The following is a 60948-nucleotide window of genomic DNA, read 5'->3' as shown; positions in this document are numbered from 1 at the left end:
AGAAAACCCAACAACCCTTAGTTTCCAGGTGAATGAACATGAAGGAAAACAGAGTTTTGAATATTATATTCCATTTCCTTACATAAAATGATTTAAATGATCACTTTTGCTTGTATGTATATACTGGTATTGTTAAGATCTTAGTTCGTCACCACGGGACAGGAAAACAGTTGGGTGCTTAAATCCCTGTAAAAAACACGTATTGTTTTAATTTTTCACACTTAAAACAATCGCTGATGGGGCGGATTTGTTCCCATTGAGACAGAGCTAGCTGCCCCCCCCCCATTTTTCCAGACTTCTAGTTAACCTAAGTTAGCTTGTTGCCGGTGGCACTTTCACATCTACAACACAAATATGCGCTCATCTCGCAAAATGAACCATTCAAGTCCTCTAAACTGTTGTGGCCTCTGCTCTTTGGGCGATGCTGCTGATGCTGAGCCGAGCGGCTGTATGGCAACAGGCAACCCGCACAACAAAAGCTGGAGGGCCTCAGGGGACATTGTTCGAGCTGCCGCTCTCCAAGGAGCGGAGCGTGCAATGTCTCTGTCAGACAACACGCAAACACATGCACTCTGCAATCCCTTGGTGAAGGAAAAACTTCATGATATATGCAGAGAAACAAAAACCCACAATATCATCGAATTTTATGGTAAAATAGGAGATTGTAATAAATAAAGAAAAACAAGGGAAAGAATGGCATACAAGATCAATACATGGTTGTATATGTTATAAACCCACATGCTGAATATAGAGACATGTTATAATCATAAAGGGGTTTCCAATAGGAGTCTTTCTTTCTTCTACTATGAATATAATGCCATTCCAAGAAAATGTTAGATCCCCCGTGTCTCGAGTGCGGTTTCGGGTCATTTCAAAAAGCTCCACTTATGTAAGACTTGCGTTTATTTATTCTCTGTGTTGATGGATCATTGACTCGAGTCCGCCCCGGCTAGACCGCACCATTCCTTCAGGGACCTCGGGCTGCTGTTAAATTAAAACTTCTATCTCTGAGCCTCCCTGGTAGTAAATTAGCAGACTTGTGCAGGAGACTGGCAACGCACGGGCACACATTTCAGGGGGGGGGGGGTATCGTGAGCCCGGAGTGTGGAGGGAGGGCCCGCCTTGTCGCTTCCTGGCCCCCCGCACCGGACGGGGTGTATTATAGACGCGCATCCATGCAGCCGGGGCGACGGGGGCCACTGCTCGGGTGTGCAATGTGACGCGGGGTCGACTGGAAGGAAAGGCTGGGTACAACACCGCGCGGGAGGAGGACGTGTTTAACCATTAACCGGCATTAACCACCGCGGCAGCTGTGCGGGAGCCGGTACCGTGAGGCTACATAAAGGCGAGCGCACCCGGCGTCCACGCCTCAGCCGGAGCGCGTTACCAAGAGGTGGAGGGTACATCCAGCCGGCCGCGCGAAGCGCGTCTGCTCTTACCGACTTCTCACTCTTCCGGACCCCGCTGACACCACAAGGTAACCACCTTCTTTTTTTCTTTTCTTTTTTTTAAATCTTACAAACATGCTAGCGACTTTATATCGAACATAACGGGCGAGCGCGGCTGTGAGAGCGGTGCCTTTATCTAACGGAATTGTGTCACATGGGCACTCAAACTGCCAAATGACACGACCGCGTGCGACCCCAGGTGATTCAAAAGAAAAGGAAAAAAAAAAAGAAACGGGAAACGGGAAACGACGGTGCGTATTTGCACCGACTCTCACGAAGTTAAAATGCTCGTGGCGATAGCGGCCAGTGACATGAGCTACCGGCCCCCGGTGTTGGAACCGAAAGCCCTCTGCCCTCGTTTAAACGAGCAGCAGAATAGAATAGGAGGGCTCGTCTATTCAGCCCGGACCAGGGGAGCACTAATTTACGCCTTTGCCATGTTGGGTTCGGGCGGCATTGGTCCTGACTACTAAACAGAGGATTGTTTCAGCGGGGGAGAGCCAAAGACTGCGTGCGGATGTCGCAACACGCAGGCAGGATGAAAGCCGCGTCAAGCCGGCAGTGGTACGGCAGGGAAGCGAACAGGCTGGCCTTCACAATAAGAGCCTGTAGTTGTGTTCAACTTTGTGGGCGAACGCGCAACTTTCTTCGTGTCCGCCGTGTCAGTCAGGAGGACTAACTCTACCTCTAAATAGGCCTGGCGTACTTTGCCAGTCATTGCCGATTGTGTGGAGTTGCTGTGGTTTGTTTTGCAGAGTGGGAAGAAGGAAATTACGCCCACGCTAGACGTTAACGTAACATGAATACGTCCTGTTATGGGCTGCTTTTTTTCCCCCACTTCTGTCATTTCTGGGTTGAGAAGCCTCATCAATGGTTACTTAACAGAACCCGTTAACGCGCTCGTTGCTTTTGAATGATCCCTCCACGAAGATGTGGGGACGTTTACTTTGAAATGTGCGACCGGAACTGCCGTCCTTGCGTCGAGGGGGACGGGGGGGACGGGGGTGAATTGACGGTCGTGTGACACTCTGTTGAAGAGGATGTACGCAGCACCTCAGTAAATGGTAGAAATATTTTTAGCCGCCGGGAGGAAATTTGGCGCTGGATGAAACTGTTTTCAAACTGTTGCGCCGTCCTCACTCCTCACGAAGTCCCAGCGGAGAGCGGAGCGGATTCAGGGCGTCACAGCGAGGACACTTACGGTGTAATGATTAGAAACCTTCGTTTGACAGATTCTAGCAGTTGTATTATATTATATGTGGTGAGTTTACATTTTGTACTTGACATGTGTTTTTGTTTTATATTTCTGCAATATTCCAGTAACGTTCATGTATTTTGTAGCTTGGACTTTAGTTGTAATATGTGTTTGTTAATCCGACACATTCATCTAGGATTTCTGTTTTCTGATAAAGCAAATGAGTCACATGTCACATAAGTGACATGTTTTTTTTCCTCCAAAAATGGAGGGGTGAGCACTGCCATAGTTTTTTCAGTTCCTACATGTTGCTGTATTTTGTTGTTCATGTCACTTGAAGAGTATTTATTTGTAGATCAGGATTTTCTTGATTCAGGAAACAGCCGGGATCTACTAGTTTCTGGTAGTTGGAAATCAAAGTGTTATGGGCCTGAAACCGGTTGATATTTAGGACTGAATAATCAATGAATGCATTCTTTCCCCCAGGTGACTGTCCACTCTGGTTGGAGGGGAACCTTTCCGCAGGCTGTAATTCAATCTTCATACCCTTAAATATCTCCCTTGAAAACCTCCCAGCATCCACGTGGTGTAAGGTGAGACATTCCCAACCTGGCACACTCGCCAGTCTGACATGACCAGTGCACTGAGAGCATGACCAGTCATCGCTGCAATCTGCCCACTCCAGACCTGATTTGATTTGATTTTTTCTGCAGCTCACATTGAACTTTCCGAGGACTGTTTACAAGTGACTTGTATGGGATTTCTCTGGCGAGTCCCAGAGCCTATTGTTGTCTTTTTCTCTTCCGATTTGAACAAGTATGCCCTCTTCTTTTTTTTGCCGGCCTACCCTGAGCACCTTGCAGTGAATGGAGAACATACTGGTTCTGCTCCCGAAGCACCGACAGGAACACAGGGTCAGCAGACGCACGGCTGCGTGTTGCTCGCTGCAGGTTTTTCCCTCCAGTGCTGTCTTCTCCTGGTCTTTAGTAGCAACCCCAACTCCCTGTCAGGCTCTTTAATGGGATAAATTAATTGGACTGATCAGGTTCAAAACCAGATCAGGTGGCCGATTCCATTCTAACTTCCCTGAAACAACTTGACCTTTTCTTGTCAAGCCCGCTGTCCTCCAAAGGCGTCCGCATGGTACTTTGGTCGAAAGAGCAAGAAAAACTCCCTGACATCGACATGTCCTCCGGAGCCATTGAGGAGAAGATGGAGGGAGGGCCCCCGACATCGGCCCTTCTCAACTCCAACTGCACCGTCCACCCGGTGATCCTCACCGAGGGCCCCGAGGAGGTGGACCTGGGGACCGGCGGCGAGTTAGAGCTCAAAGAGGTCACATCTTTAACAGAGAAGGCCAGTGAGACCGGGGAGGATGAGGAGAGGACGGAGATTGTGGTGGCAATGGACTGCCGGGCCAACGCCAAAGGTCAACGGGAGGAGGACGCTCTCCTGGAGAACGCCAGCCAGAGCAACGAGAGCGACGACACCAGCACCGACCAGAGCCCAGAGCCGCCGGTCCCCCTCAAGGAGACCTCCTTCTCCGTTGGCCTGCAGGTGGTCATCCCCTTCCTGCTGGCCGGGTTCGGGACGGTGGCGGCTGGAATGGTGCTAGACATTGTTCAGGTGAGTGATCACCAATATGTTATTTACTACATAGTGAGCACACGGCTTCTATACATATTTATTAGAAATGGGCTTGTTTCTGATTCTTATTAGAAATTGGTGAATCCAAATACATAATTTGGGGTGGTCTGTTCTCTTTTAGGCTAAAAAAAAAAGTTCTGGTTTGCACCAAAAGGTCTAAAGATTATGCATGCTCACACTAATAGAAAGGTCATTAGTTCGGGTACTTTGGGAGATGGTGGGAAGTGGTAAACAAAAGAGTTCTGGAAAAAAGAGAGAAAGAAAAGTAGTAAACTCCAGGTGAATGCAAGGTGCTCTAGAAGTTAAACTAGTCAACAATAGAAAAAGGGAAGCCCCTGTGGGACACTCGCACTGAGCCAAGGATTGTAGTTAAAAATAAAGAAATACAAAAAGGTGAACGACACTTTTTATTTGATATGTCCTGAACCAATAACGGCATTTTAACTACACCCTCGGTGTGCATGAAGAAAGCCTAGGGGCTTTCCTTTTTCTATACTTCACTCATTCAGACGTTAATCCAGTCAGTTTAACTCGTTGACTTCCCTGGTTCGACAAGCCCCGCTCATATCATGTGTCTGTCACAGGACTGCTGGCCTGTCGGATGTTAAGTGTTTGGGTGCTGGGTGGGGCTCTGGTCACACACACCATGGGGGTATTTATGTAACCCTTCTCACCTCTAAGGCCAGCCTGTCCTCAGGGCTGGCACATAGTGGTACGCTCTCTGTGTCTGTCACTCTGTTTGTAGTGCAGTGTGTGGCCAGAGCGCTGCTGCCTCCAAGAAAAGACATGAGTGCATTTATAATTGCTCTTTTTTCCTGTTGACTCGATGTCTTTTGCCCTGAGTAGGCATCTGAGGGTGTTGGCAATGCAGGCCAAAGTCACGCTCACGGCTCATATATTTCTTTAAAGTCAGCTTATGATGCAGATAATGCTGGAGGTGTCAGGCTGCCAGGGGACTGGTCCCGGCACATTGTGTACACGCATACTGGTGCCAACATGGTGGACCCAGGAGAACTCAGCACAGGGAGGAGGGGGAAGAGGCTGTGGGTGGGGTGGGGTGGGTGGGGGGGGGGGGGGTACTCTTTTTAGAGCACCTGAAATGGCAGCCCGCCCCGGACGAGCTGTGAGTCAGTGAAAAATAAAATCGCAACGCGCCGTCCAAACCTCCATTACCGCGCAGTTAGGTATCCCCACTAAACCAGGAATGCAGAGGTTTTGAGGTCAAACAAGTGTTCATGCTGCCTCAACTTAGGCACCATGCTGCTGCAGTCTCTCCAGTTTCCAAAACACACAGCGCATTGAGTGAGGCTGGGAGACAGAGGAGACGCAGAACTTCTGGTCAGCCGTGCTTGTGCCGGAGCGGGCGAACCTTGATGTAGCGCTTGCCGCGAGGTGAGAGGTGAGGCCTGACGGTCCGTCCGCTTGGAACACTTGTTCCAGTGAGTTTGTCTGAGCATCTAGCAGGTTGTCTCGCTGCCTAATTCCCCCCTCCATGACACCGGGAAACGCTAACTCAGCTAATCCCCCCCCCCTGTCCTTGCAGGAAGGTAATTATCTAACTCTCTCTCAGCCTCTCTCACTCTCTCTCTGGTTCGGGTCCAGTCTGCGCCAGCTCTCTGCTAAAAGCAAGGTTGGAAACTCCAACAAAGCTCCAGCCTTTATTCGACGCGCCTGCCTGTTCTTGAGTTTGAGAAGTTGCGGCTTGGACTTGGCATTTTTGCAACACTTCTTTGAAATGTGACCTCTTCAACCTTAGTCACTTTGACTATGTACAGCACATACATACCCAAACAGAGCTCTCGGCCTCATTCCCACTCGAGGGTTGCCTTAGAAAGGACTGCTAATATAGAGGAGTGAGACGTCTGCATAGTTCTGATTAGTGACTTGGCAGCGGAATGGCCTCAAACGGTCAGTCTCCCAAAGCCAGGGCTAGAAACGGGGTTCACTCGGCAACTCGCTAAAGGTTACGCGTGGTTGGTAAAGGTCATGCAGTGCTAGTTTTTCTGAGAATGCCAAGGTCAAAGGTCAAACGGGTCATTTGTCACAGAGATTCGAAAACCTGTGGTACCTTCTGCCTGCGCAGACTACGAACCACGAATGCAACTTGTTGGCGCAGTACATTCTCATTATCATACATGTGTCTGCCTCGGTCCTGTTTGTCTGTAGACTTGACCACAAAAATAAAGCAATACAGAGGTTGGGCACAGCTTCAGCCAGACTAAAAATACAGGCACCAGTAAACAGGAATTAACAATAAGTTTACCACCGGCCATTTTGGTCCGACCACATCCACTTGCCTGGTTTTAACTGTGAAATGAGAGAGTGGGCCTATTCCCTCAAAGTGAATCATAATTCCAGTGGTTTGACAACATTAATGCTCAAATGGCTGCATCATTGTCCAAAGAATTTAAAATATAAAATGACCAGGTGCGTCTTTCTAAACCTTTAATGGTGTCTGACTATTTGTACTTCCTTATGTGCTTGCTTTGGCCCTTCTACTCATATTGGTCAGTCTTTTCCATCAGCTCAAAGATGTTATGTCCCGACAATCATTAACAACAGATCAGGTCACAGCTATAAAAACCTGACAACATCCCGGACAGCTACTTGGTTAGGATCTGAGTGATAACGATTTGAAGGATTAGAAGATTAAAATGCTTTTGTGTCGCCCCAAACCCTGGCTAATATTTCACTCTGTTCAGGATTCTCGGGAGTCCTTGGAGGGTCCTGGGTTGAGTATTTGCACCCCCCACCCCTCCTTTCACCCTTGATGCAAATAGTCCACATCTCAGGCTTCTTTAGGGCTTCACTTCAAGCTTTTGGGAGCTCAATAGCATGTTTCACTAGTAAATATACCTCTTTTTGCATCCATTTAGATGAATACCTCACCCACAAAATGACCATTTGTTTAGCAGTGTCTCACTCTGTGTTACCTAGATTTCAAGGTGAATAAAGAATACAAATATCTAGCCAAAATCTGTTTTCAGTTTTTCTAATAGTTTTAGCAAAGATGCATGTGTTTGGAGAGTTGTGAGCATATGTCTGGATAATTGAGACTCGCAATGTACTGCTCGAGTTGTTTGGGATTTAACGGATGTTTTCATATAGTTTTGCTGTTGTTAAACCCTGTTTGCTTAAATTCATCAAGACTTCCCCCGTTTGCCGTGAAGTTTTCTTCAAGAATTCAAAGTAACACAGTAACTGATATACAAATGTTAATTTAGTGGATGAAGTGTTCCTTTAATGCCAATGAGGTCTTGTTTCATGGCTGCCACTCATCTGTCAGGTTCAACTCCAGAGTGCCGATTACTTTTGGCCACAGCTATGTTAATTTTACCCTCCACGGCATGCCTTTGCACACAAGGCTGGGCCCAACCTGTACTGGCCGTGGAAACAGACACCACCTGATGTAGTTTTTGTGACGCTGGCGGAGCTGCGTGGACATTGCGTGCCATCAGCTTCAGCTCCCCGCTCTGTACAGCAATGACAGTGATCACAAATAAAATTGGGCCATGTTACTCAACTGGGCAACTCGACCCTTGTGGGGCTCGCATACCAGAGCTCCTATAGGTCTGTACACAGAGGTACTGGGGTTGTCCAGTAGAGTTCCTGGAACCAAGGAGGTGGCCATGAGGAGGGAGGAAGGGCTGGCTTGGCCCAGGGCCAGTGTTCCATGGAGACAACAACATATATCACTACAGGGGAGGCAAAGAGGGAGATAGGGGAGTGAGACAGAAGTAGAGAGGGGGAGAAAGCCTGAAAACATGCGGCTGTGAAATAAGAGAGGAGTGCTCACAGAGGTGCTCACAAGGCTGCTGGGTTGGCAGAGGGCAGTGAGCCAAGCTGAGGGACTGGCTGTTGGAAAGGAGCTCTGCTTGGCCTGGTGACAGCGAGGGGATAGACGAAGGGAGTTTAACCCACACTGGCGCTTCGGTGACACGCCTTCTGATACAACTCAAACTGAGCTTAGATGGCACCCCTTATCCGTCCTGTACATCTGGATGCACAGTGGGAGCAGCGTAGTGGAACAGAAACACAAGCTTGCTCGCGTGAGAAAATGAAGGCCGACAGTGTTCGACTACTCCTCTGTTTTCCTCCCCTCGTCTACTTTCTCCGTCCCTTTTCTTTTCCGGGTCAGCCTTTGTGAATATTGATTCAACTCTGGGCAGACTGGACTGTAAGTGCTGGGGGCCTGGGGACCGGGGCCCCCCAAAGATAAGCACTTTTACTGGAGATAGATCGGTAGCCTCAAGCCTCCGCAATAGCTTTGTTTCTGGCCACAGAAGGCCGCAAACCTGCTATCACTGTGCGAACACTAATGGAGGCACAGCGCAGGAAGGCGCTTTACCACAGTGACTGACAAGCCCAGAGACTCATTTCAAAGCAACTTTTGTCATCCAGTCACGGCAGTACGCTTTAACTGTTAAGTCTGTACACTCTGTGAAGTGTGGACACACGTGCAAAAACAGCTGAGTTCAGATCTGGCAGACCCTATCACAAAAGTCGCACTGAAGTGTAACCACGATCTCTCAGGGAACCCGCTTCTGACTCAAGTTCAGTCCAGCAGCCAGGGAAGAGGTTATCGAGGCTCAGGTCTAATGACACCATCTATAAATGTCACTAAAGGACATCTATTAGGATCTGCAAGCACAGACAAGCAGAATTGTTCTTTTGCACATGCTAAACAGGATTTGTGATCTTCTCAAGCGAGTCCAACACTTGCCCAAGTTGTCCTTTAGATTTAGCTGGCCTAGCTCCTGGCTGACTAATATATATGTCTTTTTGGTTCTTACATAAAGCGAAATGTTGCTTTTTTTTGCTGAGGTAGGGGCTGAGTAGCACAGCAAGCTCATGAGTGTCACAACGCTGAAGAGGCTTTCCATGACTTGTTGCACTTTACTGGATTTATTATTGTTTTGAAGAGGAGGCATCCAGTTGCTAGGATTGCCTGGCTTAGCGTTAAGAAAATTCATGAAATTATGAGTTGTTATTTCCTTAAAAGGAAACACCACTTTAATTCTTATATATTTTGTCAATGGCCTAGGAAAGTCCAATCACTATTTGTTAACATGAGCTACTGTCTCTCAAAGCTAGTGATCACACATTTGAGTCTCCGTTTTTGGATTTGGGAGGAAGTTGTTCATGTTTACTAATATGTTTGAATTGTCCTAGACCATACTAATAACTTGTATAGATTTGGGAAATGGACATAGTTTCCCTTTAAGTTGATGAACAAAAGGTACATGTCCGTCCATCTCATCCATGCTTTTTATTTGCAATTTTTCTTTTGCTACTATTCGTGGGTGTCGCAAAGTAGCTAGCTTGCAATTTAGGAACACAATGTCCCCATTCCTGAAAAGCTATGTTTGGTTAACTCTGATTGGTTGGGGAATCAGCCACGAGCGGGTGCCACACAAGACAACAAATCTGAAGGTCTGGATCCAGGCTAAAAACTCTCCTCAACTCTTAAACAATACATGAAAGGTTCCTCCCACAGAAAACAATGGAATGCCATACTGTCATTATTTCAGAAGTAATTATAAAGAGAGTTTCAAGTCGGTGTGAACCGCCCATGTGTATTGACAGAAGTTTTTGCTTAAAGGGTTGGTAATGATGAGAAACCAGCAGCAGTACACTAGCCCAGAGTTGACGACTCTTCCAATGAAAGTAGCGATCAGCACGAGCTCTAAAATGAGCTAAATCTGGCCAGGAAGCCGCCAAGTCGGCAACACTGAAACCCCGTCTCTTCAGGCCTCCCTCCAACATGACTATCGTTAGCACTCACAGCTGTTCAGATAGCAGCTTGTGTCAGACGTTCACTGAGCACACAGGTAGGTATGATTGGACAAGCTTATTACAGCCAAGCAGCTGCTAAAGGTGCTATATACCATACACTTTGAACATTCTTTTTAAGGTTAGTTTATTTATTAAACAACATTTTATTGATTACTGCTGAAATGTAATGAGACTTTAAAAAAAAGTATGAAAATATGCTCTTGATGAAGAGATGGGGGGAGGGGGAACGGAAGCCAGAATAGGAGTATAATAAATAATTTCAGGACAAATTCCCAGTGACCTTGATCTTGCTAAAGGAGAGCAGAGAGCTGAAATGATACATAGTGTAAACGGTCTGTAGAGACATCATTCAGGTCTGGCTTCACCGCTGAATCAATACTAAAGAACAAGGTCGCAGAGACATTCTGGGTACAAGATGCTGTGTCTCTGTTAATGTGATATGTCATGTCCCGTTTCAATATGGCAGTGTGTTCATTACGTTTGATGCTGTGTCACTGACATTACATGGTGGTCGTTGCAGCACTGGACGGTGTTCACGGAGGTGTCAGAGGTGTTCATCCTGGTTCCAGCACTGCTGGGGCTCAAAGGCAACCTGGAGATGACGCTGGCCTCCAGACTTTCCACAGCGGTAAGAAGTGTGTGTGTGTGTGTGTGTGTGTGTGTGTGTGTGTGTGTGTGTCATCCAGAAGTATCTAATATACACTATGTCCCACCAGACGTGCCATTGGTTGTATTATGTTCCATAAAAAAAAAACATCTTATTTGTAAAGTATCCATGACTGGAGGTTTTTTGGACTCACTGCAACATTGTCTTATCTTTGCCTGGGGAATTGTTTCAATTGATTGTGATTGTGCAATGTTACCTATCTCTCATTGCCTGGCAACCCCTGTCAGACCCACTAAAGCTGATTGTTCTCGGGATCAGAGGTCATATTGCCAAACGTGACCTGGGTTTCATACAAACTGATAGCAACATTCCTTGTTTTTTGTTTTAAGACTTTCACTGGCTGTGGCCAGCCGCTTGATCTGAGCATGCAGGTTGGTTTGTCTGAATATGTTGTTCATCCCAGACATCCGCTGAGTAGCAAGAAATGATTTGAACAATGTATATTTATATTAATTTGAACTAGTAATGAATAGTTAGCTTGTTAGTTCCTATGTTGGTTTGACCATGTCCATGGTGTTTTAGTGTTAGGGCTGGAAATGGGGGCAAACATGGAAGAATACATCATTGGCAGGGGTCCTCCCCACAGAAAGAAAGTAAATTAATAAAAATGTCCTGCTTTTCTTCGTAACCTAACCTCTTGGATTAAGTCAATAAACAGCCACCTAGTCTAGATTAGTCACATTGAGGGTGATATGAAACCCACGAGTGCCTCTAGAACAGTATATACTTGGGTGGATCAGGATAGGAAATAATGTAAATAATGCCTATGTTTCATTTGAAAAACATGGGTGAACTGTGTTTGTGTGCGTTTACCAACCACACATCCCAAATAATAAAATCAACAAAGCCAATGCAATCTATTCACAGCCCTGTTACACGTACAAGAGACGACTTTTTGGTTCAGCTCCTTCGCGAATGTCCCATCTTCATAGCCGAATGTGTACGGTCTCAGGGGTCAATGACCTAGCAGCACACCCTGCAGTTATGAAGGCATAAGAAAATTAATCCAGAATTGCTCTTTAAGCGCACCACCCCTCACATTCTTTCCACTGGCCTGTGGGAAACAGGGGACGGAGCTGATCAGCATTGCTAACAGAGGCCCACCCAGCATGGGGAGCTCCACTCAGTCACAGAAATGATCTATTCAAACATTCATGTTTCCCCACATTTCTATAGTACCCTAACCCATCTGGCTTCAAGCTGACATATTCACATTTGCTGCAAAAGTTCCAAATCCTTCGAGGATCAATTCTATTAAGTAGTTGTAGAATATTGATGAGCAGCAAGATCATATTGCCGTATGATTAGCAAGTAAAAATCTACATCTCAAAACTGAAAGATAGGACTGCAGCGATGAATTGATTAGTTGTCAACTTTTTAATGAACCGCCCCCTAATTTGGTAATCGGTAATTGGTAATTAATCGGTTTTAGCAATTTTGTTTTAAGAATAAGTAAAGTACAAATTCTCTGATTCAGGCTTCCTCTACTCCTCTGTGGTGGTAAACTAAATATCTGTGAGTTGTGGAATGAGAATGTCATCTTGGGCTTTGGGGAAACAATTATCATTTCTTATGATTTATGGACATTTTATAAACCAAACAACTGATTAATTAATGAATAATTATTATTTGTTGTTGCAGCCTTCACTGATAATATCTATCAGTCATAAGTCATAAAACATCCATTAAAAAATGTAATGTTAAATTCACCACCTTAACCTGCCAGTTTTATGTTGCTCAAAGTTGCACTTGGGACTTAAATGTAGCTTGAATATATAATGTTGAGCCTGTTTGTCACAATAAAAGCCAAAACCTGGAAGTTTAATATTTGATGAGACGCCAATGTCGACATCTTTTTTTTTTTTTTTCACTTGTTTTTATTTAGTGTTTCCGTTGAACTTTCCGTGTTAATTATGAGTGCGGATGTGATGGTGAATCAATGACGGGTCAAGAAGCCGATACAACAATGTGTCACCAATGCTTCAACACTGATTAGAAACTGCCAATGGTTGTTGGCGTCTGGCTAAAAATGTAAAATAGTTTCGCTCATTTTAAAGTTGCTGAAATATCTTGAAAGAAATGACTGCAGCGTGCAACTTATTCATCATGATCAAACTTCCTGAAAACACCACTTTCCAGGAAATTGGATTTGAAGTCATTTTTAAGACTTATTAGCCGGTAGAATTACTTTTCAATATCTTATTTATTTTTTTATACAATGGTCTCATTTGTCAAGCTGCGTGGTTTAGGGGTCAGCAAGAAAAAATGATTCTCACATCCATCATCACAAAGTAGACCAGAGCGAGGCGCTTGCCCTGAGACATTAGCGCTAGCTCTCTGCTGGCAGGCCCCAGCGGGACCACGTTTCTTTCCATGCCGCCACTAATTATGAGCAGATTAAGACCACTGAAAGTTTCATAATGCGCTTATTAGTGAAAAAAATAATTTAATCCCTACGACTGGCTGGCTGTTGGAGTTTTCAACTCACATGACCGTGTTGTCGTTTTGACTCTTTTTCTTTTTAAACCACTTTGTCTATATCGCCAAAATGAGTCTCGTCTCGCATCATTATTTTACCTTATTTGACCGCAGGAAATAAGCAGTTGTTTTCTCACTTCTGTCACATCCCCTCTTATGTTCATGATTATATGTATTTGCATTGTGACATTGCTCGAACTTGGCAGCACCTGCATCGCAACTCTGTCCGAGTTGGGCTCTAATCAGACATTACAACCGCTCCAAGCCAGTCTTCATCCTCATTCTATGTGTATTAGCTCTATTAAGACACACTCCATTCAAGTGTCCGCGGGTTCCAACCTTTTGGAAACAACATGATGTGCTCCGAAGTGACGGAGTTTGAAAAGTAGCGATGCTCTTAAATTGTCATGCTCTCATCCATCTTATGTCATCGCCTGAATCGCTTTCACGACACTCATCCTGATCCAAACACCACTAATCCCGCCGCCCACACACACACACACACACACACACACACAGACACATTGCAGAGGACCTGGCATCATCACATAACACCAGGCAACACTTCTGTGAATCTCTGAGCTCTTTCAGTGTACTGGGTCGTTTTCTGCGAACACCCTCTTCAACTCTCAATGCATAAAAATAGTTCTTCTTTTCTGCACCCCTTAAAGGTTCCGCAGATAAACGTTCCCTCCGACTACGTCTCTTTGCGTGTGGAGTGTGAGACCGCGATGCCCCCGATGCTCTGCACAAATGTTCTCCCGACTCTCTTATCTAATACAAGTTGGAACGACAGCATGTCTGGTAGCAGGAGGCGTTTTCGTCACTGTGTTTGCGTGGCTGAAATGCTATCTGGCGGCAACTATCTGGCAGATGCACAGGTCATAATGATGTACGGCGCTAAGCGCATGACCGTCACGTCAGCCAGGCTGGCGAGTGTTCACTGTCGCGCTGCCAGATGTTATCGTCCAGTGGGGATGCTGCTAGATTGGGAGCATTTTGAGAGGGAGAGAAAAAACAAACAAACACACGCTCAGAAAATGTATAGTTGGCCTCAATTCTCCCTTATAATAACAGTATGACCGATCTTTTATGTTATATAGTGTTTCTAATCAACCAAAGTAGAGCCCACCTTCAGGTACACCCCTACATTCAACACTGTTTGCTCTGTCAGCGCTGTTAGCACCGTTAGCGGCCAGGCAGGTCGAGAAAACAAAGAAACAAACTAAAAGAAGCTACAAAGCTCCATAGAGCTGATGAGTTTGGTGTTAATTTACATAGATTTTGACGTTTTAAGTGATAAGTTCAGCAGAACCATTCGTTTGTTAAACCCGACCCCTCCTCTCCACCCACCCACCCCCCACAGACTTGTATGTGTTTCCATGCGTCCAGATGTTTCCCTTCCCTCTGCATATGTAAATGTTCAAGGAGAGGAAGGAAGAGGGGATCCTCTGTTTGTGTCCTCTCACTGTGGATGAGCATCAGAATCATTGCTCTGGACACACAGAAGTCCACTGTAGCCACACAGACACTTGACACTTGAGACCATGTGTGTGTGTGTGTGTGTGTGTGTGTGTGTGAGTGAAAGCAGGGAGATGAGATAAGTGGAGTCGGCCGCAGGGTGGGGGATCAGATCAGAGTGTCTTTGTCCAGAGAACTGACATCTGATTGTTCTGTTGGGACCAAGAGGCAACAGCATGTACAGACGCTGTACACACACACACGCACACACACACACACACACATATGATAATATGTTGACCTTATGTGTTCTTGTCTCTCTTTCAGGCTAATATTGGTCAGATGGACTCGGCCAAGAACATGTGGAAGATGATAATGGGGAACTTGGCCCTCATCCAGGTAAGTGAAAACGGTCTCCGGAGGACGATGACGTGAACTCTGGTGTCAAAGCAGGTTGCGGTGAGAAATCAGGTTAAGGCGAGAAATCAGATGGTGAGTTTATCTGCGGTTCAATTCGATGGTCAGAAAAAAAAACTCAGTTGGTTAAAAAAATAAAACTCAGTTTACATCCAAACTTTTTAATTTCAGTTTAACGGGTAACTTCTGGATTTTTCAACCACTATATCCCCATGGCCTTTGGTGCATCCCAAGTCTCTTAATTGCATCCCTGTTTCCCTCACTTGCGTCTTTTCCTTGCATCTTAGTCCTCCAGGGATGCATGGAGAGACATATGGAAACCACGCGAGGAGAGAAGAAACGAGGAAATATGTTTTAAGAGAAATGAGACGTTGTTTCTTCGGAAGCGTCAATTAAAGCGACGTTGGTTTCTGCCAGTCGGCTTTAACAGCTGGAGAGATTTATGACGGAGTTTATGTCTGAACACATGATCACTGTTACGGAATTTTTTTTGGTCCCGACATTTTTTAGCAAACATTCTAATGAAATATTGATAAAAATGATCGGATAATGTTTTCAGTTGATTTAATGGTGTTAGAGTCAGAGTTTTCTCTCTCTGTCTGTTAGTGTTTCCTCTCTCCAGCTCTCTCTGACTTTAAGTTATTGAGAGAAATAACAGATCAAGGAAAGCCAAATCTTTTTTATAAAAGAAGGAAGTTGTTTGTGATCCTTTTGTTGTTCATACCTACAATGAATATGTTTTAACCAGATGGTGAATCAGGAAACAAATCTAATATAAAACTTGAGTTTAATCTGTGATCCGTCTTCACTCTGATATGAAACTCCAGCGATCAGTCCGATCAGCTGCAGCGTCCAATCAACTACCTCCATAAACAGTGAGGGGGCGTGTCAAGCGTTAAAACACTTCCTGGAAGCTTGCGCTCGTCCCTCCTCGCTCCTCAGAGCAGAATATCAGCTTTGGGACGGCCGTCAATATGGTGGATGCAGAACAACTTCCGTTTAAGTGAGGATCGAGGAGTGAGGAAACGACAATTAAGAGACGTGGGATGTACCCAGTGTGTCGAAGTGACTAATGGGAACAACAAATGTTTTAACTGGTCCAGTATGGAGTGAGATTGTTGCAGACGGCAGCCGCTAAGCGGGCTGCAATGCAATCGCTCCGATGCAATTCACGTCCACAAAAAGATCTTGTTTCTGCTGCTGACAGGCTCAGATTGATATTATAAGTGTCTGACAACATATTGGAAATAAAACCTTTTCGCTTGATCCCGTCTGTTGGTTATTGTGGCTAGCCAAGTCTCTCTGAATTGTCTCTAAGGGTTAGTCCTCGAAATCAGCTAAATATTCAGCCGTGACATTGCAAATCTGTTAGATGACACTAAGATACGCTTTAAGAATGAGACTTCTCCATGAACGAGCCTTGGTTAGACACAATAGCAAATATAGGGGATGAAGATAGATAAAATAGGTTTTATTTCGTTGTGGGGTTCTCTTTATAATATTATGACTAAAATAACATTCTGAGTCTCTCAGTGGCAAGAACAAGACGTACAGTGTTGCGCTCTCACTCAATACTGGACCAGTTAAAATGTTTGTTGCCCATTAGTCACTGAGACACAAAACATGTGAAACTTTAAGGGTTGAAAGGTCGGTTGAAAAATATCAAAGTGATCCTTGAAGTAATGAGGCTTTTCCTTTCCTCCGGTCAAACTTGACCGGAGGAAACTAACAGCATCTTGCTCCTTGTCCAGGAAACCCAGTTTCTGCTTTACATGACATTTCAGGAATCAAATTACTGCCAAAACCTGGGGAAACAATCTGGTTTCAGGAGGGCACCGTGTGTGCAGTAAACACAGCGGCTGGTCATTACTGGGAACACCAAAAACACGTGTGTTGCTGTGTGGCGGCTTCTGAACACTTTGCTCTCGTAAAACAAGTCAATTATGCCCTACCCACCTAATAGAACATAAGCATTTGTCCACCTATTGTCTGGATCTGACTGCAGCTTTAGAATGAAGGAGGTGTAAATTGGCCACGCCCAAACAGGTGCAACACTGTGAGTGGAGGCCAGACTGAAAATAACTTGTGTAGAGAATAAAAAGCCGGTTGGGACAGGAAATACCGTGAGGCCTCTCTCGTTCTCTGCTGCTGCTTTTTGTACTCATCTGAGCAGTTGCTGTACATAAAACAAGGGCATATAAACAAGCAATAGTTCCAGAATGAGAGATCCTTTGAAGTGGCCTTGTGGTTATGTAACATTTGGTCAGTGTACAGTTCCTAGAACATTCAAACCAGTGCTGACACAACCTCCCATATAGGGGTCAGAATGCACTCACTCTGGGTCACACTCCATTAGGAGAGTTACATTGAAAGTACATACAGTATTTGTGTTGTCTGTTACTGACGTTGGAGGTTGTGACACTAATGTTGGGATGCACCAACAAGGATTAATCTAATCTAAGATTAGATCTAATCTGAGTTCAGCAAAACCCGGTTTAGAATGAGTCCAACTCAATTTGAAATAAAGCATAGAGCCCTGTTGCGCAATTTTAAACTAGTCTCTCTTTAGTAAATCGCAGTTTAAATCTAAATGAAATAGAGTTAAATATCATGCTTGCTTACACCAATTAAATTAAATACATTGATTTGCTGGCTGTCATGTCTTCGTAGACTATACAGAGGGAAGGGGGACTTGGAGACGCTCTGTATTCCTTCACAAAACGTTACATTGTTTGATAGCAAGCTAGCTGAAAAGTCTGTTTGTTAGCTTCACGTTACTTTGGCGGATAATCTCTAATTCAAACTAGAGAAAAAGAGAGACTGTCGGTCCAACATTCCTGTTCAGCTCCACAACAGTTTTCATGCTGAAACGGTATCTTAAGAGAAATTCAGCAGCAGCAGCATCATAAAATTCAATTAGGCTGAGTCTGTCCATTAAACTTCCTTTTTTTTAAAAGTGATAATTTTTGCTCAATCGATCTCAGAAATGCAGACGTTTTTAAGTTCAACTTGTAAGTGTAAGTTTTAAAGCTAATACCGGATCCCATTTAAAATGGGAGTTTAACGTTTTTAGTGCAACAGATTTGAATACATAAAAAAAAATTTGAAATGCAATCTAGGTTTAGAGTAAAAATAAACTGACGTTTAGAGTGAAGTTTAAATTGTATCCTTACTAATTTTAAGTAAGTAAGTAAAACCTTGATTTAAGCAGGGTTTAAATTGAAAAGAAATCAATAGCAACCTAGCGCGTGTGTTTTGACATGGTCTGTACTATTAACTGGAAATAAAACTGTATATATATTAATGCCATGGAAGTGTGTCCATTTCTTGAAAGCTGCTCAGATGTAACAAGATAGTCTCACATACAACTGGAGTTCACATGTGAACTGTAGCCGATAGTAATGTCAACCGTCTCGTTGTGTGTGCTCAGGTCCAGGCCACAGTGGTGGGCTTCCTGGCCTCCATTGCTGCTGTGATCTTCGGCTGGATCCCAGAGGGACGCTTCAGGCTGGGCCACGCCGTGCTGCTGTGTGCCTCCAGTGTGGCGACTGCCTTCATTGCCTCTCTGCTGCTAGGTAGGGCCACCACACACAGGATGGGAAATTGTTAACAGCCACTACCCTGTGCATGTCTGGGTCACATCCGACTCCCACCTAAACAAGCTAATGTAACGGAACTCATCAATGTTGGTGACATAGAGAGGGGGCAACGTCCTCTCTATCAACCTCAATCTCCGGTTTCAAGTCTTCTTCAATACAGCTTAATGTATATATTTTTTTTAATTAGAGTCCATTTAGAGTCAAATAGACCATAAAGCAGAGTAGAATTGATTTACATACATCTTTTGTAGCAGTCGTTGATATTCTGCAATTATTTTCAGCGTTCATTTTGAATGTAAAGAAACTGAGATTTGAATTGTTTTTCGACTCGTGTGATCCAAACATTTCCAATAACTCAAGAGTGTTGTTAAGTCTAAAAGTTCAGATTTATTGAAAAAAAGACATAATGTAATCTCTAATTTCCGGAATTCATGTCATACATGTTTTTATCTCATGACATATTTGGTTTCAATCCATATTTATTGGCATTGAGCCTTTCAGAAACTGCAGTCGAACAACACGTTTCAATAGCAGTGTACTGTTAAAGGGAATGGGAGATGACACTGATCGATTTAAGTAATATTAAGCCCAAAACACTTTTGATCAATGGCTCATAATAACTAACACACTAAAATAACACATGAAGCACAATGATTGAGGCAGTCCCCCAGAGAGCAAAAAAACTCTCAAAACGTGCACCGTATTTGTAATTCAACAAGGCAAGGCAAGTTTATTTCTATAGCACATTTCGACAACAACATTTCAACAACAAGTCAATTCAAAGTGCCAACCCTGTTGGCAACACACTGCACACAGTTCTCCGCATAATACTCAGGAATTGGAAATAATGTCTCTTGTTTGCCATTTCGAAACACTGTTATTCAAAAGGCCACACCCATGGACCAATTAGCCAGGACATGTGTCACCGGCAGAAACCCATAATTGCTTGATTGTAGCCTCATCAATTATGTAAGTGTTATAAAACCACCACAGCATGGCCCTATTTCTCGTACCTGGCTAACGTAGTTAGCGGGATCATTTTCCAGATGAGATTACACAAATCAGGGTTTTCGGTTCCTCAAAGCAAGTTTGGCAAAATCACCATAGCAACACATCAAAAAAATTTAACCTGCTCCAGCGCAGGATCATTCAGTCTAGCTGGATAATCTGACCACTCCCCCGGAAGAAAATGGCAGCTCCCTTCCTCATCGATGAAGGAGCGATATTAGTTAGATTAACGTTTTATAGGGAGAGAGTTCTTCGAGATCGCCAAGATCCGTTATCACGTGATGACTTCCTATACGAGCGCTATCCATTCTGCCCACAAGGAATCATTTATTAAAGACCTTATCGAGCCATACATTGAACACCACACACATTGACTGTCTCACAGACTGTTTGCAGAGCCTTGTGGTACTTTGTTGTACAGTGTGGTACATTGTTGTACAGTGCAGAATATCGGGAAAGCCGCTGTATGCCGAGCTGTTTATTTATTTAGCGCTTAAGAAACTTATGGATGTGTTCATTACGTTCCTTGGCCATGTCCGAGTAAATGCAATACAAGTTATATATGGTCATCTCCACATACATGAATATACAGATATATATTATCTACTTGTTCTGAAAGAGTTGAGATAGTTATTTTAGATCTCATTGGATGATGCATTAAGCCGACTGCCAGAATGAGGCACTTCAAATTAGCCAATACATTTTCCCAACACTTATGCTGCTTTCACACCAGAAGCGGTGTGAGTAGATCCATGAAAGTCAATGCACAGACGAATGAATGCGAATAAAGAGGATTTTCATCCATTTAGTCAGTAGTCAGTGAAAGTTACCGAGCTGGTTGATGTTATGTATAACTATATATATATATATATGATATTAATGTTATGAACCCAAACACGAGGGCATTAGATATTCCGACGTTTGTGGGATTTCCACAACAAGTATAAAGCAGAAATAGTGGTTATTTCTTCCATGGTGGATGGTGGAAGTTATAACTGTTTCCATGGAGATAAGCCACGCCCCCTCTCCAGCGCGAATAAAGTGAATGAATAAACCACAAATAGTCGGGCGAGTAAAATCACGCGAGTAAAGCGTTGTGAACATTCATGTGAACGCAGCATTACTCATTTAACTTGTCTGATATGTTGCCATGCTTCTTGTCTAGCCCTCGCAGTGGTGCCGGGGTTAGCTGTTCCATGATTATGGTCTGGAATTCCTCATATACGTTAACGATCACCTCTTGCTCGTCAGCGGAGAAAAAAAGAGGCTCTTCCTTTGAGTTCATTTGCCTTTGTGCTGTTAGAAAATCATGGATTCTGTGATAAACGCTTCCCCCTTTTGAAATAGGACGGGCACGTGCAATTATCCTGATTACTGACGTCTAGTTCGAATTAACAAGATGGTTTGAGCGCAGATCAGCCTTTGAGAAACCGGGATAGCCTGATTTCAATCATCGTGTTCATTTAAGCTGGCTAATAGGACATTTGATCGACTTAGTTGAGCAACGTATGAGAAATAGGGCCCTGAGTTTCATGTGTCCAACAACAATGGAAGCTAACATAGCAGCAAGAGGCCTGTTTTCCAAAATGTGTATTAAAACTGTAATTCATGCTTTCTTCGAACAAATTATATATTTTTTTTAATGATTTTATCAGATTTTCAGTGCAAATTGCAAACTTTGGTCATGCAGTCTACATTATATATATATATATATATATATATATATATATATATATATATATATATATATATATATAAGAAAAGTGGAAATGTTGAGGGTTTTAGATTGAGCACAGCAGTGTGTATCTAGTTCAAATTGAACCAGATCGCATTGACCAACTATGGTGATCAAATTGGGTTTTTATCAATTATTTTATAATTTCTTATGAAATTAAATTTTAAAAAAGGTGTTCCGCTACCATGTAAGTCAGTCGACCTTCAGGTTTTGTATTTGCCACCTTTAACTTTCCTGATGGAAAACAACAGAATCCTAAATCCTGAACTCTGGCTACACCCTGGAAAACTACATTTCTACTCTTTGTTTTCTCGCATCCCACTTGACCCCAGAACCCCCAAAGACAGTTACACGTGTATCAGACGTTACCACATATCCACACAACTGTGCGTGACAAGTGCCCTCGCGTGTCTTCTACATTGTGACATCTTGACCTTAAAATCCCACAGGGCTCATCATGATCGGTGTGATCATCGCGGCCAGGAAAGTCGGCATCAACCCTGACAACGTGGCCACGCCCATTGCCGCCAGCCTCGGAGACCTGATCACTCTGTCCCTGCTGGCAGGCATCTCAACTGGACTCTACAAGGAGCTAGGTAATAAGCACGCACATTAGGTACCTGTAATGCTCGCAAAACGCGTTTTCACTTAATTATCCGCTTCCACGCCACAGACGTGACACACACGAGCAGTGAAAACATCCTGACTACAGCGTGGGACAATCCCAAAACCCTGAGGAGAGTCTGCAAACCTTACAGTCGTACTCACTTTAAATGCCACAGTCTGGTGCCAAACTCAGCCTTTTTGGCTTCTTTTGGCTGCTGTGTTTGAGTTGGTTGTTGTCCCCCGTAGTGTCAATTTAGTGGTAACACTGCCCTCTAGAGACACCAGGGAGGACTTACAGTCAGTCCAAACGTAGTCCAAATGTAGTCCAAACATAGTCCAAATGTAGTCCAAATGTAGTCCAAATATACAACAAGGGCTCTACAATTCATTTTTATGAAGTCTATGGTGCTTTTGATAACAATGCTGAACAGTAATTTTTACTAAGCCATTGATAGTACAATACAATGACAGTAGTAAAATAACACCTTTTCAGTTCACAAGTGAGATTATTGCTCTTCAGACCCAGACTTGTAGATTTGGTAGATCTTGTTTTGCAATATATAGCAGCCGGAGTTATGGGAAACGTAGTATTAATTTTGTGGCACACTGACACTGGATGTCCTCATATTTTAGCACACAAACGTTTCAGGTCACGATGCAGTTGATGTTGAAAAAACTCAACCCATTTGAATATGTCACACATCAAAGCGTGGCGTAGTGGGGAAGCGTCTCTGGTCCTCACCACACTCAAAGTTTAGGAACACACAACACCTCTACATAATGAAAGCATCGTGTGAGTCCACCATCTCTTCCTCCCGCAGAGTTCAATGACTACGCTAGCCCGCTGGTGTGTGCGGTGTTTGTGGCCTTGTGCCCCCTTTGGGTGCTGATAGCTAGGAGGATCCCCTCCACCAGAGAACTCCTGTACTCTGGCTGGGAGCCAGTCATCATCGCCATGGCCATCAGCAGGTACATCACGTCATCATGTCACCTTGCTTCACCTTGCTTCACTTGTATCAAATCGCAGAACAATACGGAGTCCAGAGAGAGAGCGAGAGAAAAAGAGAGAGAGAGAAAGAAGAAAAAAACGTGTGGCCTTGATTAAATTAAATAGTTCCCAGGTATTGGTTCATTCGTCCTCGTGCACACACGATAAGGGTATTTACAGAGAGCCAGCACAAACAGACCAGCCTTTCTCCCTGAAGCAGCTGCTTCCAATCGACTATAATGTTGGCGACCAAGGAACCAAGTGCCTTAAAGGCAACGTATAATGCTCGTTTTCAAGTTTATACTTGTGTTCCAGGTTTTTATGAGAACGAGTTTACATGCTTTTAATTTTTTCTTTTTAAAACAAACACATTATTTTCTTATACTGTCAGTCTGAATATACCTGTTTTCACCCTCTGTCTGAAACACTCCGTTTTAGCGCCTGTCTTTTTAAGTGCCCCGCACCCAAAAAAAGCCCAGTCTGACTTGGCCTAAATCATTTCATCATTCATGGCCTCAGTTTACCCAAAAATGAGTAAATCATGTGTATTTTTTTCATCTCTCTGTAGCCACTCCGGGACTCATTAGAATACACATACTAAGGGTTTTCAGGTTTTGACAACCTATTCGACAGCTTATTGCCATATTGAACATAATTTATGCAAATCAATGTTTTAAGTCTTTCAAAATATCCCAATTTAAATTACAACAAACTATTTATTTTAAGACTGCATTGTTATCATCTAGTCACACAATTCTATTCATATACATTTACTTTTGCATTAATGTATAATAAATATAGATTTTTTCTTTCTACTTTGACGTCTAGTCACGATTCAGATATTCATTCACTAATTGGTCTTTCTTTTAGTGTTGGTGGCTTGATTCTCGACAAGACTGTCACCAACCCAAACTTTGCTGGCATGGCGGTCTTCACCCCGGTCATCAATGGTGAGGAGTCATAAAACCTTACAGATGAAACTTGAATGGCTCCTTTATTGAAAGAGGGCGGAAAGAAAGAAAAAAAGAGAGAAGCGAGTGGTGCAGAGAACAATATGCTAATAAGTGAAACGTCAAACAGTGATAGAGATAACGGTTGATTGGGTGCGGAGAACAAGTATAGAACCATCTGTTCCAGTGCTGAAGAGTGTATTTGAAGCTGTTCAAGTTTCCTCCTCCACGTGGCTTCATGACAGACAGATGGAGATAGCATATTGCTCCTGATGGATTTAATGCCAGGCTGTTGTTTTTTTGAGACATGGCAAATGAGAAGCGGGGTGAAATTGATTGTGCATTTCACTATTTAAATAATAAACACCAGAACGTACACGTTTTTTAATGTCACCACACCAATATTGAGGCTGTTGTGTTCTGTGTGTGTGGGGGTCAGGAGTGGGAGGTAACCTGGTCGCGGTTCAGGCCAGTCGAATCTCCACCTATTTGCACATGAACGGTCTACCCATGGGGGATCCCAACCCCACCCCCAGGAAGTGCCCCACACCCTGCACCTCCTTCTTCGGCTCTTGTGAGTTGTTTCTCTCATATTATCTCGTGAAAACAGATCTTTTCCACGATGGATCGTCAGCGGGACTTGGCCTCGGCAACGAGTTACACCTCCCCGTACTCTTTGAATGGTTATAAAAGTGGCTCCTCTTCCTGTTCCAGCTGTGAACTCCCGTTCAGCCCGCGTGCTCTTCCTCCTGGTCGCCCCGGGTCACCTCGTCTTCCTCTACACCATCAACTCCCTGAGGGGGGGACACACCACCCTGACAGCCGTCTTCATCACCTTCTACATGGTTGCTGCGCTACTACAGGTACACACGAACACACTCTTTACTCCCCACCTGCAGTTGAGGAGAGTGAAATATCTAGAAAACTGGGTGCAGCATTCACACACTATCATTTACTGGGAGTTTTATGACGTGCACCAAACAGAAAAAAACGTTCATTTATAATTATTGAGATGTTCAATCTAATTGTTATTATTATTTGTTATTATTATTATTATTATTATTATTAGTGGAGCAGTAGCAATTAGCTTTCGAGTTAAGCTGGAATGTAGATAGAGTACACTGTACGTATAGTAAACATGTAGTGTACGTATGCAGAGACGGGTGTTATGGGTAAGAAAGTCGCAGAGCTGATTGGTTGATCCATTCTTTCCTGCCAGGGAGTTTTCTCTCTCAAATTGTTCCTGACTCGTGTGATCCAAACATTTCTAATATCTTTATAGCGGTGTAAAGTCCAGCTTTTATTATTTTTTTAAAGATCATAATAAAGGTTATAATTTCCAAATTTCACGACATGTTTTTATCAAACAAATATTCAACTTCAATCCATAGTTGCTGGTGTTTAGTTGGAATATTGCAGGAAGATTTCACAAAATACTGTAGGTTTTGGTGGAAATAGTTGAATTTTAAAGAATTCTTATGATCACAAAACCGTGACTTCCATCAAGGACCCCCATCATTTAGTAAAAATGCGACAGGTAATCTTAATAAAACGTTGTCAAATGATAAGCTATAGGGTTTGGAGATTGCATTCCAGCCAACGCGTTTACCTGCATGCAACGAAAGCCCGCTCAAACGTGATTGGTCAATACTACTCTGAACTCAAACGGAAACCAGAACCCTTCTGATGTCTAAAAACTGACCCAGTCAATCAAGTACTGCCTTCCCTTAGTTCCTTTTTGAAAGCAGTCTCAGTGGTACATTGTGCTTCTGCTTCTGTCTGCCTCCAGGTGTTAATCCTTCTCTACCTGGCAGACTGGATGGTGCACTGGATGTGGGGGCGGGGCATGGACCCCGACAACTTCTCCATCCCCTACCTGACCGCTCTGGGCGACCTGCTGGGGACCGGCTTCCTCGCCCTCTGCTTCCACATGCGCTGGTTCATCGGTGACACGGAGGCCAACGCGGGCAACTGAATGCATGCACAGCGACACGCACACACAAAAAACAACAACAACAACAAAAAACATGTACTCTACGCTCGCACGGACAGTGACGAACATCGCCCGTATGTGTGGACATTACATTATCTGAAAGCGGACATTGTCAACTATATAAGGGCTAATCTCTTGTAGGGCTCCGATTGATGGTCTAGCATTTAAAGGGGCAGTAACGTTTCATCTTCATTATATCAGGGTTTTTTTGCAACACAGCAGCCCAGAATCCTCACAGTATCTGAAACACACATATCTCCACCTCAACCAGTCAGCAAAGCCCCGCAGACTACCCCACTCCTCCTGTATTTGACTTAATAACTGAGTCCTACTGCTTTTGTTATTATCACACTATTGACAATGATTACTATTGTTGATAAATAATGCATTTGATATGAACTTTTCCATGCGCAGGGCCAGTCCTCATTATTTTCAATGGGAACGTTAGCCCTTACGTTTTTTTAAAAGATCAAGTTTTAACACTTGAAACCAAGACAGCAAAAAACAAGCCTAGAATGCTTAATCACCAAGTGCTACGTCATGTACAGAATGAATATATGTGTCTCATTTCTGATTTAGTAGAGATTGCAAAGGGATAGAAATTGGGGGGAGGGGGAGGAAGGTTTACTACAGGGGACCGGACCGCAAGCGTAACAAGCTAAATCCCTTCTTGCCATCGCTCCCCGTCAGGTGGCTTGATTTGAGACAACGAGTCTAATTCTCAAGTCCAATTCTCGACTCTAGAATTCTCGACTCTAGAATTCTGGACTCGGGAATTAGGAACATCAGATTACGATCCAACAAACGTTTACGTCGGTCACGACTAGAAGGGATTTACCTCTGCTTCTTATCAGCAGTTGAGAACCTTCTAATTAAGGCCTATTTAAAAGATTATGTTGCGTGCTCACGCTGGAGTCCGCAGAAGTTACACTGCTTCCCTTCTTTTTTTGGGGGGTGGGTCACATCTACTAAAAACTGCCATTACGAAATGACCCGAGTAATATTTATCTCTATTTGACCAGCAAACGAAACAGTGGAAAATAGTATGTGTAAAACGACCAGTTAGGAATTATTGGTACACCTGACACGCAAACATACCTAACTTTTGGCTGAAACTCACAAGGGTTTATTGTGAATGCCGAGAGGTTAGAGAGGTCTTATTTAGCGGTTCCAGGTGAGGATAGCACCAGTCCCCCCCTGTCTGAAGCCATCCACCCACTTTCTACTGAAGCAAGCAAGTTGTTGTTATTGCTGTTATGTTGCCCAGGCCAGGCTTACAGTAAGTGAATAGAAGCTCAACATGCAGTGACTCACTGGAAACAACCTGCAGAGCTCAGCCAACTCAACGCCATTGTTTTCTCGCATTGATATAATGTGTTGCGTTGCCTCAGCCAGCATGTGTCCACTCAGGTTCAGCTGTCTGGTACTAGGGGAAAGGTTCCGATCGCTGATGTTTTGTGTGGATATTGGTTCTCTTTAATTAGACAACTTTAGTGGCTTGTTGGGAATCAAAAATGGAGCGCTGATCCTTTCCTATGAAAGACAGACCAATGATGTTGTCTGAGGTTGGTTAACAGTTAGGTGACAGTGGCTACAGGAAGTTGTGGCAAACCCTTTTTTTATGTATGTTTGTGTTGGTTTTCTTTCCGTTGCCTTTGGATTCAGATTCACCGAAAGCACCAACCAGCTTAGCACTTAAAGCTGTCCTACGGATCAGTCAAAGCAGCGCTGATAAAAACCAAGTCACACTAATGTGCAAAACATATACATTTAGATAAATTCACTTCAATGGAATCAGTGGCATGGAGAAGTAATTCCGTAAAGTTCAACTTTACGGAATTGTGAAATTGACCAATTAGCAAAACGTCTATCGTAGCTTATTAGCCGCGTTGCACCATCCGCTTGTATCTATCCCTCCTCTGTCAGAGCACGATTAAAGGTTCTCCAAGCTAACAAGCTTGTCATCAGTTAGCAAGTTTCGTTAGCTTTTATTTCCCTCTGTCCCCCTTATAGTAACGCTATGTCGAATGAAATGATGTACAATCTTGAGAACGAGGCACAGCGCAGAGAAAATAGAAAGAAACCGGGAGAGCTGTTGTGACCGACTAGCGTTAGCTTGTTTCCTGGTTAGCTATTTTCCCCATTTTCTCGAGTACATTTTGCTGTGCTAGTTTGTGGTGTGACCGGGCACCGAGGAATTTTATTACGTTTTTTTTCTTTTTTTCTGATTATGTAGAGTACGTTCTGGTAAACTAAGGAAGCCCTGGGTGGTCAAGAGAACTTTGGTAATCCATTTTTTTCGGATACTCTCTAAAAACTTAATCCTGGCAACTCTTCTTTTTTTTTTCACCTGGCAAAATGTCCCCATATTTGCTTCACAGATGAGAGATACATTTCAGGAAATTGGAAAGATCATCCTGGCAAAACATTTTTCTCATCTGTTAAATCATAAACACAGGAAAGAAAACAATTCAGATCAGGTCTTTTTTTCTCACTTCCAGGCCTCTCAGGGCTTCTGTATGTCACACAAATAATTGATAAAAATAACTAATAATAATCTCTCTGGTGAGGGAGGAGCCTGACCTTTTGTAAGTGAAGGACTCGACTGGTCAAAAATCGGTTTAACCTCAGTAACACTCTATCTGCCGCCTGACTGTGAGACTCTGCCCTGAGCTGACTCTTTGAGGGCTCACGAGTCATTTTCGACGGAATGTACCGAGTACGAATGCAACTTAGCCGACTTCTGTGCTGTTTAGAAGGGGCCAGCAGAACGCATGTGCAGGGCACATAATGTGAATGTGCAAAACTTGATTATTTTATTTGTTAAAAATCCTGTTATGGTCTTACTGATTTTTTTATGTGTCAATTATGTGATTTTTTTTTGCGGGGGTAGGGGGTTCTTTTCCTTTCCTCCTCTCCCTAATCTTTTTAACTCTTCGTGATTATTAAATTGATGTCGTAATATCTCACCGGGCAAACAACCACTGTAAAGATGAAGCAAGTTCTCCACGCTGGTCAAAGGCACAATGTACTGTAATCTGCAAATGAAACGGACACCAGAGGGCGCTGCAGGGATCCTCTTAAATGTACAACTTTTTAGTGCATCTCTGTGTCCTCTGGATTCAAACCCGCACGAGTCCAACTGGAGTGACGCTTTTATTTTGTCTTCTTCTCTACAGACGTGTTGTAAAAGTTGCATCCTTCATCCGTTCACTCTCAGTCTGTATCCTCCACTCTCGACCGGGTGCCGCCGTTCTGCCTCTGTGTCAAATGGAAAGTTGTGAATACTTCTATAAAAGGGGCAAGTAATGCTTTGTCTATTTATTTTTAGATTGCACACAAAGCAAATTGTACATATTATATTTATTCTATATATAAGGTTGTTTATTTTGTCATTTCATTTTGGCTCCGTTTCCTTGTCACCATGTTGTTTTTGTCATTTTTCTCTTCTCTTTTACCTTTAGTAGAGGTGAGGCTAACAAATAGCACGGTGCCTAATACCAATCTTTGCACACCTCACATATGCGCACGCACACACACGCCCACACATCCTGTCACACACAGGGAAAGCATACTTATAAAACATAGAATGGCCTTAACCTATGAGAGCCAAGCTCAAGTAACCCAATCAGGAGCTAGGTTCGCCGCAGAGTAGCGTCTCTTTAATTAGCGTCTCTTTAATTAGCTTTGATTAATACAAGATGTACAGTTGATTGTGATTGTAATGTAATAATTACTTTATATGGCGCAGCAGCGGAGAGGAGGGCGGTTGGCAGCAGTCGTTGTTCACGTCGTGAATGTGCAAAAACAAGGATTTTGAGGCTGAAAAAGCTCATTAGGCTGGTTTCACGGGGAAGTAGTAAGAAGTAGGATTTCAAGCCACAAATGCAGCAACAAAAGAAAGATATCACTTCTCCTTATATTTCCACCTGTATATGAAATAGCCAGCCTTTTAAAAAAAAAACTTTAAACACCCACTGCCTTGTTAGCCTCAGTGCTTCAAAACCTTCAAGCCCCTGAATACCTCCACCTGTCTCGGTCAGCTCTGCTGCCTCTGAGAAACTGCCGTCAAACACTGGTACCAGTCTCACTGGGGCCGAGGTCTTTGCATTCTCTGTGTGCTCTTCTTGTAAAAGCCCTCCCTCCGTGAGGCTGGAGGAAGGCTCTCTCCCTGCAGGACTTTGTAAATTGCTGGAAATAAAGGACTATATTATTTCATACCATTCCTCCTTCTTACTGTCTGTTTTTGTCAGCTTTTGCTGTAAGTGTGTTGGTGATCTGACGGGATCCATGCTCTGCTCATCTTTTCTCAGTACAGAGAACCTTAACTTGGGCCACTAATGTCCTGACAGGTGATATTGACAGTATTATCCCCACAAATTTGTTTTTTGCAGATAATAACTTGTTCCCAGAAGAAAAGACATTTCCCACAAGATAATAGCTTGTTCCCACAAGACAATAACTTGTTACCAAAAGATAATAGCTTGTTCCCACAAGACAATAACTTGTTACCAAAAGATAATAGCTTGTTCCCACAAGACAATAACTTGTTACCAAAAGATAATAGCTTGTTCCCACAAGACAATAACTTGTTACCAAAAGATAATAGCTTGTTCCCACAAGACAATAACTTGTTCCCACAAGATAATAACTTGTTCCCACAAGACAATAATTTGTTACCAAAAGATAATAACTTGTTCCCACAAGACAATAACTTCTTACCAAAAGATAATAGCTTGTTCCCACAAGGACAATAACTTGTTACCAAAAGATAATAACTTGTTCCCACAAGACAATAATATTTTCGGACAAGTCAATATTCTTTCCCCACAAGACTTTGTTCCGAGAAGACAATATGTTATACTTGTTTGCACAAGATTTGACTTTAGGTCATTTGCTGTGTGGGTTGTTCTGGGGTTTTCACATTAACTTCAAAGCTGCTGAAGTTAAACTGACAAAGCAAAGCAACACAAATAAAACTGAACTAACTACAGTCAAATCAAAGTGCAATGGTCGGCAAAAAAACCACAACAAAGGATTGTAAGGGATGGGGAATGACTTTGAACCTTGTGTTAGCGGCTGGCCACATCGCAAACAATGTCACCATTGCTCCCTTTTCTTTGTCCTCGTCCTCCTCTTCCTCTCGCTCTCACTACTTTTGAAAGGCCAGTAGAACTTTGCAAAGTTCTCACTAAATAAGTGAGCTTACTTGAGGTCTAAGTGTGCAAAGGTTTGAACTGATTAGTGTGTATATAAGTACATGTTTGTGTGTGTGTGTGTGTGTGTGTGTGTGTGTGTGTGTGTGTGTGTGTGTGAGTGTTGTGAATTTCAGGCATTCTTTGCACTGATTAGAAGTTTCCCAAAAGATTGCAAGAGATTTCATTCTTGAACACTCTAATGTAAGAAGGCTGTTGCAGAAGTGCAAAGCAGAAAATGTGTTTTATACGTTCACTCTCAGCGTGTGAGCAATTGCAAAGAAAATAAAAAATGTAATTACATTTTCAACTTAGAGTTCCTCACAGCTTCATGTGTTTTGATCCAGACGGTCTCTCTGTATCAACTCGGACACTGGTAAATGTTTGGATGAAATGATTTAATCATTGAAATTAAATAGATACAGAATAGAAAACAAAAAGGCGTAAATAAAATGAATCTTTAAATATGATGAACCAGTTTAAAAAATCTCTGGGGACACTCGCGTGGGTGCAAACAAGCCGAAGACAAAAGGGAGGAAAAGGGTAAGAACGGTAGTTCATCTAGCAGGAGATAAGCAGAGGGTTTACGCTGCTGGTTTTACACCCCGAAGATGGAACCCCTCCTTCGTCCTCCCCTCCGTTTCCAAGGAGATCCCTGGAGGACAGCCGCACACAGAGGGCGTCAGCTATCTGCAAGATCTGAGATGGACCTGGGGAAACAGAGAAGTACCACGGATAACTTTCAGCAAGGAGCCTCACTAAACTACAAATAGTTGGACGAGTGGAGGGATGAGGAACACACCTACCATCTCCACTCCTGCTGCACACATCCAGAGTGTCCATCACGATCTTCCCCAGGGCCCTGCGGGACACGTTCTACAGATAGGGGGAGAGGTGTTTCACTTGACTTTACGTTTTACATTTGTCTTTTGTCAATTCATCTATAGAAAGAAATGCACATGAAAAACCAACACGTCCTTATACCTTAGCGACAGTAAGGCGGCCGCTTTAAACGCGTGGTTAACGTGGTGAGTTGAAACACACCACCGCTTGGTTTGCTCATTCAATTGCTGCGTAACGACACACGTGACGTTACTTACATGAAGTACGTTACATAAAGTATGTTACATGAAGTACGTTACATGAAGTACGTTACATGAGTTAGCGTAGATCAGTGTTGACTTATGGCTTCGCACGGGACACTAACACAGGTGTCCTGGGTGAAAGTCCTGCGTTTGTACTCGGTCCCTCTGACCTCTTCCTTTGCTCACGATATTAATAATATTAGATTGGTTCATCTAATATTGAACACTTTGGGGGTCCATAAATCATAATGAAATAAATTATCAAATGAATACATTGTTTATAAATGTATAGATGGAGTGTTTTAACAAGCGTTCCTTTTTTATTTTACAATATCATTTTTTATTACGCAATAACGTCAGAGGGTGGGGACGACGCCACTGTCATGAAAAGACAGATTATGAATTAAATGTCATTATGATGTCATAGAATTATTTGTCAGTTGTTTGTTTATATTTATTTATATATATATATTCATGTTGATGTCTTTTTTATTCATTTAATAGTGAACCCAAATTACTGGCATGTATCTCACACCATAGCCACAGTTTTTGGGTGTGTATCCTTCATCCCTCCATCTCAGTCGCCCACTGACGTCCAACTAGGATGGAATGAACACTAGATGGCAGTGAAGAGGTGTGTGTGTATGTGTGTGCGCGTGTGTGTGCGTGTGTGTGTGTGCGTGTGTGTGAGTGTGCGCCTCATGTGAACCTTGTTGCGGAGCTGCAGCAGCAGTGTGAGGGCATCCGTGAGTTTGTCCTCCAGCAAAGACAGACGTGTCTTCTCTCTCTCCTCCGACCTTGTCTCGTCCTCCTCTTCCTCGGTCCTCTGGGAAACAGGAAGGAGGAACACGTTTCTGATTTTAATGAACCAGCTAGTATCTTTCTTCCAAGTGATGGGGACATGAGTATTTTGTTTTAATTAGTCCAGTATTGAGGGAGAACATTGCAATATAATCGCTCTGGGCGTCTGCTCACCGTCAACTTTCTTCCAATAGAAGTGCTCTTTTCTGCCGCTGACAGACTCAAATTGTTATTAAAAGAGTCTATTTTTTGAAAGCACCCCATATGGAGAATTAAAACCTTTTTTCCTTACCTTTCACTTTGGTCTGTTTGTTATTGTGTTTAACCAAGTTAGTGTTGGTGGAGAAGCCTCGAAATGAACAAAGTACTCCTTTTGATAACACCGAGCTGTGCTTTCTGTTCTCCCAACACAGAAAACTCTGACAACAACCGGCGTTCCTCTCACCGAGTCAAGCTCTCATGAGACTTCGGGAACGAGACTTCGGAACGAGCGAGACTTGGTTGAACACAGTAACAAACAGACCGGAGTGAAATGAAAGGTGAATTTAAAAAAGTGTTATTTCCCTGTGGGGTCCTTTACATAATGTTGTCAGACACTTACAATAACATCTGAGTCTGTCGGCGACAGAAACAACACTTTTTGTTCCCATACCTAATCTGTTATTGAGGCTCCAGACCTTTACAACTCAGTCTGCTTCTCCTTCCCACCTTTTCTTTTTGCAAGCATCTGCTTCCCTCTGGCTGCTCTTGGCTTGGTCCCTTCCAGCTGCGGCGCCCCCTGCTGCTGAGGTTTCTATCATGCATGTAACTCTGAGGGACAACTTGATGGACCGTGTGGCTCTGACATCTGGTGGGAGAAGCAAATTGATCTAAATAACAAAAAGTGACATTTGGAATTGAAGAGCTCTTCCTGCGGCGGCGTGTCAGATGTGGGCGAACCCTTTGCCACAGCCGTGCGGTTGGTGCTTCTTCGCCTCCAACAGGCTGCACTGCCCTCCCTCCCTCGTCCCGCTGTCCTCCTCCTCCTCCTCCTCCTCTTCATCGGAGGACGCTTTCCCCTCCACCGCCCTCTGCAGACACTCTGTAGAAGCATTTCCTTTGAATGGTGTTAACTGTCAATGTTCTGTTGCAAAGCTTCATGTATTCATGAATATGTTCTGTGTTGCTAAGACGAGTCAAACTGTCGGCCGTGGGAGAATATATTAGTATTTTGCAAAGCCTTAAATACATCAACAACCCCTGGAAAAAATCTAAACAAAAAACAGGTGTGAGCAAACGGCAGTTATAAAAATCTAAAATATAGATATAGGTCGATTACCTGTCTTGCTGCAGGCGTCTGCTGCTCCGATTGGGTACATTTCATGATGGTCGGGGTCGAGGATGCAGGCGCAGCGGGATCTGAGGGTGGCAACCAAAAGAGAGAACATAACTTGTTTGTGCTTTTTTTTCTTCCTTTGACCTGGTGGTGTGAGCGGTGTTTGTTGAACGTTAACCCCGTCTGCTTTTCACCCGACACTACCACTCATTGGGACTTGTGTGTAACTTGAGCTGGCGGCTTTGGCAGAGTGAACTTTCAAATCAGTAGAGCGCAGAGGCAAATGATGTGTAAATAGATGCACACACACACACACACACATACACACACACACACACACACACAGTTTTAGTACCTGTACTGGTGTAGTTCAGCCTCCAGTTGGGTGATCCTGGACTGGAGCTGCGGCACGGACTGAGCCTGCTCCTGGATGGTCCGAACCCTCTGAAGCCCCAAGCTCAGAGCCTCTCGGGCCTCCTCCGCTCGCCTCCTGATGGAAAGACCATCCCAGAGCATCAGAACCACTCCTCCCATCTCCATCCACTCAAAACATCATCCGGTGGACTGCACTTCAAAAATCAAAACCTGATGTGTGCGTTCTCGTTCCTCAGCGCCGACTCCGACCCGTAAAGCTTGCGCACCTCCTGGTACGCCCAGCACAGCTCCTCCTCCAAGCACTTGTTGAACTTCATGGCCTCCTCCAGCTGCCCGTCGCGCGACGACCGGATCAGCTTCAGCTCCCTCTCGAGGGGGTCCCTGATGTCCCGTCTCCTCGCCGCCCTCCTCGTCGCGTCGCCTACGGCACCACCGCAGTGTCCTTTAATCCTGCGCGTCGGCACCAGTTTGCCCAGTTCGAGGGTGATGGAGGTTGTTGGTGTTGAGGCTGGGATGTTGAAGCCGGTGGTGGGGGGGAGGGTATGGCTCCTCTCCCGCCGGAGGGCCACCTCCAGGGCCAGGCAGCGAGCGTCGCTCCCCTGCAGCGCCGAACGGAGGTCCTCCACCAGCTCCCTCAGAGCTGCTACCTCCTCTGGTGGAGGAGAAGAAGGAGATGATGATGATGATGATGATGACGACAACAAAGAGGAAGACGAAAAAGAAGAGAAAGAGGGAGGAAAATAAGAGGGAGAAAAAGAAGACAACAAAGAAGCAAAGAAGAAGAAAGAAAGTATTTTAACTTTATTCAACTTTATACTTATAATTCCATATAGTTAGAGGGTCTATTAAATTAATCAATAATAATAATCCAACACAGTGATACAACATGGAATACTGTAGTAACACTCCTGTACTTACAGACTTTTACTTTTTCCGATCAGTGTGGTATATTTCTTTCTCACGTAAAGGACCTGAATACATTTATCGTTGCTATTTTATGGAGGATGCAAAACTATTTGGTGGAAAGTAAACCAAGAGCAAGGGTTCAATACTGTGCTTGAGTACTTGTACCTCCTTGTGGAGGTCAAGCTTTTTACCACATTTATCCGGCAGCTTGGTTACTTCACAGGTTCACCACATACAACAAATTACACAAGATTGTTGTTGAATATGAAATCAGTGGCTCCCGACCTTTTTCTTCGGCCCCTGACCCCTTTATGGAAAAATAACTTGTGTCCCCTCGTCTTTGAGTTGTTCTAAGAGTGAATCCCCCTCTAAACCTCACAGATGGCTCCACTTCAAAACGAATAAGACTCAAAGAGGTCAACCTCTCCAATAGTTCACAGAAAAAGAATAGCAAGAGAAGGTCTAAAATATGAACACAATGTTGTGTTTTTTTCTTTTCCTCTCTCACCAAACCTCTCAGATTGATCTTGTGAACCTGAGGTCGGGGACCACTGGACTAAACGTCCCAACTAAAGCAGCTATTGTATTTGGCACATTTGCTTAAGAAAGGGACAGAAGGAGAGAACAGATGGTGCAGGAGGTGGAGAAGGTGAAGAAGACCACACTCCACAACGTGAGAAAGGTTACATAAGACAGAAACAATAACTGGTACTATTATTGGTGCTCTATAAACGTGCAACAATTTAGGTTTAGGAACCCCTCAATATTCACTAGAGTCATTTCAATGCAATAACACGTGTAACATGGAGACATCCGGGCTTGTGCGGTACCTGACTCGCGGTCCTCTGGGGTTCGACCTTTAACCGATCGGTGATCCCTCGCCAGGTCGAAACTTACACATTTCCTCCGCCTGACGCGCGGCCATCGCAGCCGGATCTGCCTCTCCACCAGCTCCGTGTCTTCGGTGACGGGCAAGCGTCCGGCGCACTCCCCGGCGCCTCTGCCGCGCGCGCTCCGCACGCGGAAATGCCCACAGAGCCGCGAGTGGAAGTCTTTGAAGGACAGCCGGCATGGCAGCGCGGAGCACGCATCCCCGAACTCCTCGTCTTCCTCGCCCTTTCCTCCATCCACGGCTCCCGCTTCCGTCGTCCTGTTTTCCTTCTCCGCTGCGGCGAGTCCCAGCACGGCGCACAGCGCGGTGAAGTCCTCCGCCGACACCGCGTCGTCCCGGCTGGGGTGGACCAGGTGGTGGAAGACCTCCTGCAGGTATTGGTCCACCCCGGTGGCCAGGACCACGATCTCGTTATCTGCGCCGGGATCGGGGCAGTGGTGGTGGGCCAGGGCGCTCCGGAGCCACTCGCTTTTACGCGCCGCCCGCGGTGCCAACGCGGTGCGCTCCATGACTGTACATGAACCGATTCAAGTTGTGCCTCTGGATCTCACCCCATGGAAATTAAAATCTCGGGGGGAAAAATAAAAAGTAACCCAGCACCCCGGTGTGGTTTGACTCCCTGGAAAGCTCCCTTTGGATTCCTTCCGGGCGCATTGAGTCAAGATCTGATTCCCTTGGGTGAGAAAAAAGGGGAAAAAAAGGTGAACCGACTCCACCCTACTGTGTGCACACTCTGACCACGCACGTGCGTGTGTGCGTGTGCGTGTGTGACAGAGAGTTAGAGAGAGACTGTGTCGGCAAGGTGCGTTTCTTCCCCGTATACAGTTCGGTATGCAAGACAATGGGGAGGTGGGCAGTTTACACCTTTTTACCACATTGGATCTAGAGAGGATCTTGACTCACTACACAGTGTCTCCTGGTATTCTTCACCTTCTGTTCTCACGCGGAAACTTCACTCGGAAGTCGAAGATTAATTGGTTTCCATGGAAACGGAGCGGCAGGAAATACCACCGCTCGTCTCCCCATACCTGACAGCCATAACAAAGGGCGCGTCTCGGTTACGCTGCCCTATGAGGAGGCCATGCCACAGGCATGACACACGAGCAGCACTCCGCTGCTGCCACCGGAATACAGCTGTTCACATAACTCCAGCGCATCAGAATTAGTGCCAAACAATTAAGACAAATGGTGTTGAGCCATAGTATGTCATGACACATTAGTAAAAAAAAGTTAGTCATATAGTAGTATAGTATGTGGTCAACACAAATGTTTTTAAGTCATAGTATATTGTTTAATTTCATCGATCCATCCATTTTCAATACCGCTTATCCTCATTAGGGTCACGGGGGCGCTGGAGCCTATCCCAGCTGACATAGGGCGAAGGCAGGGGACACCCTGGACAGAAAAAGTATAAAATAAATGCAGTATAATATTATGTATACAGTCATAATATAGATAATCATAAAATATATATATATATAGTATCTCATAAAATAGGTATACAAATATCATAGTATAGTATGTAGTCGAAGCCATACAGATATAATATGCCATAAAAAAATAAAGCCATAAAAATGAAAATATCGTAGTATATTTTGTCATAAAATAATCGTCACAAATATATGTAGCATTTCATAAAAAGGTCATAGTAAGTCTCAAAAAAGTCATAGTATGCCATAAGTATTTCATAAATAATGTCATTTAGCTTATTTTTATCTTTAAAAATATAGCATGTTTTAAAGAATGTAATAATAGTCATAAACATGTCATAATATAAGATGCCATTATAAATGAATAAAAGAGTATGGCTGAAAAACATGTTAGAGTGTCATAAAAATGGCATAATATGCCATAACAATTGGGATATAAAAGTAATACTCTATGCTATGACATTTGTTATGACATACTAGTATTATAGTGTCATAAAAAAAGTATAGTAAGTGATAAAACTGTCATAACAAATATATCCTTCCTACCTGGAGAGTGTTATGTGTTGAAAATCTCCAGATCTTTTTGGGTCCACCGGTTCCTTTCATTCCATGCTGTAACACTTTTGTTGGGATCCAGTGTTGATCAATAAAAGCTATTAAAACAATGAGATATCTGTATTTGTATAGCTTCTTTTGTTGGATTTTTTCATTTGGAGAAGAAATCAGTACAATAAATTATCTTGTAGAACTATTAAAACCATGTAATTCTCTGAAGTAAAATCATTTTCTAAAGTCTCTTCTTATTTCTAAAGTTTTGTTTTAAGCTGTTTTAATCCGTAAGCTCTTTACTCAAGCACATTTTGAAGAAAGTATCATTACATTAATTAATCTGATGCTTTTATCCGAAACTCAACTTGCAGCAATAATTATTTTTAAAAAAAGCATTTTATTTGGTTTTAAAAGGTACTCAAAGTCACTTTACGTGGTACAAAAACAGCAAGCGAAGCGATGCGATTACAAAAACCAACAGCATAACACTAGGGCGACTGTGGCTCAGTGATGAGCAGGGTCGTCCATCAATCAGAGGATCAAACCGCCCCCGGCTCCGCTAGCCCATGTCGATGTGTCCTTGGGCAAGACACTTAACCCCAAAATTGCTCCCGTAGCTGTGCCTACCGTGTTTGAATGTTAGTTACTGCTGATGTGCAGGTGGAACCTTAGCTCCTCCCATCAGTGTATGCATGGATGTGAATGGGTGAATAGGTGAATGATGTCATGTAGTGTTAAAGCGCTTTGAGTGGTCAGAAGACTAGACAAGCGCTATACAAGTACATTACTATAAAAGCCGTTGCATTACAGTGATTATTAAAACAATAAATCTCAGATCAAAAGCAGATTTTAAAATAGGTGGGTTTTGGAGAATGTGTTCCAGAGGGATGGGGGGCAGCAAAAGGTTCAGAATAATGTTGCATATCATTTATATATTTATGTAGCACTTTTCAATAATAATCGACAATAGAATAAAAGTCAAACGACAGAGCGCTCTTCGGTCTGGGGGCTCTAACACCAGCGAGACAAATGGCGGCGGCTCACCTGTTCTCCGTGTTTTCTCCTCCGTAGCCCGGGGGAACAAATCCCAAAACAAACAAGTGGATTCGGACCTTCAGGAATCGCTCACCGAGATGACGTGCTGTTACAACTGAAACCTGACATCCTGAGGGGAGAGGGCCTGTTTCCACCACACAAACAAACTAAACCGAAGACGCTTCATTCTGCATTGATTCTGATTGATTGGTCATTTCTATGTCGGCATTGTGCTGAAGAATTTGTCATGGCGTAAAGGCTGTAAAGCTGTCCGCAGAGGTTTTGTGTGTTTTTAATTGAGCGGAAAAAAGACCAAACAGCTCAGGTAGCTAATGCTCAGTAGACCTGAGATTGTGCGTTTGGACCTTGTGTGGTGCAGCACATGTTGAGGTCCAACACTGAAAGGGAAGAAATCAAATACAGTAAAGTGTGTCACTAATAACAACTTGTTGTAGTGGTTAGCCATTCGGTGAAGACTACCGAGGGAGAGATTTGTCCCATGATGCATTGCGTTGAGTCTGACGACGAATCGGAGGCCGTGTTGCTTCGCCTTCTTTGAGGTTTTACGGCAGTTGGCATCCAGAAAGTTCCACGACTACCACCTTTGGGTTCTTGTAACTTTATACTCGTGTTGCCCTGTAACTAAAGTATTCACTGGTTGAATCGCCAGTCTTATCCCAGAGTTAAATCCTAAATAACTCCAGATCTACATACAGATGTTTTAAAACTCTTTATCATACACTCCCATCTCTCCTGTTATTTGCTCTCCTTTCCAGCAGAAACCTCCCTTTTTGGTGCCCTCTCCTTCTCCCACCGGGTCTGCAGACATGTTCAATCCCATCTTGGTACCATGTAGATCTGTGCTGTTTGGGCCGCAAGCCAAATAATGAGTATTGTGACCATTAATAGGTGGAGTCAGCCTCGCCTGAGAATAAATAAAGGTATGCAAGTTGGAATTGTGTTTGTATCTTATTGAAATTGGATTTTTATTTGTTTATAATACTTTTTGTATTACGAGTTGTGGCAAGTAACACAGAGGAAGACTGTGTGAGTGTGAGTTTAAACATTTTAATAGGAGATACATTTTGACATTTTGAGCTCCATAGGGTTTAATGGAGGTCAAATATTGTTTTTGAACACTTTGTTATATATTAACTTGTGTATTTTTCTCCTGAAATACATTTATCTTTCCTAGCCCAACTTTATTGTTTCTGATGGCCTTCATGAACTGTGCCGACATACCATCATCTTGTTTTTAAAAGGTGTCTGTGTGAAATCTCCGCCTGTGACATCTTTTCGTTCAAAAGCCTCCAGACTCTGGTAAGATAAAAAAATCATTATTTTAAAATGAATAAAACGATCTACTGTCCATGGATGGAAATGTGACTCGAAGTACAGAATCATGTCAAGGGTTAAAGACCATACTTTTTCAACTTTGCATCCTGCATGCTAATACACTAAATATATGGCTGGCAGATGAGTCACCTGAGGTCACATGAGCTCAGAGAGAGAAACCTGAGAAATTGTATTTGTTTTGGTTTCCAGCACTCATCTGAATACAGCTGAACCGCAGCGCTCGCTGAGTGACTCATCGGGGGCTTTTTTTTCCCTTTGGAAAGGTGTGAACATACTCTTCCTGCCACTACCCAAGACAAACAATTGCCTTTTCTCAAACGCACACAAATTGTCCTGAAGATACTAAATACAAATCTGTGGCCTATTTAACGGACATGTGTGGGCAGGCAGAGCTTCGTTCAGATCCTCTGGCTGGTGTCTCGGAAACGTATGTTCTTCCTTCCCGGGAAAATCTGTGATAACACGGATCGAGGTCAAGGTGTGCACGACAGCTGCAGATATTAGCGTCATTAAACGCACCAGTGTACTGGAAGATAAAAGATACTCGTCGGTTGGCGCTCATCATGCAGCAAGCGTTGGGGATCTTCAGTAGAAATCGTGTACAGTTTGTGGGAAAACAAGAGGCTAATGTATATAGATTTCAGCCGAAAAGGAGTCAAGCTGCAGAATGTAAAATCCTCCCTTTGTCCTGATATTTCTTAGGAAATTAAGCTCTTGTTTCTCCATCAAGATGCATCCAAAAAGAGCACAAGCTTACATAATATGTGGTGAAGGTTAAAGCTCTCTTTATCTGTTCTTCCTATATACTGTGTGTGTGTGTGTGCGTGTGTGTGCGTGTGTGCTTGTGTGAGTGTGTTGGGGGGGGGGGGGGGGGTATGGGGTAACTAGAAGTTAATGTGCAGCTCAGCATGAGTCCTCTCAGTCCTGCTGTCATGCTGCCTCCCTCTGAGGGTTCAGTCCTCCAGCTGCTGCCTGCTCCGGGTGATCTGAAAATGAAAGGATGGGAAGCTGTAAATAAAGAGGGGGGCGGGGGGGCGGGGGGGCTGTCCCTAACTGCCTTGCATGCCCAAGTGTGTCCTGGTGTTCCCCTTTGAGAGGAGTGAAGCGGTATCAGTATTGATAGGAGTTGAGTTCAGGCTTTGTGTTGGCTGCCATATGCTCCTCTGAGGGTCAAGAAAAAGACAAACACAGTCACACACTCCCAACACACACGCACACGCACACGCACACGCACACACGTCTTTGAAGTGGTGATGCTGACCGATATGCCGTGTCAGTTCATGGAGGGTTCGTCCTGGTTTCACCTCCCTCAGGGATGTGAAGGTGCCTAAACGTGAGGTCACACACGTTGACCCATTCGCAGGCTTTTGGTTTGCGCTCTTACTTTTTTTATTGATCTGCGACCATTTCCTGTCAAAGTCTTTTGTGGCTGAGCCACAAGTCATGGACAGGATGATGGTTGCAGAGTATAATTTGTGGCTCCGCTGCAAAGACAAAGGGCTGCAGTTGTTGTATACCGTAATAAGTGTCTGTCTTTTCTTGTCTCATTGTGGGTTGTGTTTATTTGGCGGTGTTTACTCTCTTTTCATACAATACGGTACAATGTCGTGGTCAAATTAAAGCCAATTAAAACTACAACATGTAGCAACTGTATCACAAGTTTCTATAGCTTTGGGGATTTTCACACTTACAGATCAGTTGACACAAGATAGCAAGTTAAAAGTCCAGGAAAAAAGAATAAAACAAACTGAAACCTGCAACTTTTATAAACACAGTTTATCCCCTTTGGTTGCCCATTTAAACATCTAGCGGATACAGAACGACATTAGCATTCATTTTTTTATGACTTCTTCTAGCTGTGTTTTTGGTCTCCACCAACTAAAATGCCCCCTTGGTCAAAGCAGGAATAGTGTACAGGTTGTTGCTGCGGCCAAAAGCATCACAAATGAGCGCAGTGATGGTGGAACAAAGTAAGTTGCGGGCCGTAAAACCCGAACAATGAACCAAATGACGGTAACACGCTTGGTAGAGCTGAGGGGAAACTGCAGAGTTGGTTGATAAGTCATCACTATCAGCAACCCCTTTCAAATTGTTTAAGTAGCGGTATCTCAAAATGCAAAGTGGTACTTAAGTAGGCCTACAGTGTGTGAGTAAATGTTATTAGTTAGTTAGAATCTTTGAGGCAGCTTTTTTTTCTCAACTTCTGGGGTTTACCCATTATGGGTTTGACAGTTTAAGACTAAAACCAATGATGCTATACACCTTCACTGTATTCTCTGGGATACCTTATACTTGTGCACATAAGTCAACAGCCCTTTTTTGGAGCCACTCTACGTTCCTGAATGTGTAATCCTACTTTATTTTGGGATAGGACAAACAATCTTTTGTCAGCAGCACATAAGCTTGGAGTGCTCTGGTGATCTCACCACTTTGTGTGCTCAGGTGTGATTATCTAGAGTATGTGGAGTAGCACAGTATCTGACCTAAATCTCTGACAAAACGCTGAGATATGAAGGGCCGGTGGGGTTATTATACATTTTAGTTTAAGTGTGGGTTCCTGACCCTAAGTGGATTTTAAAGACTCTAATAGTAGAGTGGCTTTTAGTTTAATGAAAATTACAACCTTAGAGACCACCTTGTGATGGAATCCCACCAGCCGCAATGCCAAGTCGGTGGAGTTATGTGAACAGCTGTATTCCGGTCGGCCTACTAGTGATGGTATAAAAGTACAGTAAATTTGTACCTCTGCGATGTAGTACAGTAAAAAGTACAAAAAGGACCTCTTAGACGTAGTACAGTAAAAAGTACAACATGTACCTCAGAGATGTACTACAGTAAAAAGTACAACATGGACCTCTTAGATGTAGTACAGTAAAAAGTACAATATGTACCTCTGCGGTGTAGTACAGTAAAAACTACTATATGTACCTCTAAGATGTAGTACAGTAATATGTACAACATGTAGCTCTGAGATGTAGTACAGTAAAAAGTACAATATGTACCTCTGAGATGTAGTACAGTAAAAAGTACAACATGTACCTCAGAGATGTACTACAGTAAAAAGTACAACATGGACCTCTTAGATGTAGTACATTAAAAAGTACAATATGTACCTCTGAGATGTAGTACTTCTCACATCGCCATTGTGCCATGACAACGCAGAGATGACAAGGTGAAAACAATACTAGTGTTGCTGTTGCTGCTCCAAACTACCAAATCGGACAATTGTCAATCGGACAATTTCTCAGTTTTGATCAAATCCCATTACCGGCAGGCAAAAAAACTACTTCTACCAAATCCGCTACACACCATCTATCCAGCACCCACTGGCCCAAAGAAAAAAACATTCACTGGCTAGTAAAGAAAAACCTAGACGGCTAAAGACCCAGGCATTTTTTGAAAGAGCTAAAAAGAAGCAAAATACTGGTCTTTCATCTGCCCATTCGCTGGGAACACAATCGGAAGTTAATGTTGCTCCGTGTCTGTGATGTGCAAAAAGAGAACTGTTAGCTTATGTGTTATCTAACTTTAAAAGCTATATGGCAGGGCTTAAATGTAATCCTTCTGCCCCATAGCAACGTTGAGTTTTTTTTGTTTTGAAGTTTACAATAAAGGCTTTTAGATTCATGTGAAAACTCAGTCTTGCTTTTTCACAATGTTTTTAACATGATGAGGACTTGCCACATTAACAGTGTAACCTTAATTTGACAGCTGTAAAAGATGACAAGAAGAAACCAACAAAGGACATTGCAGCAGACAAATGGTAAAAGGCTGACAAAGTCCATCAGTCCAGCGGGCTCTAAACAGTCCAGATGGTCCGACCTCCTTTAAAAGGCCTCCATTCACTCACTTTGTAGTCAATCATAAACTGAGCACATTGTTCAGCCACATCTGCCAACTTCTGAAAGCGATCCACGTCCTCCTCGCTGGTTTGTGCAAATGTTATGAAGTCACGTGTGAAAGTAAACACTCCTCACATATGGAGCCGTCCCTCTCCCCAAACACCCCCAATTCATTCTCTAATAACGCGATCTGTGATCGATGAGGAGTGTGTCAACACGAAGCTTGACGTGAGAAATTAGGTTTCCGACAAGAAGCAGGCTCGGATTACTCCTTCAATGGGGATGTGATTTGTTATGTGTGTGTGTGTACTTGCCACATTGTAAACTCCGCAGTGTGACAATGTCAACATTTCCTCATTCCTGAGATAGCCAAGTATCACCGGTCCACCTTTGAGCTGTCCCACCTGTGCACAAGGTCGTGGCTATTATGCATGCAGCGCATTCACATTCAGCCACCTACCTACCTACCCACCCTCACACACACACACACACACACACCATTTTCCAACTGCATTCCTGAGAGCCAGTGAAGAGCACTGGATGAGGTTAAAGGGAGAGCGGATGAGGCGTGTGGCTACATGTAGAGGCTCTGAGCTGCTGCGTTCGCACACTGTCTGGGTGTGACTGACACACACCGAACACACATCCCACCGTGTCCTGTAAAACTAAAAGAGGCCACTAGTCATTCGCAAACACTGCAAAGCTTAGCTGCTCAGCACGCTTGGCCATGAACGAGTGATGCGTTTCTTGCCGTTTGCGCATCCACAATACTCACCGACAACCTCTGTCTCACACGTGCACACACACCGACACAAACGTGCAACGCATTTATGATTCCCCTTAATGCCTCTACAAGTATTTCAAGCCTCACTTTTAACTATAGGAGGCATGCTTTCACACAGGAAGCTGTATGAAGTAGAGCAGTAGACCAGAAGGTTTTATGAGTAAGAAAATGGGGTTCTGTAAGACATGACCTGAGGTCAGCTAAACAAATAGAACTGGAAAAAAGCATGTTTGGCTTAACATGGACACTTTAAAGAGGGACAGTTCACCTCAAAATCAAAAATACATTTAACTTAGTTATTTATCAATGGCTGACAGCTGACATAGGGCGAAGGCAGGGGACACCCTGGACAGGCCGCCAGTCCATCGAGGGCACATGTAGGGACATACAACCATTCACTCTCACATTCACACCTATGGGACATTTAGAGATCAATTAACCTGCAGCATGTCTTTGGACTGTGGGAGGAAGCCGGAGAGCCCGGAGAGAACCCACGCTGCCACGGGGAGAACATGCAAACTCCACACAGAAGGACCGCTCCGACCAGCTGTCAGCTGGGATAGGCTCCAGCGCCCCCGCGACCCTAATGAGGATAAGCGGTATTGAAAATGGATGGATGGATTTATCAATGGATGTTGTTTTGGTTTGAGTTGACGAGGTTTGGAAATATCGTCCATAGAGATGTCTGCCTTCTCTCCAATTTAATGAGATTATATGACACTGGCAAACAACAAAATGTCTCACATTTGAAAAACTCAACACAAAAATGTGGATCTTGGTTACAATCCACAGACCATGATAGACCTCTTGTTCGTATACTGCTAGCTCACCTGAGCCAGCTGACATTACAGCTCGGCAGGAGCAGAAGCCATGTTTGCATCTCGGGCTGTAACGAGCGTGAGCCTCTCGCCCGTGAGTAGGTGCACGCTCCTACTCACGGGCGAGAATGTTATTGAAAGATTAAACAAATGTGTCTACGTGGGCCCAATCGTGGCCCTCTGCTCCCAGACAGTAAACACTGCAGACGGAAAAAAAAATCCCCCAAACCTGTGGACTTGTTTATGTAATCCGGGCTTTGTGCACACACACACACACACACACACACACACACAAGTGTGTGGAGGGGTTTGCCTTCAGTAGTATGGGCGACAAGTTTGAGCAGATTTAACGTGGTCGGACGTCCGTGGCTGTTTATCTCCTTGTTTCACCAGCTGTCTTTGGCTCTGTAGTGAGGACGTGGAAGCCCAAGCGAGTTTGACTGCACAGATCAAGGACAAGTATGAAAGGTTTCATGCACTCGCAAAGCGCTGGTGTCCTCCCCATCTTTCTGAATGTTTAACCCAAACTCTTACACGTAGAAAAAGCAGTCGACTGACGATTCAAGATTCCAAAGAGCACCTGGGACATAACAAAGAGGGATACTTTGGTCTAAAGACAATTATTTCGGGTAGCCTGCCCCCACCCACTCTGTTTGCACCACCTGGTGAACACATGTGCATTCCTATACTGCCACCACCTGATTGAGAGTTGTTACTGTTGTAGTGAAGGCAGATCCCAGTGTGCAGTAGGTAATGGTTCATATGGCGAGCAGGTTGGTAGTTAAAGGGATCTGGTGAACTGTTACTGTGACCATAAGCACTATAGTTCATGCCTTGGTTGGTGTGAGCTGCGTTGTAGTTGGGTGGCCTGTGCGTCTGTGCGTAGTGAGTCGGTGTGTCAGATGAACCTTCTGGATGCTACTTCGTATTGGCGCTTATGGTAGTTCTGTTTGGTAGCTGGTAATTATGGAAATTCCAGTTATGTGTATTCACCACTCGTTCCTGCATCTCTATGCATAAACTGGCTCTCCTGAGAAACCTTGCTGTTCAATCTGGTGTCATTTCATATTACAGTGTAATCTCTCTGGCCTTCCTTCTTTCTCAGCTCTCACTCTTTGATGCTTCTCCACATGTTGGAGTTGTTGGGTAGCTGTGGATTGATTGGCGGGCTGGGAGATGTACGAAGACCGGTAAAACATCTGTAAATATGAAATCTATGTAGTTTGCATTAAGAAGTCAGTATTCCTGGTGGGAACACTGTTTTTATGGAGGGGGGTGTGATGACCTCTCTCTTCCACTAGGGGTCTGGGTCCTGTTTGCTTTGTGTTTTGTCTTTCAGGCTGTTCATCAGCTGATGAGCCACACCTGAGCCTGGAGGCTGTTATTAAAAAGGTAACACCTGAAGACAGATGTCACTCCCTTGATTGGCTGGCTGCTCGCCACTACAGCTTATTTGTTTGGTTTGTTTAAGCTAGTTGTGTTATTCTTTAATGAAATGTCTATCTATCGTTGTAACATACCCCCTCCTCTCTTCCTCCTTCTGTTTCATGGATTGTGGAGGTCTGGATCGTGGTCCATGCCTGCTACTCATTATTCATACATTTCTGTCATATTCATTGAATGTGTTGTAACTTTGTAACGCTGTCCATCTGTACACATGACATCTATTGCTCCTGTCCATCCGGGGAGAGGGATCCTCCTCTGTTGCTCTCCTGAAGGTTTCTTCCCTTTTTTCCCTGTGAAAGTTTTTTTGGGGAGTTTTTCCTGATCCGATGTGAGGTCCTGGGACAGGGATGTCATATGTGTACAGATTGTAAAGCCCTCTGAGGCAAATTTGTGATTCTGGGCTATACAAAATAAATTTAATTGAATAGATAGCTGAAGATCATTTAAGCCGTCTACTTTATGCACAGCAGGCTACGAGAGGTGGGTTTTTTTCAGCAAGCTTAAACCGTAAACTAGTAATATGTCTGTATCTGCATGCGGCTCTATGGATTAGGTGTCACAGCTGGAACATATAGGCTGACTTAGGCAGTTTATACATTGATGGTGTGGAAATCTTGTAGAATTAATGATCTTATCTCATCTTATCTCTAGTACACTTTGATGACATTGTAGAATATCAGACCAGGATATCCAGGGTCATAGTATTATTATACTGTACATCTGTAAATCTTCTTTTTAAAATACACTTTGACCTGATGACAGCTGCTCATTCCAGTTGGTACAGTAGGATAATTGCCCTTTTCCTCACATGACAGGACCTCTGGATTGCAGTTATTAATCAAATAAAAACAAAAATGTACAGCTTCACTTAGTTCTGGTTTCTTAAAGTCTAGCATGCCGACGTTACCTCATTGTTATGCTATCGGCGACTTATTTTGTCGTTCGTTATTCTTATAAATAAAGTATTTCAAACCTGCATTATTATTTGTTGCCTTCGTGCAGGCCAGCAGCATGTCACGCTTCTTTGTACTCGGTTGATCCCGGGCTCCACTCGGACACACTCGGAGATAATGGGCGTGCTCGGCTGTGGTGCGTCTCAACCGGCGGTACAATCGGATGATCCCGGGCGGGCGGAGCCAAGTAGGAGGAAATGGTTCAGTTGGCTGGCTGCTCCCAAGAAAACCGGCGACGAGCATCCGTACCCGGCAGTTTGACTGTGCGTCTTCGCTGCTTCAAATTTCACCGTCACCGCAACAGCCTTCGAGCAAGACAAACCTCACTCATTCACCAACAAGCACACCAGCCTTTAGCGACTCCATAAACCAAGCAGCACTTTGTATGCCGCAATTTCTAGGACATATCTGAAGGGTTCGGAGCTTAGCGTTGGAGATAAACGGCCGCTGCAGGATGGAGACGCAGATACACGTGCCTGTCGGGTCGCCGGTAATTCGAAAAATCCCCATTTTCGTGGACGAACACAACGTGACGGAGGGCGCGATGAAGCTCATTAAGGAGCTGAGACCGGCGTGGGACTCGAGCGACGTCAGGACCAAGGTAACGTTATCCGCTAAGCTAGCCGTGCAGCGCGTGCTAGGCTAGGATTCAGATTGACAGCTCCGCAGCATCACCGGGAGGAGGGCCGTGGAAGCGTTATCTACCGTCAAATAATTTCAACAAAAACAACGGGAGAAAAGAAAACCCTCACCTACACGCCCCTTCCGAGGCGACGAAACATTAAGCAAGTCTCGTGTTTTTAACGGGTTGGTTTGCCGTATTGTGAGCAAAAGGTAACATGGAACCATTAGCTGAGCTAGCGAGACGCTCTGCGCTAGCAAGCTGACGTCAGCAAGTAAGTTTAACTGGAAAGGAAGTTAAAGGCAACACGTTTCTGCCACGGGACGCTCCGCGCGCATCAAAGTACACAGCATGCGTCACCAAATACAGCACGGACGCCGAGAGTCACGGCCAGCTGGTGACGTGATGCGTGTTTTTTGTTTTTTTGGGTCGAGCCGGATGGTGGAGCAGACACACCTTTTATGAAGACCGCCTTTGCAATTCTGATCTGCGCTCTTTGGCAGGTGCTTTTACTCCCAGTGTGGATCAACGTCAGTGCAGTATGAAATAGAAACATTAACGTAGTGCACATCTGATACCTAGCAGGGGTGGAACAGTCCTGTTATACATGATGGAGCGTTCACGGTCAGATGCACTCACAGTATCATAGATGGGATAGGTTTAGTTATTATTTTTACTTAAGTAAAACATTTGTTGGATATGGTTGACCAGGGGCCCCGGTTAATAAACAAACGATAAACCTTCAGACTGGCACCTCATATACGTTAAAAGTACAAACAACTGAATACATTTTAGTACCAGAAAATGGTCTGTGAGTCACCTTGCACCCTGGTCGGTGGGCCTGTAGGTGGAGTGGTTCATTTAATTCGTCATTTTGGGAAGGGAATATTACTTGGAATGAAAACCGACCAATTGTTGCAGATGTTAATAGCATTTAGCAAATAGAAAAGTCGCACCTACATACAAGAGTTATAAATCTAACATTCCTTAAAATGGTTACTATAAGGCATTAACAGAATCATTGATCCAAATATTTTTCCTCCCCTTCCCAACGTACTTCTGCTTCTCTTTTAAAGTACCATATTAATCCGTGGCTGGCATTCTGCCATCAGTTTCCTTCATGCTCCAGTTGAACATTATACTTCGTCAGTTTAATAATAAAGAGCAGGATCAGTCCAGGGTTTGTAACCGAGGAACATATGCTGGACAAAAAACGTGTGTGTAATAAAAACCAGGACAGCACAGATAACTTGGCTGCACAATTAGCATATTTAAGTCCATTTCTTCTGCACTTACAGGACACCTTAGGGCGTGTAAAATGCAAGAGCAGATAATGATGCATATCAAATTGTTTTGCGGTGATGTGATGAAGAGCAATACGTCTTGCAATGCGACAAACTCATTGTTATATTCTATACCTGTTTATTCATGTTAAGGACAATTACCGGGTTAATGGGGTTATTGGTACTCGATACCTTTTTAATAAGTATCAAAACTTCTCCAGACAAACCACACCCACCATCGATCCTTTTTGAGCCCAGATGTAGAAACAATTAAAGCGCTGACCGAGCAAGCGATCAGCAAACCAGTGGGACACGCACACACACAGACACGCGGCTTCCATCCACATGATATAGGGCTCGAAGGAAGTAGAAAATGCATAATTGAACCCTCGTAAAATGATCAAGTGAGTGATGCATCGTGGCAAGATCAAAGTCTCGGACATTCGTTGCGACGCCTAGCATGCGCTTTCAAGGTCTGCGTTGCTGTTATGAACAGTTACTAGGACGTTAACATGTAGTGTAAAAATGTGTGCATATATAGCCTGTAATAAGTCAATACAGTAACTTTTGTATGATAACTGCATCATTAGGACATTGATAGGACATCAATATACAGTTTACATTTACTATACAATATTAGTTTTTAAATGATTGAATGTGTCAAATGACCAACCAACACGTGTTCACCGCCCGCTGTCCGAGCTCTCTCTGGGTCCGACACGCCACCCTTACACACACACACACACACACACACACACCTGCAGCCGAGCACGTAACGCTGTTTACCTCGACCACTACAGGCCAGACCGGCAGAGCTTTTTCTCAGTGACCACCTCCACACAGACAGGTGTTTGTTCTAACAGACCTCCATACGAAGTTGGCAACCAACACGGTCACGGCAGGAAAACGAGTAGAGCAAGAAGATTGTAAGATTAATGTAAAAAAAAATAAAAATAATTAAAAGTGTTTTTTGGTTGAGTTTGTGAGGGGATCGTTGTTTTGATGGGAGCGGGAAACGCTAAATGTGTTGGCGAGCAGAAGGATCAGCCACCTGGGCAGGAAGGCTTTCGCTGTGAATACAACATTCTCCATTTCCAAACATTGCACACAGAGTTCAAGAAAACAGCAGACTGTGCCAACGGCAACAGAGCAACAGTGTCCTCTTACAGCTCTCTCATGCTGAAGGCCAAATGATTCACCTCCGCCTCGGAGGCCTTGTGATCGGAGCACAAACTCACTCATGGGAAGAAGAGAAGAAAGAAAAAAATAAAGCGTCAAGCGGTATATGGCTGAATGTTTACTTCTGTCTGGGTCCAAGCTTATCGCTGTCTGTCGATGTATTGATTGCCGGCCTTAGCGGCGCATTGTGTGGTGGGGAGAAGGGATCATGTCGTGGTGGCAAAGGTGACCGGCAGAGCCGGGTGTATGTGGTGATAACGGATGCCTGTGCGCCCATCTTTGTGGTCAGCCACGTGTGGAATGTCAGATATGTTTGAGTGAGCGTTTGGGGGGAGGGGGGGTGCCGGCAGGGTGAGGTTATTGTGCTCACTGCAGTGGGATGGACTAGCCCTGCTGCTTTTCACTGGAGTGATGTCACATATTTAGGTTTAGACAGAGAGGGATTTTTTTTTTTTTTGCTTGCTCTTCATTTTTGAAAGAGGCGTTGGCCTTAACTTGTTGACCACCCTGCAGATAAGTTGAGTGGTTCCGTCTGCGGTCAGCGTGGGAAGGCGTGGTTAGACGACCCAGACCCAACTGCATCCGCCACTCCCCCCTTTCTGCGTTGAGGACGAGCGGGAGCTTTGGATGCTCGTCAGTCCTGTGCGTTTTAACGTGCTGCATTCACGACACCTGCAGACTGTAGGATCTCTGCCTAGTATGCATATATATATATACCCTGTAATAAACCAATACAGTAACTTAATCTATTGTATGATAACTGCATCATTAGGACATCAATATATAAATTACACTTAATATACAATATTAGTTTTTAAATGATTGAATGTGTCAAATAAAATGTTCATTGTTAAATTACATTTAAAAAACCTCAGGATAAAAGGAGGCACACGTGACAGTGATCCAGTTAAGAATGCTGCTATGTGATAACATTTATCCCATGTAGGTCAGAGCTGTATGGTGTCTGCGCCGTTGGTCCTGAGCTGAAGACATCCGATAGATTGAGAGAACAAATTCCAGATGTTTTTCCTGGGAGCCACAGTGGTGCTGTGCAGTCAGGGGTCCCTCTCATGTCTTTTTTTCCTCCTCCAGCTCTTCACCGACGGAACCACCAACAAGCTTGTGGGCTGCTACGTGGAGGACAGTCCAGAGGATGTGGTCCTGGTCCGGGTATACGGGCACAAGACCGAGCTGATTGTAGACCGAGACAACGAGCTCAAGAGCTTTCAGGTAGCGCGAAGGGTCGTGCTCTCCTGTGAATAAAAAAAATGCCTCGTCATCTGATTTTTTAAAAATGTTGTATTCCTCGGGTCTCCTTTAGGTGCTACATGCTAACGGTTGCGCCCCTCGCCTCTACTGCACCTTTCAGAACGGCATCTGCTACGAGTTCATGCAGGGGGACGCCCTCGGGACGCAGGACGTCAGGGATCCTTCCTTGCTCAGGTCGGGGACACGGTAGTCACGAGGCAACTCTGGATTTAGACATAGCCAGGAGACGGTAGAATTGTGCGATTGTGCTCGGAATCGTCCGAGGTTTTCTACGTTCCACGTTGAGACACAAACTACTTGTACAATGCAGAGGCCTCGAAGTCACACAGTAAGGCAAATGAGGCAAATGCATTCGAGTCTCATGCAAACATCGCAAAACGAAGAGAGCTGCTCACGTCACATTATTACTACAGCGATCATCGCAATGTGCCCGAAGCGATCAGTACAACCAATCTGGTAACACACATTGTCCTAGTTGTTGGCTTTTTAAAAACACATGAGCTATGTGTGTGTTACACGGTGTACTCAGTTGACTTCCCAGAAACCTTTCGATGATTTCAGGCAAAATCAGGATAGTCAGTCATGTTCAAATCTAGTCACCACGATGACCTTGTGTATCTTTTCGTCACCCCTCAGACTGATAGCCAGGGAGATGGCTCGTATCCACGGCATCCATGCACACAACGGCTGCATCCCCAAACCCAACCTCTGGATCAAGATGCGAAAATACTTCTCCCTTGTGGCCACGGAGTTCACCGACCAGGCCTCCAACGTTAGGTGAGATCTGGCTCCTCGCAAGTTTTTGTTTGGCTCACTCACACACACAGACAATATTATGTTTAGAGATCGGCGTCTAGAAAAGCATAGTTTTACTAGCGTCCTGGTCGCCAGTGAAACTTTAATTTTATACCGGGATGGTTTACGCTAAACTTTGTAATTAATCCGCCGTTCACATGCGTGCTGAACCACGAGGGGGGATCCGTACAGTGGTCCGTTACAACACTAATGACTACTGTAGACATGGAAACGTTGGCCCGTCGGTCCAGCAGACTGAAATATCTCAAAAGTTATTGAATGGATTATCAGGAATGTTTTTTTACAGACATTTTTGGTTCCCAGATGATGAATCCTTTAGCGCTCCGCTTACTTTTCTTGTAGCGCCATTAGCAAGTTTAAATGCAAACCTAGAAACATTCCTATGAGCAGTGCATGGTGTTTAGTGCTGACGAGCAGATTTGGTTTGATATCACTTTTTCATGTCCAGTACCGCAACCTGGAGTATCTGCCGATATCAATCCAATTCCGCACTTCTTAGCCCCTTAAACAACTAAGCCGTTAATAATACAATTTGTATGGATGCACCTTGCTTTACCTCGCCATCAGAAAAAACAACAACACATATTTTGTTATTCTCCTCCCAAAAAGATACAAATACAGATATATGCAATACTGCTGCTGCTTTCTATTTAAACCTTTTCACACTGGCTGTATTGTAAACGGAGCAGTCACACAGAAAGTTGCCTTGCTGCCACAGTTGACTGACTGAGCAGCGACACACGCAGCCGGTTAAACCTGCCTTCTCATTTACATTTCCTATTTGTTTTCATCTCATGTCATAAATGCTTCCTGTTAACAAGCAGTCAGAGGTCATTACCATAATTCACAAGACATAACTCCAGGTATACTATTAATGTAGTTATCGCCAAGCATAAAATAGGAAAGCGGATGTGATTTATAAATCTGACTGCTTCTTACCAAATCTGGTCATAAATAGTCTGTATGAAATAACCACATGGTAAAGCCCATTTCTGGATTCTGTCTGATTTTAAATACGTGAGTTCATCATATAGAACTTTGGTGCAAAATTATCCGATTTTCGTGAGAAATGTTCCTGCTGTTATCAGTTCATAGACAATGTAATTGTGTATCACGATATTCTTGATGCATGATTTCATCGCGACATGATTCCATTGAAAGACGATAGATCAACATATTTTATAAATAATTATCACAATTATCACCCAGGTCCTAGAACCTATCCAAACAACTTCTGACTCCTGGGCTGACACTACATACAGTATGAGGCCGGTGCATTTGCCGTTATGAGTATTTGACGGAACTTTCATCAAGAGTTCAGGCTGAAGATGGCTCGGTTTTTCCATCTCGGCACCGGACCCCTTGGAGCCGGCAAAGGTAGAGTGTTTCATAACCTGGCCAGCTGCCCAACTCACAGCTCATATCTTTGTTCTGATGGCTATTAAATTAAGTTCGGCATGTGGCTTATATAACTGTAACAATAATAGCCGACTGGATTAGGGAGTCAGAGGCATGCGGCGGGCCAGCAGATGTTTGCTCAGCTCAGTGTATCGGGTCACTGTGCTCTCCTCCTTGGTTACGCAGACAGACACAGCCAGACCGTCCCGGTCCTGACAGCAGACACTTGTTGCTGTCAATTTTTTTCCGAAAGACTGGCAGGGATCAAATTAATAATATTCCTATGTGATACCGAATAATTTGAGCTGAGATGACGAAACACGCTGGCCTCCTCCGTGTGATATCTTTGCCACACAGCAGGCAGGGATTGAATCGTTGGGGGGTGTGCGTGTGTGTGCATGTGTGCGTGTGTGTGTGTGTGTGTGTGTGTGTGTGTGTGTGTGTGTGTAGCCTCCGTGTCAAGCTGATTTTGGATTAAGCCATATAAGCCCATTACAGTTAGCACAGGGGTCTCTGCTCGGCACGGCAGTCTGGTCAGCTACTTAACCCTTTGTCCACTAGCCCATAGGGCCACTTTCTCCACATGACCGGGGCCAAACACAGGTCAGACATGTGAATGTTCAGTAGGTGTGGGTCATACATTCATGGAGACAGTAAACCGTTAATCGTATGATTTAGAATCACAGTTGAAAACTTCAAAAGGAGACACAGCAGTGTTGCCATAGTGACTCCGCAGTACGACAGGTGTCCACCGAGAGCTTGTTTCTCTGTAACCGTTCTCCCCCAGTGCCAGCAGCGCCCAGAGCCCCGCTGAGCCTGTGTGTCGTTTGTTGTTCTCAGTTGTTGTTTTTTTTTCTTCATGCGTGCCCCTGTTTTGTGATGATGAGGCCAAAGACAAGGATCAGCTGTGCGTAATGGTTCGGGACCAACTGGTGTTGGTGGCAAAAATCCCAGACAAGTCACACAAGCTCTGTCTCGGCTGTTAAACGCTCGTTTAGCCCCGCATTGTTTGTCGACACTCATGTTTGCATATTTGTCACAACAGTACGAGAGGAAAACTGTGTGTTTGTGTGTAAAAAAAAAAAACAACAACAACAAAACTGACTACTATCCCTGTCTCTCTGCGCTCCTTGTCCAGAATCCAGCAGGAGGTTCCCAGTAAGGTGGTGCTGGAGCAGGAGATGGCGTGGATGAAGGAGCATCTCTCCAATCTGGGCTCCCCCGTGGTGCTCTGCCACAATGACCTGCTCTGCAAGAACATCATCCAAAATGAAAAAGAGGGTAAGCTCCTTGGCGAGAGGTTTGCTGCAGGGGCGAGAATCTGAATTCTGTTGGAGGGCGGGGGTGGTTGTTGAAAATGAGAAGTTGTACTGAGTGGCAAAGCATGGGCTAGTTTTATTTTCTTTGGAAGCTGAACAATACATGCATACATATCGGTTTATTTAATTCATGTCAAGTATAGTTATTTTCCTATAATGTGTATTTGGTGTCATACGGATTTACATTGAAATCAATTTTCAGCGTCCTCTTGTCGTCTCTCAGGTCACGTTCGCTTCATCGACTACGAGTACTCCAGCTACAACTACCAGGCCTTCGACATCGGCAACCACTTCAATGAATTTGCAGGTTCGGCGAAACCTCTGAATGTTTTTAGTTTATTTTTTCACGCTCACCCGCGGCTTATCATACAACTGTGCCTGTCCTTGTGCTTGGTCAGGAATGGCGGAGCTGGACTACGGTCTGTACCCCAGTCGGGAGATGCAGATGGACTGGCTCAAAGTGTACCTGGAGGCATACAAACTCTTCACCAAGAAAACGGAGGAGGTCAGCCCGCGAGAGCTGGAGACGCTCTACGTGCAGGTCAACAAGTTTGCTCTGGTGAGGAGGAATTTGACACACACACACACACACACACACACACACACACACACACACACACACACTCCAGTGTCTCACAATACTTTGCTTTACCTGATCTCTGATTCATGTCTCTCTCAAGGCTTCTCACTTCTTTTGGGGCTTCTGGGCGCTCATCCAGGCCAAGTACTCCACCATCGACTTTGACTTCCTCGGGTAAGTCGCCGGGTGAGTGTGTGTGTGTGTGGACAATTTTAGAGCTGGGTGTGGCGAACCCCCCTCCCCGTAGGACGGGATAGGTCGGACTGTTATGTCTGAAAGTAATCTGTCCGTGTGGGTTAAACGAAGCATTATAAAAGACTCAAACCAAAAGCCAAGTCTTTCATTTTTTTTTTTTTGCCATCTTAACACTTCCTACCCACAAGCTTGTCTCACACACACACACACACACACACACACACACACACACACACACACACATGGATGATTGCTGGATGAATTCATGTTGTGAATTTTGGAAAAGACATCCATTCTTTTTTAAATCGAGTTTTGACTTTTGGACTGCAGGGGGTTTATGGTTTTTTAATAACCGCTTCCACCCGAGTTGTTGAGAGCCAACCGGCATAAATATGCACCAATCAACACCCAAACCTGACCTGCAAATGTCAGGCATCAAAGCAGCACAATTGTCAGGACCCAGCGCAGTAGTACTCGCTGTGTGTGTTTTGTTTGAGTTTTGTTTCTGTCTTTGTCACTTTTTATTTAGGACAGCGCCCCCTACGTCAGTGCTTCTCACAATGTCGGTACTGTAACTTGATTGGTGCAACTTGTGCGTGGGCGGGCACTACAAGTGGTCTTGTGATTTAGAGGGTGTTGAATGTGATTTTAAAAAAGGGACAAATAACTCAACTTCATCAACATTTGTCAGCGAAACATTGTCCTCCACTGAACTGTCGTTCTAGTTTCCATTCCCTTACACATACACACACACACACACACACACACACACACACACACACACAGTTTCAAACTTCATCAATTCAAACTTGAGGCCGGATTCCTCCTCCTCCTCCTTCAGCGCCTCTTTGCTCTTCTGTCCTGCAGGTACGCCGTGCTGCGTTTCAACCAGTACTTCAAGACCAAACCTGCGGTCATGGCCCTGCAGATCCCAGAATGAGAAGAGACAGCGAGAAGACAGGAGGGAGGGTGTAACAGGTTGTTGTTGTGTTGTTTTTAACGCTGGGAACTCTTCTCGGCGCGGGCCAGCTGCTGACGGACCGCTGCCCGGTCTGCGCAGGCATCCTGTCTTTCTTTCTTCAATGAGCAGCGGCCGCCTCTTCGTCGCTCCAACTTAGCGCCGCGTCTGTCCCAGTGCTAGCTCGAGAATGATAGAACGTCCGTGGGGTTCCGCGTGTGTGAGAGGGAGTGTATGTCGTGCGTATGTTTGTGTATCGTAATTTACCCCGGCGTCTTGCAATTCCGTCTTTGGTGCAACTGAACAAGGCGTCGTGAGCGCAGCCGTCTTAAGTTTAGGGTCGAGGCGCCCTTCGTGTCCCGATGCTCTGGCCCCCAAAATGGTCCGCAACGCCCGGTAATGAAGGTGAAAAGAGGGACGGACGCCTAAAGAGGAGTTTGATGCCGACACTGACAGATAGCCTGTTCTGCATATATCTATGGCTCAATGCCATGGCCTCATTATGGTTAGAAACTAGGATTCTTTCGTGTGTGTGTGTGTGTGTGTGTGTGTGTGTGTGTGTGTGTGTGTGTGTGTGTGTGTGTGTGTGTGTGTGTGTGTGTGTGTGTGTGTGTGTGTGTGTGTGTGTGTGTGTGTGTGTGTGTGTGTGTGTGTGTGTGTGTGTGTGTGTGTGTGTAACATTCCTCCTCCTGTTTGCAGATATTTTAAATTATTAATTTTTTTCTCCATCTTTGATGCCAAGTGCTCGTAACGGTTTTTCCGCACTGCACTTCCCAGAAATCACCTGTGCATCAAACACCTGGGGTTGAGGGTACTCTGTGATCTTTCCTCTTGAGATATGAGTAATCTGTCCATAGCCACAATCTGCTTCAGTTCCTCTTGTAGTTATTCCATGCTGCTGCTGCTGCTGCTCGTAGAATTGTGAAGCAAACTTTTCAGTGTGCCAGCAGACTTTTGGAGGCACCGACCACCCGAGGAACCGCAGAAGGAAAATCACTGTTGTGTTCTAGCAATCAGTGCTAGAGTAGCTGAACGTGCATTTATTTCTACGTGTGAAGACGGATTATGTCACATCTCAGGTGAAACAACTCATCGGTTTCATGGTTGCTTTAGTGAGCGTTGCTTTGTGTTGAAATGGGAAGTGATACGAAGCAGGAGAGGGGAGGTAGATGCTTGGTGAGAGGGGACCTGTGTCTCTGAACTCTGTGTCCATTTTCCACCTACTTGACTTTTATGGTTACAGCGAATCGCTCCGTTTAACTTTCCATTTTGACGTTCCAGACCTCTTGGAAAATCACAACCTCCGTCACCCGACCGCCAACCCCTCCTCCCTCTCAAATGTCCTCCTCACGTTACGCCCTCCGATCTCCTCCCACCCCATTTTATTTTTTTATCTGTTGGGATTGAGGCAGTAGCACCTGTTCCTCAGGCCATCAGAGACTGCTTTCCGGCCCCACATGTAATCCATTCACATCCCAGATTTGGAGACAAATTGTGTTCTGTAATCGGTTATTGCGCAAGACATATCTGGGTCAGATAGTGTGGCTTTCAAAAAGAGGCAGGAAGTGGTTATGACACGATATCGGCTTTTACTTAGATGGAAAAGCATGTCATCTGACGCACTAAAAAAAAAACAATGTGATCTCATCTTGATGCAGATGGTTCGTGCGTTGTCAATGTTGTAATACATGTTTAACGTAGTTAAACGGTCAGTTAGCTCGAGGCAACCAAACTACTTGAAAAGTCACTTCAGTCTTGTAACTTAAACTAGGGATGCGTCACATGGTAAATCAATTCAAATAACTTGACTTTTGGTTTCACTTTGGACCCCCCCTCCTCCTGTGTTGGGTCAACCAAACTCCCCTTTCCACCCTTCTAGCTCTCTACTACCTCCAGTGCTCTGAGCGCAGATGGGTTTACATTGGAGTTGAAGGCCCAAATGATTGTTTAAACTATGACATTTTAAAAAAACTGCTCATCAGAACTTCACAGAGCCCCTAAATAACTTAACCATCACAATGATTTATGACAAATACATGATGCTAATCAACACATTTGATGCTTAATAGGCATTTTCTCAGTTTTTGCTTGAAATGTGATTTATATCATTTTTATTATATAATTCTTTTTTCAACTAAAAGATAGAGGAGCTACAGGAGACGGACAAGGGCCCCTTTTTTTAATAAGCACAGATCAACCCTTTACTCATCCATTATTTCTTGTTCCCTTGGTTTGAGAACTCTGCTTGAACTGCACCGTGGCAACTTCTCCCCTTTCTGTATTCCGTTGGCCTTCAACTCGATTAGAAAAATGCAACTCATTCATGAATGAATGTGAGCTCCGGCTCCTATCTTCCTCTGAAAGCGGTCATCAGAGAAAGGGGATGTCCTCTGTCACCCACACGCTCTGTGGGAACGCTCGACCCCCTCGGGACACCCAGCAGGGGGAGACACTGAGACCGGACCTGCAGGTTTCATGTAACAGATGGGCTTAATAATTTACAGAGTGAGCGCAGCCGAAGGGACACCAACTGATGGTTTCAAGTCAGAACAGTTGACC

At 44.3% G+C, this 60948-nt stretch overlaps 3 protein-coding genes across 6 annotated transcripts; 2 read left to right on the top strand and 1 right to left on the bottom strand.

Moving 5' to 3' along the window:
- The first annotated feature begins 1162 nt into the window (after positions 1-1162).
- slc41a1 (solute carrier family 41 member 1) lies at positions 1163-29297 on the top strand. Of its 3 annotated transcripts, XM_034533368.1 has the most exons (12): positions 1163-1477; positions 3130-3236; positions 3507-4269; positions 10607-10714; positions 15020-15091; positions 18540-18684; positions 21901-22047; positions 22879-23026; positions 23916-23995; positions 24435-24569; positions 24710-24858; positions 25785-25970. In XM_034533368.1, the coding sequence occupies exons 3-12, from the start codon at positions 3784-3786 to the stop codon at positions 25968-25970; spliced, it is 1656 nt and encodes a 551-aa protein (XP_034389259.1). In that variant the 5' UTR covers positions 1163-1477; positions 3130-3236; positions 3507-3783. The 3 variants fall into 3 exon arrangements, with proteins under 3 accessions (XP_034389259.1, XP_034389260.1, XP_034389261.1); XM_034533369.1 differs by having other exon boundaries at positions 3130-4269; positions 25785-29297; XM_034533370.1 differs by lacking the exon at positions 1163-1477 and adding an exon at positions 2424-2709 and having other exon boundaries at positions 3130-4269; positions 25785-25996.
- A 2319-nt stretch (positions 29298-31616) lies between these two features.
- On the bottom strand, positions 31617-37298 carry si:ch211-112f3.4 (EF-hand and coiled-coil domain-containing protein 1). Its single transcript, XM_034533140.1, has 9 exons — positions 36496-37298; positions 34970-35411; positions 34740-34874; positions 34388-34467; positions 34009-34150; positions 33778-33916; positions 32978-33094; positions 31990-32059; positions 31617-31893 (listed from the first exon to the last, which is right to left on the bottom strand). The coding sequence occupies exons 1-9, from the start codon at positions 37064-37066 to the stop codon at positions 31745-31747; spliced, it is 1845 nt and encodes a 614-aa protein (XP_034389031.1). The 5' UTR covers positions 37067-37298; the 3' UTR covers positions 31617-31744.
- An 11572-nt stretch (positions 37299-48870) lies between these two features.
- On the top strand, positions 48871-58960 carry etnk2 (ethanolamine kinase 2). 2 transcript variants are annotated; one of them, XM_034532813.1, is made up of 9 exons: positions 48871-49371; positions 52947-53084; positions 53176-53297; positions 53760-53900; positions 56476-56618; positions 56880-56963; positions 57055-57215; positions 57337-57410; positions 58299-58960. In XM_034532813.1, exons 1-9 carry the CDS (start codon positions 49225-49227, stop codon positions 58369-58371), a joined length of 1083 nt encoding a protein of 360 aa, XP_034388704.1. In that variant the 5' UTR covers positions 48871-49224; the 3' UTR covers positions 58372-58960. The 2 variants fall into 2 exon arrangements, with proteins under 2 accessions (XP_034388704.1, XP_034388706.1); XM_034532815.1 differs by having other exon boundaries at positions 48970-49371; positions 53224-53297.
- The last annotated feature ends 1988 nt before the right edge of the window (positions 58961-60948 follow it).

Source organism: Cyclopterus lumpus, chromosome 5 (genome assembly GCF_009769545.1).
Source record: "Cyclopterus lumpus isolate fCycLum1 chromosome 5, fCycLum1.pri, whole genome shotgun sequence".
Lineage (NCBI taxonomy): Eukaryota > Metazoa > Chordata > Actinopteri > Perciformes > Cyclopteridae > Cyclopterus > Cyclopterus lumpus.
The sequence above is the reverse complement of the archived record's forward strand: the minus strand, read 5'-3'. Positions and strand labels throughout refer to the sequence as shown.

Excerpts from the sequence above, each read along its gene's own strand:
- slc41a1 (XM_034533369.1), top strand. The coding sequence starts at position 3,784 with ATGGTACTTTGGTCGAAAGAGCAAGAAAAACTCCCTGACATCGACATG. Across the intron at positions 15,092-18,539 it reads GGAACTTGGCCCTCATCCAG|GTCCAGGCCACAGTGGTGGG; the intron begins GTAAGTGAAAAC and ends GTGTGTGCTCAG. Across the intron at positions 22,048-22,878 it reads TGGACTCTACAAGGAGCTAG|AGTTCAATGACTACGCTAGC; the intron begins GTAATAAGCACG and ends TTCCTCCCGCAG.
- si:ch211-112f3.4 (XM_034533140.1), bottom strand. The coding sequence starts at position 37,066 with ATGGAGCGCACCGCGTTGGCACCGCGGGCGGCGCGTAAAAGCGAGTGG. Across the intron at positions 35,412-36,495 it reads CCCAGAGGACCGCGAGTCAG|AGGAGGTAGCAGCTCTGAGG; the intron begins GTACCGCACAAG and ends CTCCTCCACCAG. Across the intron at positions 34,468-34,739 it reads GCTGAACTACACCAGTACAG|ATCCCGCTGCGCCTGCATCC; the intron begins GTACTAAAACTG and ends TGCCACCCTCAG.
- etnk2 (XM_034532813.1), top strand. The coding sequence starts at position 49,225 with ATGGAGACGCAGATACACGTGCCTGTCGGGTCGCCGGTAATTCGAAAA. Across the intron at positions 56,619-56,879 it reads CATCCAAAATGAAAAAGAGG|GTCACGTTCGCTTCATCGAC; the intron begins GTAAGCTCCTTG and ends GTCGTCTCTCAG. Across the intron at positions 57,216-57,336 it reads AGGTCAACAAGTTTGCTCTG|GCTTCTCACTTCTTTTGGGG; the intron begins GTGAGGAGGAAT and ends GTCTCTCTCAAG.